This window comes from Aythya fuligula, chromosome 1 (genome assembly GCF_009819795.1).
Source record: "Aythya fuligula isolate bAytFul2 chromosome 1, bAytFul2.pri, whole genome shotgun sequence".
NCBI lineage: Eukaryota > Metazoa > Chordata > Aves > Anseriformes > Anatidae > Aythya > Aythya fuligula.
Window position 1 is genome coordinate 88,318,457 of NC_045559.1, and position 72,089 is coordinate 88,390,545.

The 72,089-nt window shown below is 41.2% G+C and overlaps 1 protein-coding gene across 1 annotated transcript; it reads left to right on the forward strand.

Moving 5' to 3' along the window:
* The first annotated feature begins 405 nt into the window (after positions 1-405).
* On the forward strand, positions 406-18,169 carry LOC116499741 (cell surface glycoprotein CD200 receptor 1-A-like). The gene is made up of 6 exons (XM_032204575.1): positions 406-627; positions 12,416-12,721; positions 14,155-14,403; positions 15,203-15,302; positions 16,261-16,312; positions 17,713-18,169. Exons 1-6 carry the CDS (start codon positions 540-542, stop codon positions 17,833-17,835), a joined length of 918 nt encoding a protein of 305 aa, XP_032060466.1. The 5' UTR covers positions 406-539; the 3' UTR covers positions 17,836-18,169.
* The last annotated feature ends 53,920 nt before the right edge of the window (positions 18,170-72,089 follow it).

Here is a 72,089-nt window from a genome sequence, read left to right on the forward strand (position 1 = left end):
GTTGTTCAAGGTGGAAACAAAGCTGTCAGTAGCTCCTGAAGGGAGAAATCATTAAGACAGGAGGAAGGATTTTTCTTTGAGGTAGTGACAAAGAAGTGCTGAAGACACAGAATAGCAGCAGTGGCAAGGATGAAGAAAAAGTTTCTCTCTAGCGCCACAAAATGAAGATTTTCTTTTTGATATTAAAGTCAGGCTTAAATGATCTCCTCCACTGCTACCCCATCTGAGCTGTGCTGCAGGGTTTATCTTCACTCATCAGCCTCCTGAGGAGAGCCAATGAACGGAAGGCAGAGCTGTTCAGTCTGTTTCCTCAGCGTTCGCCTAGGCTCTCAGCACAGGAAGCCTCCTGCTCTCAGAGTCAGAAGGAGGAACCTCTCCAGCTTTGAGGAGCCAGGCAGTCAGGAGAGGAGTGGAGAAGGTTGGGGGAAGAGAAAACACTCGCCTTGGCTGCTGAGGATGCGCTGGCAGGCAAGAAATATGCCCCATGACCACAGCTAGGTTGGCGGTGGGACGGATGGAGTGACGGAGCCGCCTGAGCCATGAAAAAAGGAGCTGACATGAAGATTGCTGGAAAGGCTGCGTGTATTTTCGTGCTGCTCACCATCACCAAGCTCACAAGAATAACGGGTGAGTCTAACTGTTCTCTGGGACTGCTCAGCTGTCAGGGTGGAAGAAAGGGAAATGTGCACAGATCTTTTCTCCCCGTAAGGGCTATGTGTCATGTTATGACTTTCTTTAGTTGTTAAAATTTACGGAGCACAATCAAAACATGCTTCCCAAATATCTGCTCCTGCTTTTCTTTTCTCAGTGGTCCCAAGGCTGCCAGTCATTATCCCTGTGACTTCTATACAGGCAATTATTTAGTGACTCGTGGCTATAATGTACCGCTAGTCACAGATAGCCTATTTACTAAGACCACTAAATCCACATCCTCTGAGAAACTGATCCATTTGACCTATTAAAAATATGCCCAGGAAGGCGTTTGTGAACGTGAAGCTTTTGGCCATGAGGTTTCTGCTGAGGAGAGCTGGTAGACACTACGAAACCGGGCAGGGATCTCGTGTCTTTCTTAGGAGCGGTGGAAGATCACTGGTGTGCTGACAGCCAGGAGCAGTTTCTGCAATTTCATTCTGAGGCTAACGGGAACGATTGCTATCAAGCACGGTCAGGGCTTTGGTGCCAAAGATAGTGACATTCCTAACCCCTTCTGACTCTGTCTGTTAGTGTAGTTGGCTTAGTTTTAATATATTCTAGCTATGACAGTTAACGTCTCCTAGGTTTTTTTTATTTGCATTTCTTGAGCTTGCGCTATTTCAGATGCCATGCGGCAGTCCAGGGACTTGCTCATGTAATTAGGGATTTGAGCAGCAGTTCCAGAAACCTAAAATGCCAGATAGGGACATCTCTGAATAACACGTAACGTGCTTATGTCCATTACTATTACGGACAAGTAGAATTAAGCTGCATGGACATGAAATATTTCATTCCACTCAGACAGAAAAGAAGATACTATCCTTAAAGATATTAAAATATACAGATATTTTTTAAGTAAAATGGATACAGTTATTGTCGTCAGTGAGGGAACACCTGCCTGTAGTGCGTTTGTCAGATCAAACGAGATCAAAATGATAACCTCAGTGCCACACTGAAAAAAAAATGAAATCTTCACATACTTTTATTAAACTCTGCATTAGTAGACTCACAACAGACACACTAGAGGTTAAAAACAAACAAACAATCAAAAACCATTCCCTTCCCATGTCCCCATTCTTCCAGTAAAGAAATTATCTCAGAAGAATACCAAGGAACTGTCTCAAGGTAATACACACAGGTTATGGTATCATCAGAGACAGTCTATGCTTTTGAGTACAGCTGCTCAAAAAGTAAAGGAGTATGGACATGTCACAAACTGTTGAAAAAAATGGGGGAGACAAAGGAGAATCCTACGGGCAAAATTTCTTTTTAAAATGGGACTTTGCTGGAAATATATATAAAATATATATATATAAAAAAATATATATATAAATATATAAAAAAAATCTAATGCCAAAGAAAGTTCTTTTTCTTCTAGAAGACAATTAGATTTTAACCTCTTGGTGTCTTGAGTCAATGATATTCCCCTTCAAAGAACACACAAAAAAGATGCATTAAAATCTAACTTCATGTTTGAACCTCCCCCCTCCGAAACAAACAGCACACTTTTGATGGGAAGTTCTTAGCTAAGGCTGTTTTTAAACATGTTTCCTTCAATATTATTGTGACGGTTCTCAGCAAGGTGTAGTGACGAGGTTTTTCCCTTAGAGATCACAGGCCAGATGTGTTAAGATGATCTAGTGTGTGTTCTCTATCCAGAGAAGTTTAACATTGTATGAAGTTTGAAGGAACTATGCTCCCCTTCTGAAGACCAGAGCAAGCTACCGTGAATGAAATAAGGTCATGCAAAAACTCTTGTGCATAACCAGGCTTTACATGTGTTAATGTTTTCCTTAACATATCTTTAATATGTTGCCTCATGTGCCTTGGTCAGTTTTTACAGCTGAGGAAGGGGCAGCAACTTCATGATTGTTGTGTCTAGATCCGTCCCCAAGCAGGGCTGGACAGTATGCTATGGAAGCTGCTGGTGCACGATCTGTACTACCAACCCTTCTATAAGAATCCTCATAGGAGGATTTGTTTAACTAAACAAATTATTTATTTGTTTAACTAAACAAATAAGACACCTTGTGGTTGTGTGCATACTCCAAAGGAAAGGGGATAAGGGAGGGCAAGTTTTTCCATAGGAGGTTCATACAATTAAACTCTTTTTATCGGAGTAACATTTGCAATGTTCAGCTGTGTAAGTCCTGGATCTGTAGTACTAGTCTGTGACAACAGATATGACAGTGTGCTTCAGTGGAAGCACAAAGAAATCTGATGTCAATAATGAGATGTGATTCTCTATGTTAGCTCAATTTTACCAAGAGTAAAAAACTGAAAACAATGGCATTGCCTCAGTGCTGAAATTAGAGTGTACAAGGTGAATAACAGTGCATTAAAACTTCAGAGCAACCTGTCTGTAGTACAATTTCACCCAGATACCTAACTTTCTTGAATGCAACTGCTTTCACTTAGCTTCTTCCCTTAAAAACAAACAAACAAACAAACAAACAAAAACTTTTAAATTCTCCTTCACTAGTGTTAGTAGACTAGCGTGTTTTACTGCCTTCTCATTTCCACTGTCTTTGGGTGTTTCAGTGCCCCTGTCTCTGTTGCCTCCTATTCTAGTTTACTCTGCAATCTTGCTCCTGATACAAAAATCATAGGCTAAAAAACAATTCTGATAAATATACGTTTGTCTTTATTTCACTATTGCTCTGCTGCTCCTTTGGTTCTATGTGCTAGAATTATTTTGTCTTCTTTTACACTAAAAACACATTTTACATCACAACAGCCTTTTTTTTTTTCTTACACAAACACTTAAAACAGAACTCCGTACTATTAAATTAAGCAAAAAAAATTCTCAGAAGTCATCTAAATTGCCCTAATACAATCTTCAAAGCATGTTCATGTGACATAACATTTTACTTTGATATGGTCCAAGCACGATGTCTAAAGGTGTCTAGTTTCAAAACCCCAGAAACGGAGGAGTTCGGTTTTGCAAGTACACCACATACTCTGTGACTATAAAGCAGCTTTTCTTTAATTGGTAATGCACTTACAGATGTACATTCTACTTAATACTCGCAGCTGATATATTTTGTACACAGAGGTACAATCTTTCAGAAGAATAAAGCGTAGGGAATCTTCTTACGCTGCCTTATCTTTGTATTGAGTAAGAAAAGGCTAGAAAAAAAATTACAATGCTAAAGCTGAACACTAAGCAAGGTGTGACTGAGATTCTAACTATAGAAAAGTGAAGTCATTAGTGTGTTTTCACAGCAGTCCCTTATCTGCTCTCTGGAAAGTATGAAGAAGAGGGCATACAACCCACCTTTTGCAGTCAATGCTCTATTTTTGTTTGGAATAACAGGAAAATGCCACTTAAGCGTAAATAAACAATTTTTTTGTTGGTCTTCTCATGAGTAAGAGAGTAGAAAGTCAAATTCAGCATGCAGAACAGAGTATGAAACACTCTGTATCTCTTTCTGTAGTGGGAAGTGTCCAGAGGGCCTTAGCAGTTTGTTACACAGGGCGTCACAGTGCTACTCTGGAAGAAATACTACCCAAACCCCTTTGGCATACAGCGTAAGCCCCTTCTCCTCTCATCTATTCCAGCTCACATTCTGCAAGGATAAAGATCTACTCACCCTGCACGCAGAGGTTGCTCTAGCAAGTTCAAAGTTAACAGCCAGGGTCATATAAAATACAACAGCTTGTTAAGTCCAGTGATGATTTATTTTCAGTGGAGGGTTTGAGCAAAGGTGTTAATTCTGCAAACTAGATGATTCCAACACATCACTCAAACATTAACTCGGCCAATAGAGCAGCATACCTATCCTTTTTTCTACAAAGCCATGTTTTTTATTGAGATATAGCCCTTTTGCTCAAATACAGCCTCAAGAAAAGACCTCTAAATCACTGCATCAAATCATTTTTGCAGGCATTCTATCATGAAATGCTTCTCAATTTATTGTAATGACTATTTACATTGTTATTACATTTTGAGCTGACGGATTTTAATGATGTCTTCTTCTGTGACATTTCCCTTCTTTATATTAATAATACCATATGCTTTCTGCGTTCAACAAATTTCTTCACACACTCCTGATACAAATGCCAATACCATTATTAAGAATGCTAAACAGAATTCGTACAAAATTTGCCTGCTGAGAAACATCATCAGCAAGCTACCTTCAACCTGACACTTCCTTTCAACTCTGCCTTTTGCTTTCTCTCCTTGATACAGTTTTTACCCATCATACTTCCCTCCAGTTACCCCTCCTTTCTTTGGCTTGATTTATAATTTTTGAGAGGACACTGTATCAAATCTCATCTCCAACTAGGTGAGATTTAGCATCATTCTTTTGCCTACAAAAACAACTGTTTTGAATTACTGCTTGAAAGGACACTGAAGAAAGCTAAAGAGCACGAGAAGATCATAGAAACATTAACAACTAGTATTTGGCAACTGCAAAGGTATATTCCGTCTTGAATGTGAAGACTGAAACCTTGAGTTCTTTATGAAGTTCTGCCAGTGTGCTCAGCTCTCTGCAACATATGAAGTCACTTCCTGATATTAAAGTTTGAAATCTAGAAGAATTCCAGCCATGCTGCAAACAATTCATATTGAAAAACTAGAGTTTATAGTGAAAAAGTGTCATTTTCTGGCTGTGTTTTAAATTTGCCATTTGAGTTTGGATGAGACAGCAGAAAAGAGACTGACACTGCAAAGGACACTAATGGTGGCAGAACAGAAACGGGTTACAAGGAGAACAAAAGAAGAATTTGGATGTGAGAAAAAATGGAATTTCTGAAGATGGGAAAAAGGCCTAAATAAAATGAAATGGGAATAGAATACATTATCAAGGAATAATGACAAATACGGATAAAAGAGTATTAGAGGGAAAATAACAATAAAGCTGTAAGTCTCTTATTGTGTCCAATGCTGCCCTTTTGAAGATGCGTTGTCACTGAAAAAGCTGTGATTGCAGCTTCAAGAGTCTGAGTCATGTCAACTCAGGGCAGCTGGTTCATGTATTTCTGTCACGAAACTCACAGCACTCAAACTACTTACTACTCATCCAGTGCGCGGGGCAGATTTTCAGCCTGTACTCCGTCCTGTGCTGTTGTGGCTACATTTTCCAGAGTCACAAGCCTGCCACATAAAAAACTCTGACAGTACTTTAGCAATTTCTACCCTAGTACAAAGCCCTTCTGTTTGTTTCTCTCTCTCCTCATTCCAGACAAGCCTTGCTAAGTGGTCACAGGCACTCTGGTGGTAGAAGGAGAATGCAGAGCTCAGCCTATTGTATCTGGCCTCTTCCAAGCATCCGGTACTGCCTTTTCGATCATAACTTGCTCTGACTCATATAATATGTTAATTCCAAGATACAGTTAGTCATTTACTTGTGGTATAATCACTGTTTCAGTTCATTATACCTCTAAGTTTAAACTGCGGGGGCGGGGAGGGGGGGATGCACCAAAATGCTACTGTAGATTGTTACTGTAAGAAATAAAGACACGAGAGAATTACGTCTGAGAAAGTAAAGAAGTCTCTTTACAGTGTGAAAAAACTCTTTAACAGCTGAATTTCTAAAGAGGCTGTCATGGAACTTGAGTCATTCTGGGGGTAAGAAAAGGTTTTACTGTGGGTTAAAATCTGCTATAAAGAATAACAGAGGATGGAAATCTTTCCTACTTGAAAGGAATCAAAAGCACTTTCAAGCTGTGTAGCTGTCTGATTTTTCAGTGATTCCCCTGAAAAATTTAGTGGTTTCACAATCAAATTTTCCTGTTTTTGAAATACGTCTTTCTCCTATTACTGTGTGAAAAACTCTGAGAAACAGGAGAGATGACTAAGTGACACTGTAAAGGAACTGGTGTAACTAGTTATCCACGAGAGCTGTCAAACACACTACAGAAACCATGTTAGAAAAACAGGGCAATTTTTCCCCAAATCTTTTTTCAATTACAGTAATCTTAGCGTGACAACAGTAACCAGAACATTTCTGAAACACAAATACGAGCTCCTGGGCTGAGTATGTTTTTTCCTGAGTGAGGATACATCCACTTTCAAAGATGAAGCTGGAATCTGTCAGTGCATTAGGAAGTGCACTCAATGCACTAGAACAGAGCTTGAGAACCCCCTCAAACATCTCTTAAAATCTTCTTCAGCAGTCAAGGGAAGACACTGAAGGATGGATGACATAACGTTACTTGTATTTTAATTAGGTTAACTTCAGAGGCTGGAGTCAAATTAGAAGACTTCGATCCAAAGGCCTCCAACCCTACCTACTCATAACCTGTCACAGGAGTCCCCAAAGATAAATCAGCTTACACTGACTGAATTTATGTCAATAACCCAAATAGATTGGTTCAGCTCGGAGCTGTACAGAGCTCCCTGAAGCTGACTTGTCTATTTTCTACATCGGCATGACTGACAGCTTGTTCTCCTGGGCTCTGCACTTTCTGACAAACAGAATAAATGATTGCCATTTTCCATTGTTCACTCATTTGTGAAGATTAAGACTGAAAATGAGAAGTTATTTACAACAAATGTGTAGATATATGATTCTTCATATCATCTCTCCTGGGTAGAACTCAATATTTAGCAGGGCTGACCTTTGATTATCATCATTCACTTATCACTGCACTGAGATGAGCTTGATAGGTCACACCTCTTCAATTTTCTTATTCTCTGCAGAGCCACAGAGAGCGAGGCCTTTGCTGCGTTGGTTATCCCCTTTTTAATTTGCAGCATGCTGTTAGTTCAGCTCAGCTCAGCTCTAACATGGGATTTCACCTTTAGAAAAGAAGCCGTACAATGTACTGGGTTGTTTCCAAGCTATCATTCAAATAGATAAATGCTGACGTGTGTGGCATATATGCCCTGATTCTACGGGTCTTGAAGTAATCAGCCATCACAGAGGAAACTTTAGCAACTGACCTTCAGCCATTTTACAGAATGAAAGCACCATTCTAGAAAACACTGGTGCAGTGACTAGTCTGACTTTTAACATTTGCAGCATTGAACATTTCCTCTTTAGGAGTGGAATAGTTTTGCTTGTTTAGTTTGCTTGCACAGCAGACACAAGCCCTTTATGCTTAGTTAAATTCCTGGAGGAAAGGGGAGATGGTGTCCTCCCACAGAGCTGCTGAGCTCTACCTACAAGTGCAGGCTGGGGCAGGCAGCAGAAAGGCAAAGAAAGCAGACTGGGGAACAGACTCTTGCAAAAGGTTTCGTTGGAACAGATCCACAAGTCATAGATGTGATGGTAAAAGGGGAAAAGGAAGGGTCATGTGGAGTCTCTACGTGGCCTGAGAAGCCACTGAAAGCTGGTGGACTAGAGAAGAGGACTAGGGGAAAGAAGGCATTTTGTAAAGGCATGGAGAACAGGAAAGATTTCTTTTCAGGCCTTTTCTTTGAATGAGTATAGCCAGCAATTATGAGTTACCTAAAGAGCTATCACTTCCTAGTGTATTGGTTAATGTTCAAATGAAGCATACATTTAGAGATTAGAAGGGTTTTGAAATACTTACTGGAAGGAAAAGGTATGGCATGTCCAACTTCAGTCCTTGGCTAAACTGAGGTGATTCTGTGAGGTCCTATCAACATTTCCAAACTAAAGTAAAGCTATGGCTGACTAGGAAGAATAGGATAGGGGTGAGGATAATTTCCGTTTAAAGAACTGCCTTTGTGCTGGCTGATCCCCAGCTATTTGTGGACTCATTCCTGAGCACAAACATTTTGGTCTATCTTTAAATAAAACTAACTCTGTGGTAAAAAATAGCAAGTCCTGACATCTCATTAGACTGACTTAGCTTGAAATAGAAAGAAAGACAAATCCTGTTTTTATCAGAAACTGTTACAAAAATGGCTGTTCTTTATAAGCTCCTGTTCGGTAGATTTTTAACAAGTCTTACCCATGCCCAGTCTTAATTTGCTTGTAAACTATGATATTTTAGGTCACCCAGTTCAAAATCTTAAATTATCTGAACTTGGTACTACACTCTCGGTTTTAGAAAGCAGAGCTCCATTTTTGCATATGCTTTCTTGAGAGATTGCAAATATGCCAGACTATTTCTGCATCAGGTGATAATGTGAATGGGAGCACTGTACCCATCCACACAGCTGACAAGCAGGGATAATGAGCTTGGGTTGGAAGGGACCTTAACGACCATCCAGTTCCAAACCCCTGCCATGGGCAGGGATGCCACCCACTAGATCAGGTTGCCCAAAGCCCCATCCAGGCTGGCCTTGAGCACCTTCAAGGATGGGGCATCCACAGCTTCTCTGGGCAACCTGTGCCAGTGCCTCACCACCCTCTGAGTGAAGAATTTCACCTCTAATCTAAATCTCCCCTAACCTCTAATCTAAATCTCCCCTCTTTTACTTTAAAACCATCCATCCTTGTCCCATCATTATCTCCCTGAGTAAAAAGTTGCTCTCTGTCTTTTTGATAACCCCCCTTTGAGTACTGAAAGGCTGCCATGAGGTCTCCCCAGAGCTTTCTCCTCAGGCTGAACATTCCCAGCTCTCTCAGCCATTCTTCATAGAAGAGGTGCTCCAGCCCTCTGATCATCTTTGTGGCCTTCCTCTGGACCTGCTCTACCAGACACACATCTTTCTTGTGCTGGGGGCTTCAGACCTGGATGCAGTACTCCAGGTGGAGCCTCACAAGGGCAGAGCAGAGGGGGACAATGCTGGCCACCCCTCTGTTGATACAGCCCAGGATGTAGTTGGCCTTTGGGGCTTCAAGCATGTATTGCTGCCTCGTGTCGAGCTTTTCATCCACCAGAATGCCCAAGTCCCTCACCTCAGGGCTGCTCTCAATGAGTTCTTCTCCCAGTCTACACTCATGTCTAGGACTGCCCCAACCCCATTGCAGCACCTTGCACTTGCACATTTTGAACTTCATTAGGTTCACTGGAGTCCATTTATCTAGTTTGTCCAGGTCCCTTTGGGTGGCATCCCTTCATTCTGCTGTATTAACTGCACCACTCAGCTCAGTGTTGTCTGCAAACTTGCTGAGGGTGCACTCGATCCCAGTGCCTATGTCACTGATAAAGATATTAAACAGTACCAGTCCCAAGACAGACCCCTGAGGGACACCACTCATCACTGGCCTCCACCTGGATATAGAGCCATTGACCACAATACTCTGGCTGCAGCCATCCGGCCAACTCCTTATCCACAGGATCGTCCACCCTTCAGATCCATATCTCTCCAATTTAAAGATGAGGACGGCATGTGGGACCATGTCAAAGGCCTTACAGAATTCCAGGTAGATGACATTGGTCGGTCTTCCCTTGTCGACTGATGCAGACACTCCATCATAGAAGGACACTGGATTGGTCAGGCACAATTTGCCCTTGGTGAAGCTGTGCTGGCTGTCTCAGAGCACCTCCTTGTCCTGCATGTGCCTTGATATTGCTTCCAGCAGGACCTGTTACATGATGTTCCCAGGCACAGAGGTGATGATCACCGATCTGTAGTTCTCTGGGTCTTCCTTCCCACCCTTTTTAAGAATGGGAGTGATGTTTCCCTTTTTCCATCCACCGGGGACTTTGCCTGACTGCCTGGACTTTCCAAATATGATGGAGAGTGGCTTGGCAACTCCATCAGCCAGTTCCCTCAGGACCCTGGGATGCATGTCATTGGGTCCCACAGGCTTGTACCTCTACAGTTTCATCAGGTGGGGTGGTCTCCAACCTGCTTTTCCCTTACAGTGGGAAAATTTGCTCCCTCAGCCCCCACCTAGAGGTTTGGGGAAATGAGAGATGTAGGCAGCCTGACTGGCAATGAAGATCAAGGCAAAGAAGTTGTTGGGTACCTCATCATTTTCTATGTCTTTCATTACCAGCTCTCCTTTCTTGTTTATCAGAGGGGGAACTCTCTCCTTGGCCTTTCTTTCCTGACCAATGTATCTGTAGAATCCCTTCTTGTTCTTTGCAGCCCTTGCCAAGCTCAGTTCCATCTGTGCCTTGGCTTTTCTGATCCCATCCCTGCACATCCAGGCAGCATCCCTGTGCTCTTTCCAGCCCACATGTCCTGCTTCCACTGCCTGTGTATTTCCTTCTTACAGCTCAGTTTGACCAGCAGGTCCTTGCTCAGCCATGCTGGTTTCCTGCCTTCCCTGCTTGATTTCTTATACATGGGGATGGAGACCTGCTGTACCCTAAGAAAAGCATCTTTAAAGAGTTGCCAGCTCTGATCAGCTCCTCTGACCCTAAGGACAGTATCCCATGGGGTCTCATCTGCTAGGTCTTTAAACAGATGGATATTCACTCTTCAAAAATTCAGCGTCCCCTCTTTTTAATTTGCCAGGCTCATATCCCTCAAGATCACAAACTCAACAAGGGTGCTGTCACTGCAGCCCAGACTGCCTTTGATCTTAACCTCTTTAATGAGTTCAAATGAGTTGAAAGACATTTAAAATGATATTGCTCTAAGACATAAATAAAAGCTTACAACATTAAACAGGCACAAGACTGTCACTTGTCGTCACTATTTGCAAACATTAGTTTAAAAAAAAACAAACACCAGCCCCAACACAAAGTCTGTCTGAAGGCTTAGGTTTGCTTAGTTATTTTTAGATGAGGTCAGCCATCCTGATGGTATGACTTGGAGCTCTGAGGCACTTGGCAGTGCTAAACTGGCAGAGGAAACAATTTGTTTGCCAGTTTTTGGAGACGTTCATAGAACTCCCATCCAGAACTCATCATGAGACAAAAGGCTTCTTTCAGTTCCTCTCCTGGTAAAATCATCTGAGTTTAAAACATGCATCTCACATTTTCTTGCAATGTCATATAGAAAAAAAAAAAAAAAAGTCATTTAAATACAGTGCAACCATGTATCACAGAATACTGTTGACAATTGAATTAAGAAAACAAGCATTTGTGAGGCTGGTGGATTTGTGTATCAGAAGATAATGTAAATAACTAGCACTTTTCATCTTCAGCAATGCTTGCAAACACTAACCAATGAATGCTGGCAGTAATGAGCAGCAGAAAGCTAAGTATTATTTCCTTTCTTTAATAAAAATGGGAAGTGAATGGTTTCAGTGATATACTATCCCCACATATTTGTCCTCTTCTAGCAGAAAACAAACAAATAAACAAAACCAACAAATTATCAGAATTACACTCTGATTTACATGTTGTACAGCTGGAGTAACTAAGATTTTACAGCACTATACTGTGTACTGTACTATGGGGCAATATTGCAGCTACATTTCCTACCAGAATGCAGGAGCTAGGTCTAGATTTGGAAAGGTCTTCACCTGCATGATACTTAATCCTCAAAATGAAAAAGCAAAAACCTTTAAGGGAATCTGTAAGTAGCTAAAATGCAGTGAACTGTGTTAATTTTGCATGTTAGAAAACATTTCCCGAGAACTTAGTTAAACAGTAGGAAAAGTGGTCGGGCTGGAATGGTTCGTTCACGTGGGCTCCAAACACAGAGGATTTGGATGCTGACCTGCTAAACCCAGTGTGCAAGAGCAGGATATCATCCTCCAGGATCTGTTTTATCCACTAAGACCCAGAGGGAAACGTTGATAGTTTTAAGAGGGTAGTCTGTAATACACTACCAGCTCCACAATAAACAGCTGTAATACCAGATGAAGGACAACATGGGATGAGCAAAGACAGGGCCTCCCTCTGGAGTGTAACAGAGCTGACATTTCCCTCTGAAGCACAGGCCAGAACTCCAAGGCTGTGAGTGACATCCTTGGGCACCTTTTCACACATCCTTCTCCTTCTTTGTCTCCTCCAGGAAACAGAATGGCAGCACAAGCGGGTCACAGCGCTGTGATGACCTGCCCTCACAGAACAAGAGCAACTATGGTGACGTGGAAAATAAGCCCCAAGATAGGAGGCCCTTGCACCTTGGGATTCAGGGCTGATCAGAACCTGGTGAACAGAACAAACTGCAGTGACAGCGTGAAAAGTGAATTCAAACCAGAACAGTTTTATGCCCTTGAGATACAGCAAGTGGGAATGGCTGATGAAGGAAATTACAGCTGCGAACTGGTAAATCAGGAAGGGAATTTCCACGAGATGTACCAGCTGACCGTGCTAGGTAAGGGACTCCTTCCTCATTTCTCTCTTCTCCAAAGGACCACCTCCAGCCCCAGACAGACAAAGCTCCTTGTGGTGGTTTTACCGTGCTGGGCAGCTAAACCCCACAACCACTCTCTCACTCCCCCTCCTTTAGATGAGGAGGGGGAGAAGTAAAGCAAAGAACAACTCACGGGTTGAGATAAGGATAATTTAATTAAAGGGAAATAATTATAATAATTAAATAAAGACTACCATGAACTAAACAATTTAACTAAGGGGAAATAAAAGGGAAAGGGGAAAAAAGGGAGGAAAACAAACAAACAAAATAAATGAAAGCTATATGGAAGTGCAGAGGAAAGAAATTACTCTCTACTTCCCACAAATGAGCGATGATTGACCACATCCTTGAAGCAAGGCCTCAACGCATGCAGCCGGTGTTCGAGAGGAGGACCGACGTCTTCTCAACGAGAGCCCACCCCTCCCCTCTTCTTCCTGTTTCCACCTTTTATTGCTGAGTGTGACACCACATGGTATGGAATATCCCTTTGATTGGTTTAGGTCAGCTGCCCTAGTGATGTTTCTCTCCTCACTTTTTTGCCCACCCCCTAGGAGGGTTAGAGAAAGGCCCAATGCTGTGCCACTGCTGCTCAGCAGTAGACACAACACTGGTGTGATAACACTGCTGTTCCAGCTACAAGTACAGAGTACGGCACTGTATGGGCTGCTGCCGGGAAAGTTAACATTCCAGCCAGATCCAGTACACTCCTCTCCTCCCGCACAGGAAGAAGCGTGCACTGAGAAGAGGAGCTTTCTCAGTGGCACAAATGGTCACGCAGTCATTTAGTAGCTCTGTTTCTTCCCTCTCCTCATTTGCCAGAACTCCCTTCTGCTGGCCCTTTCTCCCCCACAGAGTTACAAGTGATGGGTGTGAAGCAATCCCCAGTACACTACAGGAGTCTGCATGTGCATCTTGTTTTCCTGTAGTCACTCACTAACACGCTACTTTAATATGACAAAAACACAGCAGGGCAACACTTCCAAGTACTGAGCTATTCGATCAAACACGGGATGTTGTTACAGCCCCAACTCCTGCTAGCCTGGCATTCAAATCCATTTTAAGCCACATGCATAAAGGCTGGTCAGGACAAAAGTCTGATTCAGCCCTGTATTCTGGGCAATTCCCCACCTCCACGTCCTGAGGCCCTCCATGCCTCCTCTAATGGTACATGGCTGTGGTAACTCACCTCAGTGTGGGAGAGGTGTCCAAAATGAGAAAAAAAAAAAAAAAAAAAAAAAACCTTTGTCCTTGTCACTTTGGCACACATTGCTGTGACGGGATGGCACCTCCAACCTGACTCTCCTCTTCTCATGACGTTCCTTTTGGGTAAAGAATAAGAACAGCCTCTGCCAACTGCAGCAACCCACACATCTCCCCTTCCTGATGTTTTTCAGTGCCCCCAAGGCTGTCCCTGTACTGCGAGAACCACAGCAACCCCGTGTGCGAGGCAGCGGCGGGGAGGCCGGCTGCTGAGATCTCATGGGTCCCAGAGAACAACTCCACGACTGAAATAGACAGCCACGACAACGGGACAGTGACCGTGCTCAGCAGGTTCACAGCACACAGCACCAACAGGAAGACTGTAACCTGCAAGGTGTACCACGCAACTCTGAATGAGACCATGTCCACATACTGCTCCTCACGTAAGCTCCCCCTTGTGTGTTCAGCATTCAAAATCCTGCCTAGCCCTCTGTTCACACTCTTGCTCTTTCTAGGAAGAATAATCCATGAAAATTATAGAAACCTTCAGTGAAATCCTATATAGACAAGAGTATCGTGCCCTACCACATGTGCCAAGAAACATCACCAGCTCGTTCATGTTCCAGATACTATTTCCAAATGGTTTCTTCCCTAAAAGGGAAGTACATTACTGTGGTAGTATTCTTTTGGTAGTGGGAAAGTTGCAGTAAGCAGCCTCAAAGCAGTCCTGATCTTATTGTTAACCACATGGAAGCAGAACATCAACAAAATTTGTTGAGATGCAACAGTAAGATCTCCTGCTTAGATTGTGGTAAGAGAAAGAGAACCATCTCTTGTGTGGCTAGCAGGAACAAACCACTTAATTCTCAGTAGGGAATGTCTGACACTGTATGGCATTTGGTTTCTTCTTTTTGGTTTGGATTTTTCTTCTTGAAGAACTACACATGAATTGTAATACTAGTATAAGCTGTGTCCTTGCAAGGGGCTCAGCTGTGACTTAGTGAATAAATGTCATGGGTATCCACTGTGGGATTTGAGGGATCTGTTTTTTTCTCTGACACAGACTATATTTGCATTTCTCAGACTGGTTTCATTATTGACTTTCCCTTCTGCCGAAAGGATTTATATTTATTTTACAAGCATGTTGAAAATGTATATACTAAAGCAACTTTAAACTTATATTGAAATAATAAAGGAAGGTAGCAGTGAGAAGACATAATTAAGACTGTGCTTTGTCTTTAGCACAGAGTGACCTTATCCTGTATATAACCATCGCTCTTGGTTTCCTGATCATTATCACCTTCATGGCTGTCATTTACTATTTTAAGCTCCATGGTTGCAGGTATGTACAACAGAGTGCTAAGGAAAACTTGTCTTGTGCCAGCAGAAATCTTTAAGTACTATTTGTGTCTTGAAATCATGATTCTGTCGGTCTGTGCTGCTATGAGTAACTGAGTTGACTACATCAAATATTTGTACTTTATACTGCAGACACTGTGCGTTGCACACATCTTTACTGAATAATGCCCCGAGTAAAATATAGATGGTCAGAAATTGGCAGGGAATCCTCAATGCATTGTCTGCTACACTGAATGGGAGCTCTTCATTCTGACAGGAAAGCAGCAGAGCAAATCTGTTCTTCAGGTACTGTGAGAGCCTGTCAGTGTCTCTCTTGGTCAGACCAGGGGAACGGTTCTCTGCCTAAGAAGGTCCTTCAAGTGTCAGAGCATTGGCCAGTGCTATCCTGCCATGCCACTGGAAGAGACAGCAGATTTTGTCTCTGTTTATGAAGAAGCTCCCTGGGTGAAACTGGACTCTAGCCCCTTTTGGCTTTGCCGTGGAAAAGAAAGCAGTTCCAAAAAAATAAAAAAAAATAAAAATCATTTGTGTAGAGAAAGGCTGAATTAGCATCTGTACTGAACACCTCAGATGTGTTCTGTCCCTCCCCTATTCCAAAACTGTTGTTCTTCCCAACCTTCTCCCTCAAAGATGAACAATTAGTTCAATACAATTTCAGCAAGGGGGAGTTGAACAACCTTCCAGAGGATTTTGATTTTAACCTGCTTCCACTCTGCATTTAAGCTCCCCAAAACATCAGAAGACACCCGTAAAGAAAGCCAGGGTGCTTCAGGATCAAAAGTCACGGACAGAAAGACATTGGAAGATTTTTAGGCTTTGCTCTTGATAACAAGAAAGAAAAATATTTCATAGGCTTGTGATTAAAGAAGCTCAAAAGACCCCTCAGCAAATTCTAGTATGGAGGAAGAAATTTGCTTTAATGCTTATTTTCTTTTTTACAGACTCTGTCACAAAACCAAACCTCCCGATACTTCTCTTACACATTCGTTAGAGGTAAGGAGAACGATGCAGATTAGACCATAACTAAATCAGGGATCTTGGATCAAGAAAACATGGTCAATAAGAGAAACCATTAGATTTTTACTCTTTACTTTCGGCAGGTGCTACTCTGTCTTATATGTTTGTCCTTAGCTTTATCTCAGTACAAAACAGAGACTATCATTACCATAATCTTGACTTGGAGCAAACATTAGAGGCATTTTCCAACAGCAAAGATTTCAGTAACTGCCATGCTTTATCTTTGTAAGGAGCAAGTCCCACCACATCCCTCTGCTCATATTAGATACACTGTCCACAACTGCTGTTCAGTGCTCAGTAAGAGAGACAATCTTATGGGTTGGGGAATATTAAGAAAACTATTAGGAAACAAAAGCATTAAACGACAAAATTAACAAATCTAGAAAGAGAAAAAAAAATCTCTCCCAATGTTCAGAATGATAATGTGCAAATTCTGAAGGCCAGTCTTTATTTTGTGTGGTCAAAATGCAAAAAGAGCCAACTGTACTCAAGACAAAGCATTTCATAAAACAATGGAAGGAGCTCTTATGTCCAACATGGGAGATATTCTTGAATTCCCTGTGGTGTTACATGCTTCCCATGTAGCTGAGAAATTCACTCATCAGCTCTGTATCTCTGTTCTCTTCTACCAAATAAAAATAACAGCATTTCCGTGTAGGGAAGCTGAGACATTTATGTTGTGAAACATCTACATTGTGCATATCCGTGTACCTGCAGCACATAATAGGCTCAAATTCTGTCACCAACTTAAAAAGGAGCTTCAGTTTCTATTTCTGAAATGACTTAGTCACTTCTAGTTATTTTACTTCTTCCTCTTCTGCTTCCCTACCTCTGAATTATTGCTGACAGTTGCGTTAATGTAAACTAACTGGTTAAGTGCCAGTGTTCTTGCTGGCACATCACAAAACTTTCATTAGAATATCTTTAGACTGAAATTGTAGACTGATGGAGGAATCACTCCGGGTCAAGACCCTAGTATGTGATTTGCTTTCTAGAGAAAGAGATCCTAATACTAAATTTTCTAGGTGAAAATAAGTGAGTGAGAAGGGAAAGAGATGGAAGAGGAAAAGAGCGCACAAATCAATACTTTAGTGTTATCCATCAAGTCTTTGAAAGAAATAGCAATACAGCTTCTTTGGTAGAAAAAGCAACAGATGATGTTTTGTTTTGTTTTATTTTGTTTTGATTTGGTTTGATTTGGTTTGGTTGGTTGGTTGTGTGTGCATTGTTTTGTTTTTTGTTTTTGTGGGTCCAAGAAGAATAAAAACTGGTGCATTATTTCCCAGTTACATTCTTCAGTCCAGATGAAAGGCTTGCAAAATCTTGCCAAATTAACCTACTTCCTGTATTCACACTTTTTGGTTTTGTTTTGCTAGGATGACACAACGGAGGTGGAACCTTATACTACTTATGTGCAGAAGGAAAATACAATTTACAACTCAGTGTCAGATCTGACAGGGGGGCAGAATCTTCCATGTGGACTGTCAACAGCAAAATGAGTGATTCAACAACACTGGAAAAGGGAAGAGACACTTTTGTAAAAGACTGGTCATAGAAAGAAAATTCTGAGAGGATTTCTTCAGATTCAGGGGCAACATAGCTCACTAGGTCTCTTTGAAGACCTATGCTTATTGATGAGTCTGCACAGTTCTTTCTTCCCATTTTGCCTTTTCCTTGGGAAAGCAAACAGGTTTCCTGTTTTTCCTTGGGGAACTTTGACTGACATCAAGCTATAGATTTTCCCGGAAAAAAAAAAAAATGTTGTCATCAGTCTTCCCTTTGCTATTCTTCAATTGGAGATACTAGTTTTGTCAGTCACTTGTAGGCATTACTTTGACACATTTGACACTATCTTGCACAGACTTGGGAGATGGGAAGAGTGTTTAAGCTAAAATGAAATGCTCTCCAGGCAACAGACACTTTGTTCTAATTTACAAATGACTCATATAAGGGCTTTGAGTATGGATAATCACAAAAAAGTTTTAACTGGCAAAAAGTATCTGTAGGGAAGACCTTTCATCTCCCAGTTCAGAAAATTGAAATGAGTGATGAATTTATAAGTTCATCCACTATAAAAGAGACATCACTAGTATGTTGAATTCACTTGTTAGGTTTCTATTCAGTATTTCCACTAAACATGTTCATTAGGTAAGTCAGATTATTGTTATGATTACTTTTCCCTAAGATTCTCTGAAGGCAGAGTATTCCTCTCTTTCTTAAGAGTATTGGCATTAAGATATGGTAAAAAATCATGTTATTCAAATCTGGTAAGCTATTTTTAACAGAAACTAACAGCAAATATTTCACAACAAAACAAGTTCAAATGTATCACCTACAGCTGTGCAATATTGTACAAAAAGGATAACATTCCTGCTACCTGTTGTCATATTTATTTTTACTATCACAACTGAAGATATTTTCATGAATATGTCTAGATCTTTTATTGATATTTTTAAATGTACTTGCAAGCTCACTTTGTTGTATGTAAATTAGCTTGTATATCTTAATGTGTCTCATGTTAAGGTGACTTCTCATCTTCCCAAAATATTCTTTGGGAATAAGTCAAATAAATTGTTCTCTATATACTAGTGTTTCTCAAACGTTTTGAATTGATGCCTTACTACCTAAATTATGAACTGGCTTTACAGTAATAATAAAGAGATCCATCTGTAAACTTCTGTTTACTGCCTCTTATTTCACTATTTTAAAATACCGACTGAGTACCTGACCTGATGGTAGGATCAGAAGAACTGGATTTTTCCTTTAGACCATAGAAATCTCTTTGCCACCCATTGCTAGAGCTCTCTTTTGAGATAGCCTCCTGAGAGCTATGACCTAGTGCTTGCAAAACAGATTTTTTTATTTGATTGATGTTCCTTGAATGCATTGCTCATGTAAACTGATATAAATGGTTATTGAGTCTCACTCTACCAGATATGAAACAGACACTTTTATCCAAGAGTTCTCTGCATGCAAGTATTGCTTTTCTCCATTTCTGCATGTCATTTTGAAATGGAAGGGATCAAAGCTCAAAAACATATTTAGGGCACTGCATATAAATCAGCTACATAGGTACATATGGAATATATTAAATTTATAGGAGTACAGTACTTGCTAACCTGCTGCCTAGCTGCAGGGTTTTGAGTTCCTTCACAGGTCCATTACACTGGACTAAACATGTTTGATTCAGACCTAGATTTTGCTAAGTTGCTAACTGATTTTTTTATTTTTTATTTTTTTTTGTCCTCTACTTTGTTCCACAGTCAGGTCTGCTACTGCACAGTTTGAGGAATGAGTCATGTAGGCTGTTGCTGGTGGCATGCATGTCTCCTAACCTGAAGCCCAATGCTACCAAGTGGCTAGAAGGCCCAATCAGCCAGCACAGCAACTAATTCTGCAATTTCATGTAGGTAGGAAGGCCACAGTTTCTGCAGCTAGGTGATTAGCAAAGTGTAGGATGTAGCCAGATCCTCTGCAGTAAGTTGGCAGAAAATAGGCTTTTGCCCATAGTTTGTGACTATGGTAAATGCAAGGTGTCTCAAGTTCACACACATACACAAATGCTCTTTCTTCCTATCAGCATAGGAGGTTTAGAGCAGAAGTTCCCTTTCTGCATTCCTCTTTCTCTATCAAGGTATGTGCTACTTCTCTTTTCAATGTGCTGCTACTGTTCTGCGGTCATTCTCCATGTGAAAGTGCTGTGTTGGCTGTCTGTTAGTGGTCAGGTAAGCCTGCCCTCTAAACTCCTCAGCATGTTGCAGAGTAATAGGAAGAAAGTCAGCAGCTTTTCAGCTGCTCCAATGAACAAATATATTGGTTTGGGCACATTTGATCAGTATATTTTATTTAATCTCTAGCTGCAACATTTGCTTTTGCTCAATTTCAACTCTCACCTTCACTGCTGTATTTTATCTTCACACATCCACTCCAGTCTCTTGACAGTTTACAACTGCCATTCCTGCTCTAATCAGGCAGCTAATAATCATGGTTCTTATGAATATACAGAACCCTGAGCACTGAGCTTGCATGCACAGCAAGTCAGCAGATCGTGTGCTGCTCACTGAAGTGCAGCAGAGCTCCTCATGAAGTCCAGCAGACCAAGGGCCTGTTCTTTAAGATGGCACTGGTAGTACTAAAGAATGGATGCACTACAAATCCTGATGACCTCTGTAGACTTCCTGGTTCAGTGTGTGATTGTTCTATAGTTCTGCTCAGTTTACTTTTAGTTACTAATCAAAAAGACTTCAGCATCTTTTATTTTCATCCTCCTGGCAACAGAAATTTAAGTTTTGACATTAGAGCTGGATTACTTTCACATGAGCATTGACATAGCCACCTACCTCCAGTTGTAGGAGGGAGTGCCTTATATGTATCTAGAGAATAAGCATGTTTCCTTACACAAATCTAGAGAATGAGCATATTGGCAAGGGGATGCTAAAGAAGTAAGTTTCAGAGAACATTTATTGAAAGAAATTCAAAAATTTGAAAATTTTTACAAGCAGTGTAAGAACTGATTCATATTCAACTCATAAGGGAAGAGAAGTATGCAATGCATTTAGTCATAACTAGAAAGAAAGCTCCAAAAATACATTTTTACAGAAAGAAGCTACTCAGTCAGACCAAAACCAATTCACAGAAAATACTGAGCAAAGAATTTTCACTACCGACTGTATTTCACTAGTGAATATGTCAGAAAGGCTTCCATAGCTTAACCTGCTCTCTCTGGCATTCACTACTGAGAAATCATCTCTTTCTGACAGACAAACAGTGACATAGATCTTTGACCACGTGTTAAGTTTAAAAACAATTACAGTTGTGCTTTTTCTCATTTACCTCAGATGGAACACTCCTTGGTTAGGAAACTGCATAAACGTCTAGAAAGATACCTCATTATTTTTCTTCATGCCCCAAATAATGTCTTTGTTTAACTTTTGCAATGACGGGTGTTCAAGACAAAATGACACTGCTTAGGGTGTGGTCATACTGGAATTACTGCTCGAGATCGAACTGTCTTGTCATTTCCTTACAGTCCCCATAATCTGCCTCTGTCAGCATTGCCCTTCGATATATGTGTAAAACTGTAAGCATTACAAGACAAATGCTATTTTTAGGTTATTTTTTTTTTTTTTTTTTTTGCAAGCATCTTGTATGAAGGGATCCTAATCCAAAACTAGGGCTCCAACACAGTGAACATACAAATAATACACAGTATCTGTAAACTGAGTTAGATGGGAAGTCTGTTTGCTGCGTATTATGACTTACGTTATCCAGTTTGCTCCAGAACACATCTTCTTTGCATACAAGCTTTCTCACTGGCCACTATACATGAATCTCACCATACAAAAAAAAATGAGAATTCACACCTGCTTCTGTCTACCACGAATTCCACTTGGAAGTAGGATCATTTCGCAGCTATTGCCTGCAGGTGCTAATGCTACACAGCAATCTTACAGCCTGAGTCATCAAACTCAGAACATTGCATTGCTCTAATAGTTTTCATCTTTGGAAGAGAATATTCTTATCACAATGTGTACCAGTTCCAATTTTCTCACATTTAATCTACTATCTTCAGTCATTATTGTCTAGGTGTTTGTATTAGCTTTACCCACCACTCACCTGTAAAACAATTTAGGAACAAGACCACTGGGAGGAGATGCACATAGTCAGCTTTCTTCTGGCATTATCAACACACTTGCTGCATAGGAGCTTTTAAATGGAGGGCTGCACCCCAAGTGCTCTTGAGGAGCTTGAGGCTGTGCCCACTCAAGGTACATGTTGTTTCTCGATAAAATCCTGCAGGTTTACTGCATCTTACTGAAGTCAATGCACAGCAGAAGACCTAAACCTCTAGGCTGAAGGCTCTTCTCCCTTACAGGCTGTGTTTATCCAGCTGAAAACCCAGGCATTGTCCTGAGGCTGTAATAAAACGACCTTCTAAGATGAATTAGGATGAAGTGTTGCTATTGTTAAGAGGAAATTTGAAATTGAGGCTGATATGCAAAATGACTGTAGTACAGTATCTAACAAGAGAAGTTCTTTTGATGCCCTACTTTAGCTTCAGTTATCTTGATCTTCAGCCTCCCACAACTGTTCAGGAAGGCAGAAACTCGTATGTCACTGTGGTCAGTTGTGGGAGAGAAAGGAAAGAGGGAGTTCACAGTCTTGCTGCACAAAGTTATGCATTTGTTTCTTCTTGATCAAACATCCTAGGGTTTTTCCCTTCACCTCAAAGCCTCTCCAATTTTTATTTTAGCTTAGTATTTTCAGGCGATATATCCTGGGAATAAGGAACATTGCAGCTATATCCAAACAAAAACGGCTATTTAGGAACATAAGGTAAGACCTAGTATGACCACTAGATGACGGTTTCACATCATCCTATGAAAAACACTGCCATAGGAGAAATACTAGTTATCTGCATACTCTCTTGCTGGATTTGGGATTCTAGTGATTCTTTTTCTTATATGTAGAGTTTCATTTATGACAGGGAGTTGCATCTTTCTGTGCATGACACCATTGAGTGATAGTGGCATATAAGGTAATTCTAAGGAAAATTAGCAAAAATAACACAGTATAAACCAATGAGCCCATTCAGAAATGGCTGGTGATATCTCTATGGTATACATTAATTTAAGTAGGTTCTGTGGGGATAGAAAAGAGAACAGGGAAAAGCCAGTGAGATATCTAGGGCTGGAGGAGTGAAGGGCAAATTGTGAAAAGGGTGGAGGAATTAACGAGAATTCAAAGGAGTGCAGTTAAGGGCAGGGGTTCCTCTACTGTTTCAGCACTCCATCTTCTTAGTGGGAAGACTCCTTCTCCTTTTTATTATAGAAATCAAAATCCATCTACAAGCTGGGGCCCACACCTTTCAATTTAAGGGGAGGAATAGCAAATGAGTTAGAGACCACTGCATACCAGCCCAGTGGGTGACTCATTGAAACCTGATGGAAAACATGATAGAGAAAGTCTGCAGTGGCCACACTTTCTACTGCCATGAAGTATTAAGCTGGAGAGGTGCTCATAAGCGAAGGGGAATTGATGCTTGCTCTGCCTTTTAAATGTAGGATGTAGGCATTCCCACCCTGCTATATGCATGGTCTTTCTTTCTTGAGAAAGCCCTACAAAACATAGGCAAGAATTTCTGATCACAGGCAAACATAAGCATACATACCCAGTAGGAAAATTTGTTTCACCAACCCTTTGCCCTTTCCCCTGTATCTTTATGGCTCTGTCACAGAGAGAACCGTAGACCAAAAACCTTTTAAAAGTTTGCATCCTATCACAGTCACACATGTTAATCCCCTTCACATTTCTCCCAAGTAACCACCTCCAGTCCCCAATTCAAACCACCCATCTCTGCTTAGTTTCTTTCTTTCTACTTTTCTGCAAGCACTCAGACCTCTTAATACTGATTAAAATCTTAAAAGGTTCTTGTCATGTTATGGTCATGTTACAGATACATTGCAAGGGGCTGAAGATGTGCACTTGGGCTGTACGATGTGAAAAGCTGTATATTCAAACACAAAACAGATGACTGGGTCTGGGGTTGCATGACCCATCATGCTCCTTGGCATGCTGGTTCAGGAGAGGGAAGTAGGGGTGTGTAAGATCCCAGCAAAGAACTGGGTTATCCAGCCTAGCTAGTCCTGTTATTGGTAGGACCAAGAGCATAAATCTGCAGTAGGAAACTTAAAAGAGCTTATAGACGTGGTGCCTTATAGATGAATAACTGTAGGAACATTCTTTTTAGGAGCGTTTACCACTGGCTGCAGTACAGTACAGCTGTCTCCTTACTACTGCAGGACCCACATTGTAGGAGAGCAACTCAGCACATTACAGATCTGCTGACAAGCTAAACCTGATGTAGGGGATATCCAAACCAAGAGGATGCTGCAAACGTAGGAGCTGAGCTGTCAGTGCCACAGCACAGCAGCACAGGAGGTAATAAGAAAGAGAGGTGTTTTTTTTTAAAAAGCTCTCTGCACCTCATTGACCCAATGAGGTTGAAGTAAGTAGGCACTCCTGGCTCTCTGGACTTAGTATTTTAAAAGCAGTCAGAACACTGGAGGAGACTAATACTGCTTTGCCTGTTAGTAACACCTCCTGGCCAGAGATCTTACAGTACTTCACCATTACTTATATATTTAAGTACATTAGTCCCCTCTGAATTATCATCAATATTTCAAATAGACAAGAAAATGAAGGGAAGTGGAATTCAGTGATTCGCCCACAATCACCCAGAACAACATTGTGTCCACTAAAAGGATTAGGAAAGAAAAGAGGAAAGAAAAATAATAATAATAAAAAAATGTATATAAAATAGACCCTCAAATCTGCCTTAAATAAAACTGACAATACCTTTAATAAACATAGGTAAATTTCTTCTCCTCTAGAAGTCCCACTTCTCCCATAGGTAAAACAGGGTTTATGACACTGACCTACTCTGTGCAGTGCATGGTCTTCTAGTTATTGCAGATACTGTGTAGAAAGTAAGCATGAATTCTGTCATCAAAGTGCATCCACCTCCAAGATTGAACACAGCTAACTATGAGAACTGTTAATCCATTTAAGAGTTTTAGAATAGAAAGTGAAAACTGTAATATCAACTTGAAACTGCCAATCTGGGTTTAGATAGGGAACTTGCTCTTCACCCCTACCCCCTATATTTCCAACATGTCACAGAAGTGTGTATACCATCCTCACAGAGAATAATACCGAGATTTTAAGGGACAACATTTTTATGCCATTCGGCATCTGATTTCAGATGTCACCTTACAGCAAATCACTGTCTTTTGTCCATTTATTAAGTAATACTTTCCATAGCACACTTTTTTTTTGTTTGCTTGTTTGTTTTCCTGTGGTCTCCTCACTTCATGCTGACCAGTGCCCAGCAGTGTTTTAGCTGTACAAGCTGATGAGCTCATGCCCTGAAGTGGAAAGGTTACACAAGACTCAGCTGCTAACACTTCCAAGGCTGAAAATCTACTAACACTGCCACGTGTATGCAGGGGTGGGAGAGTGGCTTTTAAAAATAAAAAAAATAAATAAAAAAACCTGCAAAAGCAATGTATAGCACTGGGACTTGGTTGCGCGTCATCTGTTTTCATTTACCATTTCAAGCTCTAGTGCACCAGCTGAAAGTAAACATTATTTCTACTCTTTATAACCATAATCATAACCATAGATCAGAACACAAAAAATCACTCAGATGACTGCACGAAAGTGAAAGAGATTGCAAGACACTAGCTCTAAGGAACTAAAATGCACTGGGATAGCTCAAAAGAACTCTTAAAAATTATTCCAGGTAAATATTATATCCCTCCTTGCTTTACTCCTCACGTCATCAAAAGCAAGAATAAAATCTCTAGAAGGAGCAAGTTACATTTAGGGGATTGAGGAGAGAAAGTTTGTAAAAATTTCCATGGTGGTTTTTCAGCTTCTAACCAGATTCCATTAACCTTATTCATCCCGTAAAGGGAGCAAATCTCAAGTCACGTAGAGTCCAATATATGACTGCTTAATTGCTTTTAATGCAGGAGGATTTTATTTCTCATGCCCTGGCTAAAGATTAAAAGAAAACTATTAGGGCAGGAGGTGGACACCAAAACGTCTGTTGATGCCAGCTCTTTTTTCCCCTTTTTCAGACTTTCATCCAAAACATGCTTACTTTGGCAGCCTACCCAGAGGGCTATGAAATCATAAAGAGCCACTGTCCAATTCTTACCTCTTCAAGACAGTAGACCAGATCTAATCCCTGCAAATTGCAGTTATTTTGATCAAAACTGTTTGGCCAAACTATGAAATCTCTCTCTCTCTTTTTTTTTTTTTTTTCTTTTTTTTTTTTTCCCCTTTTTTCTTTTTTTTTCTTTTTCCTCTCTGTTTTATTTCTGTGAGCAGGACCTGGAGGGACTCTGGAGACAGACTTTTCCCAAAAGCTTTTGGGGCTATTCTTTCCTACCTGCCTTTTAGTTACATAAAGAAAAAGGGGTGGGGATTGCTGGGGAGAGAGGGACAGAAAAATTACTTGCACTGTTTAAGAGCTTGCTTTCAAAAGACTGAATGAATGGCCCAAGGGATAATGAGGCCTTGCCTTTATGCTGCTGGCTCAAATTTGAGGTGATTGAAGATTACTGCTTTGTTATTACCCATGTTTATTATAGCAATGTCTAGGGAATAATCAAAATTGACAAAGATATAGTAATCACTATACAAACGGAGTTGTAGACTGTCCATTACCTAAGAAACTTACAATTTAAACAGACACACCAGATGTGGCAGGGCAGGATATCAATAGTGATGTTTGAAAGCACATGCAGTGTTGGCAGCGCGTTTAATGCTTTGATGCCCAGTTACCCCTTCCTGGATCACAGTTAAGATTTTCAAAAGCACACAAGGGTGTGAGATGCATGAATGTATTGAGAAAGCTCACTGTAAATTACTAACTCTGCAAGCTGATCACTGATAGTTTCTGTTTCCATTGCAACATCCTGTAGAAACATGCTAAAATCTGAAGTGAACAGCACATATTCCACTTAGTAGCTCAAAGCAACACTAACAATCCAAACAACTGTATGTCAGACACTATAAAAGCAGCAACCAGTTCTTATGAGGACTTTTCTTGGGCAGACATCAAGGTAGATAAGTTGAAGGTAGGTAAGACTCATTGTATTCCTACTGTGGAGAGGAGAAGGTAGGCGGCAGATGGAATTTAAGGCATCAAAGACAAGGCAAGAATTAATCCGATACAGAATAAATTGGAATTAGACTGGTAGGACAGAATTCAGCTTGAGCAAGAGTGATTTTGCGCATTTTGTCAGAAACTGAAAAACTGCAAGTAGTGAGACAGAACAAGAAGTTATATGTAAACTTGAATGGCATAATCCCTGCACTGATACCCCCTGGATTTTCAGGTGCAAGAAGTTCTCCCTTTCAAACACAGAATCACAGAATCACAGAGTGACCGAGGTTGGAAGGGACCTCTGCAGGCCATCTGGTCCAAAGAGATTTATGGTTCGTTTTATGGCATCATATTCAGATTTTAATGCTCTATGAAGTCAAATTCTAGTTACTATAGTCTGCTATGTATTAAAAGATGATGCTGCAATGCACGTACGAATTGTGTTCCTGCTTGAACCACAATACAAAAAATCCAATGTCTCAGTAATGTAAGATTTTGATCTCACAGGAAAAATTAAGTGCAGATTACCTAAAAACTAAAACAAGTAAATAATGTTCTTTTGGGATTCATATCTGGCAGTTTACTAAGGCAATTCAAAAGTATAAATATTTACAATAGGAGGTACACAGATTTCTTGTAATGTTATAGCTGATTCCAATTTGGAATACATGCTGTTTTGCTTAATTTTATTCCATTTGCTTTTGAAAGCTGACCCATACCCCACATTTAAACTTCATTATTCCCACATATAAACTTCATTATTTGCTCATCCTTTCTGTCCCTATCCCTGCTCTGTTATTTTTCCAGGGTTTGTCTTTTATTGGAAATTCCATGTGCTTTTAAATTTACAAAAAGAATTGCTTTGATGAAAAACTGTGAATACAAAAAGCAGAATCCTACCTTGGTATTTACAAAATATATTTGTGTTGCATATGTAGTGTATGAATCTACAAATGTACGTATATAACATTACTATTATTTAATAGTATCACTGGCAAATTTAGAGATCCTGCTGAAAACCAGAGATAAAAGCCTTTTCCTCATAGAGTTTATAACTTGAATAGTCAAAATAGATGATGTGGAAGAAAATACTTTCAAGTCTTCATCACAGATGTATACTTTCAACCTTTCTTACCTCATTCCTTTCCTGCATCTCTAAAGGAACTTGCAATTTAAATAACACAGAGGGGATTATACCAGTCAGTAAAAACAATTTGTAATACACAGGGCCAAAACAATGAAAACCTTGTCAGCACAGTGTGACACATCTGCACTGGGGGTTTGCAATAGCATGAGTGCATCAGGGTCCCTGCACTACTGCAAGGAAGATCATAATTAAAACAAATTGAAAGGCTCTAGCTAGGGCTGGGCAGGCCTCAGATTATGCAGAGGTTCCCGACAGCTTTTTTTTTTTTTTTTTTTTAACAGTGCAGATGTTGGCTGGGCCTTCTCTGAATAAGCCTCAGGATGTGTCTACTCCATAACTTCAGCTCTCAGTCAGGTTTCTGTGGTGGTTTATCACTTCCCATTCCCAAAGCAGAAGTAGACTTAAAATAAATTATTTGAAACATACTTCTATCAGTTCAAAAGGAGTTAACCTTAAGCTTGGAGTCCAGATTTCATCCAAACTATTTTGCCCCCCTTTATAATGCAGCATTAAAAGTTATCAGTTATCAGTTTGAAAACCTGGTTCTTTCACTGGAGAATTCTCCTGAATCAAGAGGAGATACTAGTGTCTGATCACGGAAGAGAAGTGGGACTGTCACAGAAGGTTGGTGAAAACTCACAAATACGGGAAGTTTGTGCATTCTGTAGTCTAATGAGAGGTACATCATGACATTCATCCTTGATGTACTGGAAGCTAGAAACTGAGGGCAGAAGATCAGTTCCCAGACCTAACTTCATTGTTGGTAATAACTGGAGTAATAATCTGGTGCATTCTACTTACACTGGAGGCCATGGATTAAACAGATCAACAGTAAAAGGTACACACTTACCGTACAGAGTGCAGTCACTTCTAGAGTTTGCTCCTTCTCTAGAGGACTTTCTGATGCTGTGCAGCGCTGGAGAATGTTTCATTCTTTCTCTCTGCAATAAAATGACAAACCCTGGTATTACTAAAACTGTTAAACAAAACAAAACAAAACACTTTTTCTCTGCTTTGCAGAGAAATATTCAATGTGAGCCACAAATGTAAGTACATTCCAGGGTCAAAGTCATGTCAGTTTTACTCAGTCTAACATACATAAGTAGCAAATAGATGTATAGACAACTGGAAATGCCTTGAAAATTCAGCCCTTACAGGTTTGAATCAGGCCTATATCTGAAATCCAAACATATCATCAAAGTAACAACACTTAAACTAGGCATTAAGAAATCAGAAATGTGTCCTCGTTCCGGCCTCAGCTTATTTGGAAGTAATATAACTGTTTCATTGGATAGATCCCTAGGTTGTAGCCAAGGGATTTAAATCAAGTCTTGTTATCCACTGAAGCCTTGAGGGTCTAAGAATACAAGTAAAATCTCATGATTCTCTTTTAGGCAGCGAATCTCTTTGCTTTTGCCAATCTGTAATCTTTCAGGCCAGGCAGCTTCCCGCTGAGCCAAAGCTAATACAGACCTTTACATTCTAGGTCGTGCCCCTTGTGTATTTGACACACAGAACAGAAAAGGGGAAAAGAACTGGTTGTATCTGTGCACTGGGAATTCCCAGCTACCTGAAGTTTTTTTCTTTGGACAGTTTTACCTTGTGCCAATGGGTGGCCCAAGACTAGCAGAGGCCAAGGACCAGGGAGTCGTATGAGTGGTTTCAAAGCAACTATAGCTGTGTGTGTAAGACCTCTTTGGACTTCTGCCAGATCCAGTTCAGGCAACCTGGAGAACGTGGGCCAAGCTGTACAATGCAGGCCTGTGGTGGTTTAAGACCTGAGGCACATGAATAGTGTGAGGTTCAAAGGGATGCAGGGGAAAAAAAAGCACACAAAGCACAAAGCAGTATCTTTCTGTGGCTGCGAGTTCTAGACCTAAGAGTTACTGCCTTGTCTCAGGGAATAACCTGGAGGCATAATCAGCTCTGATCTGTTTGTTTTTGTCTCCTCCTGGGAGCCATTATACGATATTAACAAAATAAATCAATTTTAAATAACTCAGTGTGTACACTCACAACAGAGCAGTTCTTTCTGGCATACCTCAGGGACATTGCACAGTCCTCCACCATTATGAATGAATGAATGGGCCTTAGCTGTACTGCAATAGAGTAATTTGTTTTAATAATGTCTGAATATACACTGAGGTAATATTTGTGCAATCCCTAATAGTGTTCTCAGGGCAAAAATTCACATATTAAGGGAATAGTGTTTATTTACATTTAAAGAGCAGTTATGTACAGAAAAGAGCCTCTAAAAATGACACCAGGAGGATCATATTTACTCTCTCCCCATGGTTTTAGTTTATACTTGCCTGGTGCACAAGTCAAAGGTGTTTTCTTTCAAATGACAGTTACAGAAACTTCACATAGGATTTGAAAGACATCTGCTTTTTATCCCCATACCCGCAGTGGAGAGCCTGCAACTGTATTTAACTGGAGTTGGCAGCAAGGAGAGACACCAGATGCCCAGAAGCTGCTTAATCCTTTACAAGAGTCAGTCGTTCTCCTCTTAAAAAAGGAACATTTTGGTTGGTGGTAAGTGAAATCTGTATACATACTAGAAACACCACAGAAAGAGCACTGTTTTAAGGGTGGGAGTGGTTTCTTTGGGTCTGTTTTCTAATGTTAATTCCTTCTCCTATTAAAAATGGCAGAATGCTCAAAAAGGGAGAGTATACTACAGTCTTCATGAAAGCCTTGCTGGGGAAGATAAAGTCATGGATAAATACATGAATAAATCCTTCCTGGATCAGATAAAGACATTTCAGTGCCTTTAAGTAAGGTTAAGAATTGAGTATCACATGTTTGTCATTTTTTGATTTTCCAAAAGTATCCTAGAATCAATGTCTCCTCTCAGCCCAATATTAAGCTGTTCTGAAGGTATTTCCTATGCTGACTTGTTTCTGCAGAGATTCTACCTGTTTCTTTTTAATTTATGACAGCTCTTTGGAACATTTATTTCTGAGTCCAAGAGAAACTGTTTATAAAAGAACAGCCGAAATCTCATTAACAACATAATACACAAAAATAAATTGCTCTAGGCCAGTATTTGAAGGCCCAATTTTCCTGTTAATAGTCAACCATTCATGGTCATTTGATAAACCTAACCTGAATTTAATTCTGGCAGAACATCTTGTTTGGCCACTCAGTGTTTCAAACCATAAAAGATTAGTTGCAAAGTTCTTTCCTGTATATGTGTATATATATATAATTTTTTTTGAAGGAACACTGATGATGGCGTTCTATTCTCCAGGCTACCTGCTCACTAGACGATATCTTTCCTGATGTATAGATTCAACACATTTTTTTTGTTGGTGTAGCTTATTATCTCATAAAGATAGATCTGCTGCTCCTGGATTGCTGCTTCAGCAGCGGTGGAGCTCATGCAAGCAATGGCAAAGCACAATGCTGAAGATGAGACTGAGATGGAATTTCCAGGCTCAGCATTGCAATCAGTTATAGCCGTCTCTCTCTTTCCAAACAACAATATCCCTTCTGGGCAGCAGTTATTGATGCTTGGCTTTGACTCAGAAGCAAATCTTTGCAAGGATTGGAAAGTTTGAATGTAATCATTTGGCTGCCTTGCAGTTATCTCAAGTGAACAAAAATGTTTTTCATCTGTTAGGAACTTTGTTCAGCTCAAGGCAGCTGAAACATCATTCCAACACTTCACAGACCTATATGCTTCTCTTTTTAGTATTTTGTTTTGTCCAATGCAGGTTTTAGACTCTACAGAAACTGCTTAACTAAGTGAATAAAACCCATATGCCTGGGTACTGCTATAGGACTCAGTTTCATTGGGGGTGACAGCCCCATACTTCATCTACACGTGATAGGTTCTGTTAAAACCACCAACTACAAAAAAAGTATTATTCTCGAGAAAGGAATATAAATAACAAGAGTATAACCCTTTGCTGTGCACTTAGAGGCATTGGTATATTGCTCAACTGCCTGTAATACAAACTCCCTGACAATCCACAAGGTGTAGCAGAATTTCATTAATACATATTAACAGGAAGATAAAGACCAATAGAGCTATTAAAAAAAAGAAAAAAGAAAAGAAAAAAAAAAAAAAAAAGAAATCACTACATGAATAATGCAGAAGAATATAAACCAGGTTCACTCCTTTCAGAAAGAATCTTAGCAATCCCTGCTAGGTTATTATAGTACCTGAAATTAACAGTAATCATTCTTTACCTCTTGGAAGTAATAAAATCATAATAGGAAATTTTATTACAAAACTGTGAGCCTGATTTAACAAATAACCTTATTTTTACATCCTAATGAGGGAGTTCCTTCATGTGCTTAAATTTGAACACAAGCATCAATTGCATTCCTGATTGGAATTAGCTCTCTTAGTATCTATTTTCTGATGTTTTAGAAGACACCATTGTAAGAGTTACATTATAAAAGAGAAAATGAATGGCTTTTGAATATTTTTCAATTGATTTTGAGTTCATTACATTTGTACATGGACTGAAGCACTGTATTTCCATTAAGTGAAATAGCACACAAAGTCCTCTTTTTAAGTTAGGATAGAAAACAGCTGATTCCTACCTCACTGCTGAAACCTGTCACTAAATCTGTTCCTGTAGAGGCAGTGAAACAGAACCATTTTCATAAGGGGTAGCACCATCAAAATTGCTAGAGGGACCTCCTGAACACAAACACGGCCATACCTCAGCTATTTTCTCTTAGAGATCCTGCTTAATGCTCTTGCCAGCAATGAGCATATCATCATTCACCCATTATGTCTTAAACTAAACATTCTGTTCAAATTGGTGCCTATTCTGATTTGGCCTCATCAAAGGTCCTAGAAAAGAAATTTGGGTGGCTGTGTCTTAAGGGGCGTTGTCTGGTACTGTGCAGAGGAAGTACATGAAAACATGTTCAGAAGTACAGCTCCTGGTTAGATATATTTTTTCTAATGAAGAAGACCATGGAAACAGTGAATATTGCCAGTCCCAAGTGGATAGTGCTTATTGACAGAGTTTTTTTGTACACTTTAATCAAAACGGTACGTAAAAAGGCCTATCAAAAACAGCAGGTTCGACTTTGCTAACACTACAGCTTTAAAAATCCCTCCCTTTAATGAAGCTGCTTTAATGCGATGTTATTGTTATAAGGTTTTGTTCAACAGCGATAAATTCAGGTTTGGCCTGGTTTAAGGGCGCATGCATCTCCTTTTATGAGAAAAGTAAGTTAAGGAGCATAAATAAACAAACAGCCTTCAGATAGTTTTCACAAAAGTCAAGCAATGTTTGTTAGTGTGACGTTTGTAAATCAACGTTCAGAGTCTGAGCCAAAGATCAGTAAAGCAAATAGAAGCCTTTTTGGCTGACTCTAAGGGCAAATGAATTATCATGTACTGAGAATATGTGCTGTAATTATTACAAGCATCAGCTGTAAAGACCTGCCTATGATCTGCATAAGCACTTTTGGGATGCTTTTCCACGAAGAACAGTGAATTCTAGAACAATATAAATAACAATTGGAAACATTCAAAACAATTATTTTTGTGTATGGAAAAACAAAAACAAACAAAAAAAAACATACCACTTCATGCAGTGAAAATATGAAACAGAGCTGCATTCGTTCATGCTTTGAACCAAACTTATTTGGGAAAATATTTGCCATTCCCCTCTTCTAAAACTAGATACAAAGCTACCCTACTTCACTGGAAAAACAGAGGAGTGATAGAATTCATGTTTCACAGTATACAGGTGAATCTTTTGTATTTTTTCAGCTAATCCAACGTATCTTGCACCTTCTATGCTAAATTACAAGCTTTATAGTGGACCTTTCTTGCTTGCTTGCTTGCTTGGTGAAACTGGCTTTGTGCTTTATTTATTATTCACTTTTACAGTCTGCTCTAGTCTGGAGAGATCCAACATGGACATTCTCCAGCCTAGTCTTTACAGGCTATGCCTTCTCATAAATAGTTTCCAGTACAAGAGATTGTAATCCAATGCCATTTAATAAATGACTTTTTCCTATCCTTTCTTCCTCCCTGTTTCCTTACACTGAAGCACATTTCATCTAGCAGAAAGTAGGAAACGAGTCACTGCCAGCATTTGAACCACCAGGTACTAATCAAGTACTAGCAACACCCAGTAATGAAAATTCTACAGGTCAGCATGAGCTACGAAATTCACACCTGGATCCAAGTTTTCCCTGGTGTTTCAACTCACAAGAACCACAGGATTTGCTTTCAGCTCAACTTGATTCACATAAAGCAAAACTACATTGTGTTTCATTACAGTGTTTTTACTGTAGCTGGTGCTTGTTTGTGTGTTAGACAATGAAATACATGAACTTTGTCGGCTGTATGGACCATCAACGATGTGCATAAAAGCCAGTGCTAGGTGTCAGAGACCAGTGTTGTACCTGGTATTATACATAGAACAAAATACATAGAAAAATCTTGTTCCCTCCCATTTAGTCCTCTCCTCAGACAAGTTTAAATACTGATGAAATATAAGTTTAATACTGATGAAATATATCTACAGAAATGCAATGAAACTTAGGCAGATGAGGATGATACTGTACAAAAGCAAACATCAGTGAGCCTCTACACAGAGCCTCTACAAAGCAAATAAACAGTGAAGAGTTCTAGTTCATAATAATAAAAATAACTGTGTGCAAAAATAAATATTGAAGATTTCCAGTTTGCTAGAAAAAAAACAAACAAACAAGAAACAAAAACAAAAACAAAATTAAGCACTTGGAAAGCTAGATGTGTTCCACCACCATTTCCAGTTCCATATGGCAATTCTCAGAGGGCCTCTGACGCAGACACAAGATTGATTTGCACTAAAACAGTCACAGGGTGGACAAAACAGACTGCAAACACTTCAGAGGAGAGATAGTGTATTTGCGTACAAAACACCTGTTGCTGTAGGGCTCTGAATCTATCTGGAGGCCAGGAGAAATAATATTAGTAATAATAATAATAGTTGAAAGCACATGCTGTTAGCTAGACTGGAGGCATCCATGTGTAATACTACAGGACAGGCAGGAAACCGCAGAACCAAAATATTAACGTTGCAATGCTGGAGATGAAAGGACAGAGAACACAGGATGCGTGCAAAGTCTGTGTTAGAAACACTGCCCTGAACATAAAGATATCGGGAGAGGAAATAAGATCTCCCTCAAAACTTGGTTATTTGTGGCAAAGCAACAAAGTGAACTGACATGTTTTTGCCCTGGTGAAGAGTCTGAGGTACCACCCCAGGTTTCTCTTGCTCTTTTTGCAAGAGTTGCTCACTCCACATGTGACTGGATTGGTGACTGCTCTGTTTCCTGGTAAGCAAGTGTACACATCTAACCAGCCCTTAATTACACGGTGGGTTACAGGCTGCAGCCGCCACTGCTAAAATAGCTGTCGTCTAACTAACTTTCAACAGAAAATTTCTTAGTGGTAATGTATGGGAAGGGATAGAAAAAGTCCAGCTGGGTGTTCTGAAAGATCAGCATTTGCCTCATTAATCTATGTATCTGGATTTGGAAAAGAGTGAAATTAATGGATCTTCTAAAATCTGGGTTAAAGTCCTAAATCCTTTGGACACAGTCACCAAACACAAAAGTCATTAAAGAACAAATTATGGAAATCTAATAATTGAAAAAACAGTAGCTGATAGTAATCTCAAACCACAAGTACCTCAATCACCCAAAGCACGGACAAGTGAAAGCCAGTTCAGAAATCTCAAACACATGCATAACAGCTTCGTTGGGTACTCTTTTATGTCACAGGGGCATGCATGCTTTCATAGGGATTGGAGTGGGGAGAAAGAAGATACGGACTGAGAGCAAAGAAACAGAAGAAACAAACTTTGACATCCAATAGAAGCACTGGTAAAAAAGCCTAGAAAGGCAGCTTTGACCAGAATGTCACTGAAATGCTAAGAACTCTAAACGCAAAGACTTCTTGATTCCTACTGTGTCCAGGGCAATATGCCCCTCCCTCCATTTGCATACTTCCTAAACACACAAGATGGCATTGAAGATACCTAATTCATTTTGTGTCATTAGACAGGATTATGCTTCTTCAGAGATGGTGAAGTTTTACAGCAGTTACTCTTATGCATCTAAGTTCCATGCAGAACAGCAGATGTTGTGACATCCCCCTTGCAGGGTTTCACTGAAGAATTTGCTCTTGCAACTTTAAAAAAAAATTGAGAAGTCTACATGAAAGCTCTTGGTCTTTGGTACAATTTGGGTACTCAGCAAGAGCTGCAGCTCTGCATGGCTCCACCCTATGAAATGTGGAAATTCTGCAGCATTACAGCTGCTAAGGCAAAGGGCTCATTCAGTGGCACTGTTGAAATAGCAGTCTCAGCAGTCTCCAAAATCTGCATTCGAGATTATTCAAAGATTTTGGAATTACTGGGCTTGTATAATGTTAAGCTAAAACCATATCCTCAGCTGTTAGGTAAAGCTCATCTCATCATCACCATCTCCGCTCTTCATTTCCACAGAGCTTTGCCAATGGAAATTCAGCTCCAGCTGAGCACCACCAGACATGGTGTCACTGCTGTTGCTGGGCTGGCCCATGACAGTTAAAATTTCTGGGCCACTATCTGATGCAGAGTGCAAGCTGGCTTAGAAAAATCTTTGCTGCTGCACTCTCAGCTCTGAGCGCCAAGTCAGCTGTTGGAGATGATGATGGAGCAGCTCCAGGGACACACATCTGCCGAAATCTGCAGAATGAGCCTTGATGTATGCAGCTGGATTGTCACAGACCTTGCCATCAGCCTCTGACATACCATCACACTGGCACGTCAAAACCTTTAAAGAGCAAAATCGGATTGTTTTTTGAGATTCACTTTTTGTTCAGATTCAATGCTAACCGTGGATTTTGGACTTTTTATTATGAGAGCTACATAAAACAAGCTTAGTATGTAAAATCAGGCTCATTTCTCAGATAAACATTTCATTTAATTTTTTGGCTTATTTCATAACTGACCACTTCTAAAAACGTTAAGATATACACAAACACAAAAGGATTAAGGAAGCTCACTGGGATTCCAATGCGTATACACAGACATTGCCTTGCAAGGGAAAAATATTCATGATTTTCAGTGGTGTTTAGCTGCTGCTATAGTCCGACTCACATTGCATTACTGAGCAAATTGGCAGCAAAAGTGATCCCAACATCTATCCAGCAACAGATTTAAGGAAATGGAGATGTTCCACTGAGAACTGGTTCTGTCAGAAAGTCAGATGAGAGACCCCAGAGTCTTTGCTAGGAAAGAAATAACAAAAATAATCTCCATGTGCTTAGAAGGGAAACCAGGGGCCCACACTTTACAACCAGCTCACTACAGAGTTGTGGCGGTAATGTGCTTTCCAGTGAAGGAATGAACCAGTTTCCAGACAAGCTCTCCTTCCTCAGTGGCTGGGGATTGACAATACATCTGTATTAACAGTGCTGGGAACTGCAAGTGTGATGTGAAATGAAATATTTATGATGTTATTGCAAGTGCTACATACTTATAAACTGCAAGTTCCTGTAACTTTCACTGGCGAGCTTGTTCTCTGCTCCACACTGTACAGGCTAGTAAAGTCTACAAGCTTCAAGAGCAACATTTTAAACTCCAGAAAAAAAGCTTTTTAGCCTGGAGATGGATAAAAGCATTTGCATGATAATGTCAATACTCCTCTCTTGCAAACCTAATGCTCACTTGACAGTTCTAAAGATGAAGGTCCTATCAGAAAAATGCGCTCTCTCTCTCTCTCTCTCTCTCTCTCTCTCTCTCATTAGGCCTTCTTCATCAGTGCCGGCCTGCTGCAGAGAAACCTTGGTAAGGGGCTGTGCTGTTACGAGACAGCAATTGTACTGAGTCCACAGACCTCTGCTGGCAAAGGCTAACTGGAGTCTATTGCTGCAGTGATTTCTTCAGTGTGACAACAATCAGTCTCCAGGTAATTCACTGCAACCACTACCCTGCCATCAACAGCTCCCCAGCAACAATCCATGTTGATAAGAATAAACAAAGCTGAACAGGGTCTAAGGTCAATGTAATAAGTCTCCCTCTCCCAGCGATATCAGGACACACAGAACGGAATTAGCTTCAGTAAGGTGAAAATAAATCATTGGAGAGAACGGTCTAATACTCTGCTTATACAATCAGGGAAAATGTAGCACCTCTGAGAAATGACAGGTCAGAGAAAGTGAAATTTTCCTTAGTGTGTCTCAGTAAGCTCCATCTCACCCCTCTCCTGCAGGTCTGACGTTCACTTATATCCGGTAGGTTTTACTCCTGTTACAGAGGGTTCAGAGCCAGTTCAGAGTACCACTGAATTTCAACCTTTATCTCTAAAGTCTGGGATGTGAAGACAGGGGCTGCATAGGTTTCTTACCAGAAACAACAAAACCAGGCCTTGGGGATCATCAGAAAAGCCCCAGTGTCCTGACAGAGAAGTGTTTCCTACAGTGCAGCTACCAAAGGCAGTGAGGACAGCTTTGTGGCAGGGGCAATTCCTCCATTGGAGGGACAAGTTCCTGGGACAAGAATCTGCCTTGTTTCAATTCTGTAAAGTACAGAGCATATTTATACATCTACAGATGTATTTCCCTGACCATGACCATAAGCCCTTCAGAAATTGCTGCTAAGTACTCTGTGGTAATTTTCAGAGAGAATGGACAAATGACATTGCAATGCTTGCAGAGCTTATGAGCAAAATGCGTGGCAAAATGGAGTCTGTTGCAAAAGGCATAAAAACATTTCACATCTATTGAAGGTTAAAAACTATTTCCTCAGCACCTTTCACCCTCCACATCACAGTGTTCACAACTTCTGCTTATCTACTAAGAGTATTTGAAGTGCCTGGGTTTTGCATTTTGTAACATCAGATGATATTTTTTCCACTAGCAGCTTAAGAGAGGATTTAGTTCTCTAACAACTGGCAGCTTGAAGGGCAGGTTTCTGATGGTTTTATCTGGCTTCCTCTGAAGCTGGGTTGTGACCTGGCCCACGCAGTAAACAGAGCAGTGCGTATGTAACATAAGAGAGAACAGGCAGGTCTGCTGGGCATGCCAGTTGTGCCTTGCATGCTCACAGGTAAACTGATGATGAGATGGGAGGAAATTTTCTCCAGGACAGGCTCATATATGCACTGGAGAGGTTTTCCTCTGCACTGAATCAGACGTGCTTACTTGCCAGAGCTGATTGTAATCATGTCTGTTGCAAGAGCATTCAGCAGCAGGACCATTTTAGTCCTCTTATTTTCTGAGTGCAGCTAAGGACAGTTAAGCTTTCCAAATATACCAATGCTTGCAGCATAACCAGCCTCAGTCTGGTTTTATACTGGCAGTTCAACACAACGGGCTTCATTGTGACAGATGAAAGATGAAGTGGTTTTTACAGACTCACCAGTGCAGGGTAACAAGCAGAGACTTTACTACAAGGGTTAGCACTGGTCTCTGTAGTCCAAAAGGGAAAGGTCACTTGTACTGGAGCACATCAAAAGGCCTAAGAGGAGAGACAGCACTGGGAGCTACTGCAAAAGCCCAAGCATCCACACAAATATGTGCTGACTGTAAGGTCTAAGGATGTAAAATCATCCTAAAATCTAACCTCTGCCAGTGAGGGCATTTATTTCCTACTGCGACAAAGGATTCATTTTAGTAATATGCTTCATCAGATGCCATGCAGCAGGTGGAAATAGGTCACGGCTCAAAGGAAAAGCTGTCAGTAAATAACCCAAATATTTTTAAAGACCACAGTGAGTTGTTTTTCTCTCTTCCCCAGTCATGTTTCTCATGACTTGGGCTCTCAGACCATCTCCCAGTAATGACCTGAAAAAAACACTCTTCGTGATCTCTTCTCAAAACACAACAAATTCCCCTAGCATACTGCCTTTTTATTTTTCATTTCTTGCTAAATAAAAACAATTTCAAAACCAGAGGGCAGCTTGCTTAATTTTTACATAATGGAGAAGCTGAATTTTATTTGATGTGATCTCCAAGCGAAGTGTAGAGGGAAAACAGGATACTGTATCTGGCATCAAGTATGTGGCAATCGCGCAAAGTAAACTCTTGATATGTCTGTAATCTCTTTGTTGGCTTATCCCTGATTCAATTTAAGATTCTGGAAAAAGCCACCAAACCTCTCCATGTGAAGTGTGAGATGGAACTTATTAGTCATGGCAATTTGCCTCTCATGGGACTCTGGCAGTCTGAGCACAACATAAGAAAGGAAACAGACCTAGAGGTGCGAGTCCTTTGTCTTAGTCCGTGCATTTTTGGGCATGCCATGACTGTATGAGATGGGAAAGCACAGGGGACCATGGCTTTGGGCAGCCCCCAGTTCCCTCAGGGGCCCCCAGGTCCGTGAGTCTGCTTGGGGCCGAGCAGGGAAGTTTCTGGAGGAATCTGTGAGGTGCACATGCAAAAAAAAAAACAACAAAGGGGAGTGGTGGGGTGGAGGCAGAGGGGATGAAGGAGCCCACAGTGGGGAATATCAGAATGAGTGCAAGGGAGCCATGCTGTGGGAGCCAGCTTCCTCAGGAGGGTGCCGGAATGTTCCGTGGCCAACTGCCAACCACCAACCGCCATCTTCCAACAGCAAACTGCCAGCCCCTCACCTCCCCAGCACAGCAGCCCTCTGCCGGGGGTTTGCCCAGCCTTCCCGATCTGCAGACCCCTGCCTCTCCCTCAGGGCAGCCTGGCTTGCAAGGTTCCAGAACCTTCTGCAGCCCCCCGGGAGTAACCCGCACGTCCCAAGCGTTGGAGCAATTGCCTCACATTTGGGCAGAACAGCCCCTTCTGTGGGGCAGGAGGGGCAAGGCAGGGTATAATGCAGTGTAAAGGGGCAGTCTGGCAACAAAAAAGACAAGAATGCTTGAAAACAGCTCTATTTTCTTCTGTCCCGGGCAGCCCGGCTCAGTGCAGCACGCTGCCAACCCCGGTATTTGGGATACTGCTAACAACACCGCCTTACCCATAGTGACAAAAATAACTGAGCACTGAGTCATGCTTTCCTTTCCTTCTGTTTTCAGCATAAATAAAATCAGGGCAAAATACCTGGTATTTCAGGGTGTCCCTCGGAGGGAAGAGTTGGGTAAAGTTGCTAACAGTGAGGGTGAGTTATATTGGCTCAGGGAAAAAAGACTGCTTCACACCACCCATGGGCTTCACCAGGAGCCCACTTCTTGGGGTGGGGGCGACAGCTGGGCTGGACTCACACCCTTGCTCAGGCTCCATCCCTGGGGCGTACAACTCATCACCTCGGCAGCTGTTCGCCTTACTGCATTTTTGATGCATCATGAGATGAAGAAAAAGTCGAACCAAACTTTATAGAGATTTTGTTTTTCATGGTTTCAGGTTATTTAGTGAAAAAGCAAAGTCTCTCAAAGTTTCTTTTGGGTTTCTTGACCACTTTTTTAGTTTCCTCCCTTTTTTTCTTCCCTTTTTTCCTTTAAAGGACACTCGATTATTTTTTAAAACAACATTTCACTTAGCTGGAAAATAAAGGAAGAGGCTGTGAGAAGTTATGAGTTAAAAGTAAAAAAATATATATATATATTGGGGGCAAATTTTAAGGAAAACACTTCCAAACATTGACCATTCTTTAAAGTGAATTCCTTTAGCTAATTTCCCTAATTCTTTTCCTGAGTTATGAGACAAGCTGCAGAAACAGATGGACTGAAGATTATCCTTGATGGTACCTAGAACATCTCTAAATTCTTAAACCTTCATTTCTGCTTCTCCTTCCTTCTCCTCAATTAAATCAATGCTGGAAGGAATATCAAGCCAAATTCAGGACCCTGAGAAGTGGCCACAGCCTGTGCAGAAACAGTATGGTGCATAACCAACTGCTCTCTTACGCTGTACGTAGCATAAATAAGAGAGGCAGGGCAAGCCAAAGCAAACTGCAGATAGCTAGGAGAGACATGATATATAGTGCAGATGCTAGTCCTCCTGAACTCCAGAGTGGTCCATAAAGAGATACGTAATCTCTACAGTCTGGGGCAGCCTCTTGGGTATCTTTAAACGAGTGGCACATAAACTTTGAGGTAATTAAGTATGATAGAGGAATCATAGTGGCACAAATCCAGTTCTTATTCCCTTCTCTCTGGGTATTCTTTCATTGCAGTTTTCTTAGAGGCATAGCAAAAGCCAGCCCCAGCGTCCTTATCTTCTGAAGCGATCACAGAGATACTCCGCTACCTCAGTAATCTCTACCTTCCTTAGCAACTCGAGAAACAGTAAGTAAATGTTATGATGCTCTGATACAGGCTCACTCCAGACATCTCTGTTTAAGGAAACAGATTGGGTTTTCTTCTGACTTCCCCTGTCCTCCTGTTGTCTCACCATGTTTTTGTTCTTCCTGACAGAAGAAAAAACACTCATCCACCTGTCAATGCCATATCTGCTTCAGTGAGATGCTTTCCATGTTCGTTCATGAAGGGCTGAAAAATGGACCAGTGCCAAAGTCCTACTAAAGAGAAAAGCTACTAGTAGTTACAGCTCCTCAGCATTGTATATGTTTCTGAGTGGGACTGATTAAAACCTTTGTTTGGAATGGGAACTGTGTCAGTGATGCCATATCCCATAAATTAGTTTAAGCCGAGGTAATGTATGTGCCAACATATGGCAACATGTTTGTTAGCTCAACAAATCTGGTAAGCACATGTCCAGGAGAAACAAGACCTTCAACATTTCCAAACATTTATTGCAAGACAGAATTGCACAGCTGAGCGTACTCTTACAAAGGTCCAAATTTATATGTGGTTTATCAAAACACTAAAGACCTTTGCATTTCTTTTGTAAAGGAAAAAAAAAAATATCTGATAAAAAGAAATGGCAGACTCAGTTTAGCTAGACAGGAAGAACAGTCTAGTTATCAAAGTACAGCATTTGTCACAGGGGACTCCTGAGTTTTAATCCACCCCCTCTGCAACCTGTGTAGCACTCTTTAAAGTCATTTAGTTCTAGTCCAGACAGTGAACTTTTATGCTGCTGAGCAGATTAGTCATACAAGTGTATTCCTTTCTGTTGAACTACTCATGTGAGTAACTTATCAATGTGGAGGGGAGGCAAATCTGATCCTCTGTACAGAGCCACACAGAGGGAGAAAAAACTACCACAGATTTTAATTAGTCTGACCTTCATGGAGGAAGATCTATGGTGATGCTAGAAGAAACAGTAAGACAGGAAAAGCTGTTAAATGGAACAGTGATTTCCTAAGTAGCAGAAACATTGACTGGTTCAAGTATGGTTAAACTGGACTATGGAATTGCCAATGCAGGGAATCAAATAGAGAGCCACCTTGTCAGGAACACTGAGTAAATGAGTCAGTAGTGCTCTTCATGTTTGTAGCATCCATCACGTCTTACAGGTGGTGATTGAGACACCTGAGAGAAGAGCATGCTTGCTGTGCAATGCATCCAGAGAAATGAACTCGACTACACTTAGAATTGTCATTTCCCATTTGAACCAGAACTGGGGTGTTGTTTTGGAGCCTTCGGGAACTTACACTGGAACTGGACCCTCTCCAAATTCACATTAGTTAATTACCAAGGGGAGCAAATATTTTCTCTCTCTGAAGCTCCATTTCCACTTCATCTTTTCTAGCATTAACTATTGTGAGTCAGTTCCAAGTTACCAGCTTGGTTAACAAACCATTGGTGGCCTCCACTGAAACCAAAGAGGAACGGTTTCAGTTCCAGATAATCCTGAACTGAACCTCTGATGTGACACATCCTTACTGATACTGGGCTTACCTCATCACACAGATTTGCTAAGAGAAATCTGATCGGATGCAACCTTTCTTTAGAAAACTCAGTTTTATTTACCATTTTACCTTTCCGATACTGTCTGTAGATTATATCTGTGCCTCCCATAGGATCCCAAAATACCAGTTGAGCTTCTTGAGCCCAGGGAGATACTGGTTTCTTCTTCTGTAAGAAAACTAAGATGCCATACAGAGAACTGAAATCGGGGCTGGAAGCAGGATGCCAGTCCTGGTGCCAACCCAGTTCCCTGTCTTACTCTACTTAGGCAATTCAGTAAGCTGTTGGTGCTCTAGGTACTTGTAGAAGACCTGCTTTGCTCCATAAAGAGCACAGTAGGCAGATTAGGAGTAATGCAGCCCACAAGGGCACAGTCTCCAAAAGTACATCTTCCTGAGCCAAGCAACAGCCATATTTCATGCCAATGACCGTCCAAATAAGGTTTGATTCTTTCTTCTCTCCTTTTATTTTTTTTATTCTTTCAAAAATAGTAATATTAAGTAGATTTTCTGGATTTTGAATTACAGTAGTCTAGACCTGAGCTGGGCCACAAGAATGTATTTGAACAGGAAAGTGCATGGCTGAAATGCTGCATGGCTCAGCATCCCAGAGGGAGTTATAGCTTGCATGAGACTGATATTATGTGGTATTACCAGGTCTTGATTATGACACTTGGATGACTCATAACCAGAATATTTTTTTTAAATCTTATCCTCATCTAGAGACTAGGGAGAAAAGCATGTGAAGGTGAACCCAGTGAACGAGTACATTGCCCTGTGCTGCAATGAATAAAACTCTCAGCTTGCTTGGAATTTACTAAAGTTACCAAATACTGGAAGACATATACCATAGCTTATTCATTCTTTCCATACCAGAGGGGCCTCCCTCTGAGCAGAGCTTAGTCCATTTTCCATCTGGAAATATTCCCCTTTGAGAAGCCAGTGACCTGGTAGGGTGGTTGCTCTCCTTTTGGGGGAAAGAAAAGAAAATCCCCACAAATTCCAAGGACTTAGTGTCACTGATCAAGCTGTATTATCCAGAATCAAAGAGCTTAATCGCCATTTACACTAAAGTCTTTAGCGCTGTTGAGGCAGAAAATTATAGTTTCTCCCACTCATATTTTTGCACTCGTATATTGTCAAGAGCTTTAAGAAAGTGCCTTGGAGTTAATAAAGATGAGGTGTGCATTTCTTACAAGCACGTGTATGAAGGGCAGCAAAGAAGCCCAGGTTCAGGCCTTGCCTCCAGCAGAGTATGTGTTCGCTGTCCAGACACCAAAATTAGAATCATAGAATCAGAGAGAATGGCTTGCGTTGGAAGGGACCTTAAAGATTAGTTCAGAAACAGTTGAGCTTTCCTAGCGTGGAAATCTACTGGAGCTAACTGATAACTGACCTTGTGGAGAGGATGAAACTCCTTCATATACAGGACAGAGTTTACTTACAGCTAGCTCGGATATCTCTCCAACATGCTATCCCCAAGGCAGGCTTGTACATTATACGGCACAAATTATACTGCATTATCCAGTCCAAACTCAGATGGGGCTTGCGAGAGCTAATGTGCTGTAAATATTAAGTCACAGAAAGTTCACACAGTCATCTGGCATATTCAGATAGGCAGTACGTAATTAACAAGTTACAGGAGACTGAGAGCTGTAACTGAAAAAGCAGCTGCTGGGCAGCCTGTGCACAGGGCTGTGCTTAACACTCAGGAGTGTTAGGCCTGCTTGGAATTTGCAGAGGAAAACTGGAGCTAAAGAGGGCAACAATCATATGTTTTGTGCAGCACTTGGCTGCACTGCCACTGAAAGGAAAAACAGACTGGGGTTCATAAGCACTTTGCTGATCCTTCGCTTTGTTTTCCCTTACCTCACCCTAACACCTTTCAAATTACCTTATTAACATAAACAGCTCTCAGACTCTCAGTTTAGTATTTGCAGCAGTTTTAGGGAGTGAGAGTCACACACAATGGTATCTGCAGCTGATTTACATTTATTTATCCAACCATGTTTTGAAGTCTCTTGGCCAAAATGAAAACAGCCACCCTCTTGAGAATGCAGTGCCAAAAGCACGCATACATGCAAGGCTGGCTGAAATTTTAATTGCGCAGAGGTCAGGAAGTTCAGGCTGAAGGTTCCCAGAGCAGCTCTAGCCCCTTTCCCCTGCGTGTATGACGTTGTACAATGGGGTCTTTCTTTACATAATCACACAGAATGGGCAATTCAGCCCAATGCTCAGCACGCAAAACCATCTCTTATGCTGCAGAGGACTTCCATCCCTCTGCTGTCATTTCAGGACCTCCTCTATCTCTTTCCACCCCTAGGAGTGCTAATCACGTTCTGAAAACTCCTACAGAAGCAGTTATAAGAGCCTGCATGTCTACGTAAGGATGCAAATTGAACTACATGTCAGGTACATACATATCTGGAAGAACACTGCTGGACTCACTGATTAATGCACAGGTTTCATTTGAGGCACATGTTTAGACAGTGTCCAGGTGAGTTTCAGTACCCTCAGTGTGGAGGAGGAGACTGATTCCAAGTTCTTCAAATTGTTGCTGTGAAGTCAATGAACTTTAGTGATAGCAAAATGTAGTAAGCAGCTGTTTTAAGATGGATTTAATGAGTCCACGAGTGGTGTTAGGAAAACAAGGGGATAATGACAGCAATAGATCAGATGTAGGGAGTCTGCAAATTTTACTGAGTCCCACAGTCCTCTTTTGCTCTACACTAATCAGGTGTATGCATCAGTGACTCGCTTCTATATCAGCAGTTCAGGTGTACTGCCATCTCCCAGCAATTCTGGATCAGCTGCCAAATTTCTATAGATTTCAAAAGCTCTTAAAAAATATTTGAGTCATTTTATGTGGGCTACTAACCAAAGCAAGCCTCTGCCTCAAGTGAGAGCTTCAGCGGGTCTTACTCCTTCACCTGGTATGCATGGAATGCACAGGACACAGGACACTTACATGAAGAGCTGGGTGTGGAAAATATTCTTATTTTTCCATAAAGGTTATTTATGTGCTCATTTGGGGAAGAATTTAGAGATGGTCCTCTGTATCAGCCTGAAATAGTCCTAAAAGGAGAAAAGAAAAAAGAAAAGAAAAGAAAAGAAAAGAAAAGAAAAGAAAAGAAAAGAAAAGAAAAGAAAAGAAAAGAAAAGAAAAGAAAAGAAAAGAAAAGAAAAGAAAAGAAAAGAAAAGAAAAGAAAAGAAAAAAGAAAAGAAAAGAAAAGAAAAGAAAAGAAAAGAAAAGAAAAAGAAAAGAAAAGGCCACGCACCCAAACAATCAAAGAACATATACTTAGTAAGTCTTTTCAAATGGTGATCATATACAGAAGTAAAATTTGAAATGTCTTACTACAGTTATCAGTTCTATTAAAGCAGAGCCTGCAAACCACAACTAAGCTGTCACATTGTGCTGAATTCTCTAAACAGACAAGGAAGGGGAGAGTTCCCATTAGCAGTACTAACATTATATTGACAAGACAAGAGTCAGAAATTTTATAGATGTGAAAATGAGGTCTGAAGAGGGCAAGTGGTTTCTCTCAGGTCACACAAAAAGCCTGTGGCTAAGCAGGACCTGACACACGTGTTTCCCAGAACTGTGCCTACAATTGTCAAGTAACTTCCTTTTTAGTTAGTCTGGGGATACCTGTCTGCATGTAGGTCAGGTTACTCTTCACATTCTTTCAGGACAGAGCCAAATGGGTTTCTGCAAAAGGAAAACACAGGCACAATTGACAGGACAGGTCATTCTGTGGTCTGCTCCAGACAGCCGGTATAGATAGAAACTGCAGCTGCAAACCACACCAAACCTGAGTACCCTTTTACAGCACCATTTCAGCACACTTTGCGCTCTCAAGCATTCTGACAAATCCTCATGCTACATGCACAGCATGTAATTTATACTGCTGAATTCATCTAATAACGACATCAGCCCACTGAGCTACAATACAGCACTTATGGTTGCAAGCATTTTGAATGGAAAGGGAACATATTTTAAAATATTGATTATATCTAGGGCTAACAGGCTGCCATGTAAGTTCGTGGGGAGGTGGAAAAGTATTCAGTGTGAACATTGCCAGCCTTTTCTTGAGCAGGTTAGCCTTGAGTACGGCTGTAAGCCATGCTACACCACTTGTTCTGGGAAAGGTGTATTTGGCACTGTGGATGTATCAACATGACCAAGTGGAAGAGTGTGAAAAAGCAGAAGAAAAGCTTTTATTTCCACAAAATTGATTAAGACTGCATGCTAAAAATATTTTTGAGCCATTGCAGAAAGGTGAATTGAGAGGTAAGCTACCTCACCCCAACCTGGGTAAGCCACCAGCTTTAATAAAAGCAAGTCTCCACTGAGTTATGACTTACACAGTTTGGACCCAAGACGTTTCTGCACAAATGGAAATAAGATATGCTGAGTCAAAAGTAGAGTTAGCCTCCTAGGGCATGATGTGCTAATTCTACAATAGACCATAGCTCAAGCACTAAAGCAGGATTAACTCCTAATGCCCACTGATTAAAAAAGGGAAAAAGACCAGACCTTACATCGCACAAAACAAGTGACTGGATACCAGCCAGATGTTTGAGCAAGTGTCTACTTTCTCCAGTAATATGTGCTGCCTCTAACTCTCTGGGAAACCTTCCCTAATGGCACTGCTGTTGCAAAACAAATACTTTGCTTATTCAGTCTTCCCAACTTAGTCACACCACACTCCCATGAACTCTGAGCCCCATTCCTTATCTTCAGACAGAATTCCCTGCAACGTTTGTAGCAGTTGAGGACTGCTTCAAGAAGAATTTGCAAGCAGACCTCAGCAAGATTTGAGATTTATGGTTTGCATGTTACACTGTGCTTCTGCCCCAAACAGTACATGCGTAATCCTAGCCCCGAAGCTACACGAAATCTCATGACTGGAGATCAATGCTGTGGCAAATTCAGATAAATCTAAAATGCAAAAAATGAATATGAGGTATGTCAACCATGTGGATCAAGTGGCTGAATGTCTAATTGCCTCTCCTTTACTTGAAGACTTTGAATCAGGTTGTCTTTCTTGAAGGTAAATGCCAGCCGAGAGTTAAGGCTTCCAAGAAGAGATTTTTGAGGAATCTTAGGCTGCACAGAATGGAAGACAAGTAATGATCATATTTTTTTATCAGCATAATATCTATTTAGTTATATAGTAATCCACTAGCTGTACAGAATCTTAAGAGACTCTGTCTACAAAGGTCTACATGAATGCAGATTTTCTCAAATACTGTATGTAACAGTTATCTACAGAGCATTTGTGTGCAGGGTTGTAAAAAAACTTGATCAAACACCATCCTTCTGACTACAATGCTGTGATTCATTTTTACCTGTTCAAAGATACTTTATTCCCTGTCTCACTTAACAGAGAGCTACTTCTTGCCAACAGGCCATTTGGGCAGCCCAGGAAAGCCACGATATATGATTAGCACCTGTTATAATAGAAATCAGCTTTCTTCCCAGGAGAAGAGAGAGAGAAAAAGAGAAATTCATCGAGTGCTGGTAGAGCTGCCTCTAGGTTGAATGACTAACATATGATGTAATGCACCTTGGCTTTCCCTTCCAGCCTGAGCGCTGTTCAGCCTGCTGCTTCAGTCTGCAAACAGTCAGAGCAGGCACCAAACTCGAGCTCATACCCAGGGAGAGGTTGTGGCTGAGGTCAGGGCAACGTTACAGGCTCCACTGCAGCGTCTCCTTGTTAATGATGGTAAATCAGTGGTGTTGATCAAAGCTGTGGAACAGCAACCAAGTCCAGATTATAATTCAGACAAGGCGAAACCCCATCTACTCCTTCCTGACTTTCCCCTCCCAAGCAACTTGAAAATATTAGATACACAGCAAAAGTCAAAACTTCAGCTGAAAATCCTGAAAGTCACAGTGTAAGGCAGGGGCCCATATCACCTTGGCCTTGGGCCTTCTGTAAGAGATCCCATGTTTATTCAAATGAATCTTCCAGCGGCCTGTGGCTAAAGCCAGAAGAATTCAGGGGGAGTTTTTCTAGTGCTTCCAGGAGGCCAAGAATTCGCACCTGAATAGCTAAGTGATCACTAAGTGCATTCCTTTAAAATTTGTTTAGCACTGGTTTGACAGCTTTCCATATGCTTCTTCCCTGTTAGGAAAGCTACACAGGAGCCACATAAACCTATCTCGTAGCTGCTTTTAAAACTAGCTTTAGGGTTCAGCTGTCCACATGTCACACGCAGTCCGCCTTGCAGCAGAAGACGCTGCAGTGGGAGCTTTTATTGCTTGCTATTACACAGCTGCCTGTTGGAACTAGAGAGGCTAAAGACTAACCAAGTTTTGTTTATCATGGATTTGATCTACTGACATGCAGGTGAGAGGCTCTGTATATTAGTACTCATCCCTCGTTACTCATCTTTGAGGAAGTGCTCTAGGAACTTTTTGTGTTTCTGAAATCATCTGGATGGACCCTGTGTGTATTGAATGCAAAGTAGTTAAGGGATTTGGCTGCAAAAAACCTTAATCACCTCAGTCTTTGGCAAAGTGAGCAGTGGTGAGAAGTCTAATCTAGAGTTAATCTCTTCAGATAATAAAGATAACAGTACTGTCGGAAAATAGAAGCTCTGAATGGAACAAATAAACGAGAAGAAACCACTGAGTCCTGGATAAGAGAACCAAAACACAGGATGGATGAACCACAAATGAAAAAATTATCATCTTTTAGGCACGACACTTTTTGCAACAGGTGACCGACTAAAAGAGAGAAGATATGCAGGTAATGCAACTCAAACACTCTATTTGAAGCCTTAGTTAATGAGGAATGATGAATAATGCATTGACTATTATAGAAGCATTACATAAATCAACAGCACACACCTGCAATATTCTACTCACCTCCAAAAGAGACACAGAGGAGGTCTCAGAGTTAAGTAATGAATGTGACCAGGGGCAGAAGAAAGTTTCTGTACAGAGAGAGACTGAGGTTTTTGAGGTCAGAATGAAGATGCTTAAGAAAAATCAGAAAATGATCAAAAAACTGGATCCAATCAATTACTGAATATTGGTTCAGTATTTCAGAGGCTATGTAGATCTGTAGCATCAGCTTTGTGCACTGTTGACCTAATCCTTTTGCTGCCATGTATATGCAATGATTTTGAGGAATGTCAAAGCTGGGGGAAAACTGGGACAGATAAACATCAGACTGAAAAGGTATGATTCTGAAGAGGTAAAGTCCAGCTCACATCTCATAGAGGAGAAAAGAGAAACCTGGGCACTCGCTGAGGGAGTTGCTGAGACCAGGAATTAATTTTTCACAAAATGAAAGAGGTGGAAGGAAGTAATTTTAATCAACATCAGGTTATTTAGTAAGTATTTGCTACTCAGACCTTTACAGCTTTCCTGAAGCAATTAATAGTGGCTATATGTGGATACAAAATACCATAATATCTAATATCATGTAGCAATTCTGGGTTTTGTTTGTGTTCTTTTTTTGAAGTAAACATAGGTTACAGAAGACCAAACGAAATATAACAAGTGGATGTGAGAATTAAATCACCAAGTGAACTGCCTATGGTTTCACAGTTATTTTGAAAGAATTCAAATAAGCTGAAGTTTAAGACATTACAACAGTTGCTGCAAAACAGCTAAGTCAAACTCTGTGCTGTTGCACCAGTTAAAGCTTATTGTTTTCTCCTGTGGTACAGGTAAGACTGAATGGAAAATATGGAAAATAAACCCAGATCCTGCAAAACTTACATCTTGTCACACTTCTCAGTAAACATTTTGCAAACTTCACCAGCAAAAAAGAAAAGGAAGAACCACTGCAGGACACATTTTATGAAGGAAAATAAAGTCTCTTTTGGAACAGTTCACTCTCAGCAGTGGAACCAATTCAACTGCAGTTCAAATGGGGATCTTTGTTATAAAATAAAACAGTGATCTACTGCCCAAACACAGGTGAAAGGAACTGTCACATAGCACACTGCATCATTGCCAGGGAGCCTGGGTAACCCTATCTATAGTTAAAGCCCTGAATATCGTGGCCCAATCTCTCTCATTTGTTACACGTGTGAAACGGCTTTAAGGGACTTTAGGAGAGAGTTGGCCCAAAATAAGATAAAATGGATGACTTGACCACTTTGTTTCCTTCTGCACAAACTAACTAACTAATTAAATCGCTCACTGCAAAGCAGTTGCCCTTCAAATGCCTACTCAGCTTAGGAGACCATACAGTAGTCTAATTCCTAGCCAGTGAAGTCAGGCTGTCACCACGGCAGCAGGGTGTAAATCTCCGCTGTATGAAAAGGCCCAGGCTGATAAAGCAGATTGTTGTACATCTGTGTCTGCGTCTACACAAAGTAAGAAAGAACGGCTTAGGGAGGGGGCGAGGGAGAGCAAATAGCCCACCAAAACCTTTACCAGGGCGACCACAGTTAGATCGCATGAGCACGGCAGGCGGGCTGAAGGATGCTTCTGAGCACAGGGTGTGGGGTCACAGGAAGAGGAGGCAGACAGGATGGGAAGGGATAATCCAGTAAAGGAACATCACCCCGTGCCAGCTGATTCTGGCATCATACCGTGATGTTGTCCCTCAGGGGGAAAAAGCTCATTCCAGCCTGACCTCGGTCTAAACATTACAGTTATTGCACAGAGAAAAGCTCAGAAAAAGCCAGCGCTTTTGCTCCAGCCTGCACTCCAGACTTACAGGCTGGGGCCCATGAGCTGGCAGCATACACATCTATAAAGACGGGGAAAGTGACAGTCTCCTTTTAATCAGTCTAAGTCTGGCACCAGGTCAAGCTTTTCTTTATACTTTTCCAGTGAAACTGGAGTCTTTTCTTCTTTCTTTTCATTAAAATAAATGAACGTATGATTAATGATCCTGGAGCCTGATATCTCCCACGTATTCAGAGATTAGCTACAGCAGTGGCTACTGCCAAAACAGCACATGCTGATGTGTTGCAACCTTAATCTCCAGACTCTGTTCTAAGGGCAAGAAGCCCATTTCCATGGCCTCATCAGCCACTGGCCTCTTTGCTGCTGTGGAGGAACGAGCACAGTGGTGATCTTGTAAAGAGAGGCTCTTACCTGCTAGGAATCAAGCTGTGGCCTCATCCAAGCGAGGGTGCTGAGAGACAAAGGAGCAGCAACACACAGAATTACACAATGACAATGTAGCAAAACACAGGCAAAATTGAGATGAAAATTAACCGAGCAATTAAAACCCTTAATTTTACCATCTGGGCACACTGGTTCCCTTTGAGAATGGGCAGTTTCTACAGAGCTTAATTCTGTATTGGAGAGGGTGTTGGACTGAATCCAAGCAGAAAACCAGTTTGAACTGATATTTTTAATCTCAGACCACACAGAAACTTTTATTTTGATGATTTTTCTGCAGCTGAGCCAGAATGAGCAAACATTGATTCTTCTGCTTCAGAATAACAGATCAAAATTTGACGTAGTCACCAGGGACCTTCCTGCATGGGAACAGCCTGCGTCTAGTAGGGCCTTAATCTCACATCTTTTGCCATTCAAAAGCTTTCACATCTCTCCCAGGATGCTCTACTTGCCCAGATGTGCACTGTGATGCTGCTTTGCTCTGCAGACCTTTACAGCAGGCTGTTCACCAGAGCAACTTGCCTAAAGCGATACTCCTCACCAGAGAAATTGGCCAATTTTCTTTACTCCCCTATGCAAAATGACCTGGGAGGCTGCAGGGTCATCTGTGTATCTGCTTTTCCCAGCCCAAGCTCCTGCATACACCCTTAGGTGCACATTAGATCAATGTTCATGCACTGTGGAGTCACAGGGTAATCAGGAAAGGCAAAGAAACCTCCAGTCCTTCACCACTGGTGCTCCTCATTTTCCCTTCCCTGCCAAAATACTGTAACTCTCCACCTTTGTGCTGCTGGAGAAAAACTCCAGTTTGTCTTCTCAACAAGGCAGTTATAGGGATGTACAGAGAAATGGTCATACGGTTGTGTTAGAAATGGGTATCACTGCAGCCCTAGCAGAGAGGCAGGAGATCAACACGTTCTTGTCTTGAGGCTCTGCGTGTAATGGCATCCTCACACTAACTGCTCGCTGAAAGCTCCCAATAGCATCAGTGCCAGATAACAGACTTCTCTGTGAACATCATACTTTTTTTGCCATGTACTGTGTCATCCTTATCCTGAGGCCCAGAGCTGCCCCAGTGGGGCCTCACACCTTCCTGGGCTTCGCTTTGCCCATCTGCACAGACTTAACTTCAGCAGATGATGAGAAAGACACCAAAAACTAGTGGAGCACTGTGGACCAGAGTAAACCACAGGATCACAGCCTGGCTAGCTGCCCCAAAACAGAATTATCATTCTCTTCCTTAATTGCTCAGACCTGTGCAGTCTGTATTTGCTGCATGACCAGTGGGCCACCTCTGTAAGGTCACCAGAAAGCCTAGAGTTTTACCTCTACATGAACAACAGACCATGTAAGTTTCTACAAACTTGGAAACAAAGCAATATATTATATCTGAGATGGGTCTCCCAGTTAAGTACTTCTGGGTTATTTCCTTCCTGTTCCCCTACAAAGACAGACAGGTTTTCTTTTAAGAAGTCTCTTCATCCTTGGTTCAACTTTGTTTTACAAAGAGAATTAAGCAGGAGCACAAAGCTGGAGATTGTGGGTAACTGGCAAGATCAAACTATGAGAGTTGTTTTAAAAGTTACTTGATACATAATGAATTGCAAATTCAGTAGAGTACCAGCTGGAAACAGCTAAGCCCTTTATCAGCATGAGGTGGGAAAGAACAATGACGAAATGAGCGAACAATGCAGACCTGGAGAAAAAACTTCTGGCACAGCAGGGCAACATAAGCATGTTATATAGAGAACTGGTCCTTGGGTGAAGACAGATCTTAAAGATGACCCCAGACAGAACCCCAGTTGAGGTACGTGGAGAAATACACAGGATGGCTGCGTGGTCTGAAGCCTGAGCTGTGAGCCAGGAGTCTTCGGTTTCCCTTTTTCCCAGTTGAGTTTGTCCCAAGCCTTTGCTGACACACAAGCAACCATACCGAGGAAGTTACGATCTGCAGGCAAACCATGCCTGCCTCCTTCTGTCAGCTGGCCATGCCAGAGGCCACGGAGGACCTTGTCTCAGACTGCATATTCTGGGAGCGTGCCCCCAGCACAACTGCCTTTCCACAGCCTGCAGCCGCTCAGCTTTGCTCTACTCCCCTCCAGCGTGCTCCCCTGTCCTGTACCGAACACCGACACACTCCCCAAGAAGGATGAGCATTGGAAACTAAAGTATTCACCTTGGGGACTGAAAAGGAGATGAAGGTTCTTTAATACCTCAGCTACAGGCCTCTAGTTACAGATCTTTTTCTGTGGTTACGGCCTAAAATCTCCCCCTACGTTCTGGTGCACCATTTTGCTCTAAAAATATTAGATGTAAACATCTATATTAGACTATGGAGAATTGAATGAAAATATGTAGTAGGAGTGATTTACTTATGCAATGAGTGTTCGAACACCATCCCCAAACAATTATTTTCTGTTTTGGTGGGGAGAACAGGCTGAATTGTCTGTTTCAGAGTCAATAATGTTGCTAATGAAGAGGGATTTAAAATATGCTTCTTGGCAATGTAGTTGTTCCATAAAATAGGAATGCTCTTGGATTCAGTTCTGTACTTCTTAAATTTATGATTTACCCTGGACAAAAATCTTTAAAAATTATAATATGGTGATAAATTATGAATATTGGGCCAAATGCTTCGCCTCTTAAGCATTTTTTCTCACAGTCTTCCTCTAGGCTCCATTAAGAAAAAGTTAATGTGTGTCTCAGAATTTGTTATTTCTTAATAAACAACATACAGTGGTAGCAGACTTCAAAAAGACAGATTTACTATCATATAATATACTTCAGTTTCAGAAATAATTGACTTTGAAAGCAGATATGCTTGCACTGGATTACCTACTTTTCCTCTCTAGATCCTGGATGGCAACTTATACTTGCTATGTCTCCTTGAAACCTGAAATAAGCTGGATCCAATTTATACTTTTAAAGATCCTAGCTAACTGTGTCTGATTTATCCCTTATTCTTTCCATATATCTAGAAAAAAAGCTGAGTTTAAACAAAATTCAGTCCATCAGTTGAGAGGCAGAAGTACATAACTTCTAAGACAAGGACTAAGTGAATGTTACCCTCTACCTTTTTTGAGGGGCAGAGGAAGATGTTAGTAATTTTCCAAAATTATTTGATTCACTTTGCCCAGAAATTGTGAATAATAATAATTACTTGATAAGAAGACTCCAGTAAGACTCTTTTCCCCTCCTTCTTCTGACCCTCACTGCAGTAAAGCTAGCTGTCCACTATGAAATAAATGCCTTCTGTGATTACCCCTGCAAAAGAAAGAGCATTGCTGATGAAACAAAATGTACAGGAATTGCTTGCTTTCTGTGTCTCCTTCATAAAGGCATTACTTTGGATCTTTTTTCTCTTCCTAAAAAAAAAAAAAAAGAGGAAAAATATACACTTTAAACATCATACCAGAGAGAATTTCTCTGAAGAAATTAAAAGTGAGAGTGAGTAGGTCAGAGCTTAACCACAGCATGCAAGGAACTCAGCCACTTAAGGACTGGGGACAAGCTCATGAGGACCTCCAAGTCCATATCCCTGATGCATTTCTATAATCTCTGATGTGGACAGATGCATTGCTGATATTAGGCCCCAAATCAGCATTGTCCTTCATAGATTTGGCTCATTCAGTTGAAGAATTTTTAGAAAGGTTTAGCTGTAAGTATTTCACTCAACATTGACATTCACAGTAAAGCTTTCATCCTTGGAGCTCTGATTTCTTCATGATTTCAAACCAAAATTCTTTCAATTTATTTCAATGCAAGTAGAGGCAATGAAACTTAAGGATGTGGCGATGTCTTCTCATATGACAAAACTAGCTTCACTTATTTTTTCCAATTGAAATATTTCAAACCACTGGAATGTATTGTAGTCTAGATCTTTTGTGCATTTGGGATTAAAAATAGCCAAGATACTTCATTTTTGAAATAGTCTTCTGTATCAGAGAGCTAATTTTTTCCTCCTAATAAAAGTTAATTAAAATCTGCTGGATACAGTTGGATTCATTTCATAATGCAGAACAGCACGTGAAGCACAGCTCGACCACAAAAAAAAAAAACCTCAGTTCCCTCTGTTCCTTTTTTTCTTTTTCCTCTTTCTTTTGGCCTGGTTTGCTTTAGTAAGAGAAATTTCATCATGTGAAATGTACAATCAGATAAATTCTGCACTCAGTCCTCCCCGCTTTTCCCCATCCAGCCATATTCATTTCAAAGGAGTGCCCCCATTCCACAAGGATGTTCCTCACAAGCCAGCCAAACCTTCTGCTTTGGCACAATCACACTAGAAATCTGGGTGACAAAGCCCAGAGCTGTACTCTGATCTCATACAAGTTGTTGCTTTGCGATATTCAAGACAGCTGTCCTGTGCTTCCAAAACGTTGACTTGGTGGAGAAGGAGGAGACATTTCGTACCTTTGCCACCTCCCAGGCTGATTTGCTCCCGCTGGCCCGATTTGCAGAAAAACTCCCAAAGCAGGGAGGTGCAGCCCAAAGTTCATTTGACCCGACCCTTGGCTGCTGTCAAAAGATGTCATGGAATATGCGTGACACCATTTGCAACCTTCAAGACCTACCCGCACACAGCAACAAATTTTACATGGTGCACTGACCAAACTCTCCACTAGCTTATGTAAAAGAGCATTTTTAAGTGTCAAATTCATTGAAGCATCAGCCTCACCTAACAGAGCCAAAATTGAGGGTCCCCAGTAGAGCACAGATGAATGCGCGTGCATGACAAAGAAAATGTACATCTCATTTGCCAGCTATCAGCTCTATTTTCACAGCTGAAGTGTCACAATAGCCCAGCAACCAGTTTGTCAAGTACTCACGTAGTTACCCTCATTTTTTACCCTTAGATCTCAAAGCAACTTACAGAGAAAAAGAAAAGTCTCTTTCAGAGATTAAGAACTTTTACAGAGTAGGAAACTGATGCATGCTGAGGTAATGTAAATAAGGTGAACAACTTAGGTGGCCCTTGAGTGGCATGGGTCTGAGCAGCTGGCAAAGCTCTTGAAGCAGAGTATTATTTTCTAATCGTTTTGGAGCTACAAGGAAAACAGAAGAAAGCTCCTTCCCCCCGCCCTAGTAGACCCATTGCAGGCCATTCTGTGCTTCCAGAAACAGAGAAGAAAAAAAAAAAAAAAGAGAGAGAGAGAGAAAGATCATCTGGTTCTTCATCAGTTGTGGAGTACATACTATACCAGTTACTGTCATTTCCTAACTCTTCAAAGGATTTAGTACTGTCTTATTCACCCTGTCCAAAACAGAACAATGAGGCCTGTAGAGACTTACATTATTCAACTACATAGTAGAGTTTCCTCAATAAAAAACATCTGGTACTGCACAAAACACCAGCAAAGCTACACACGAGCATGATATTTGTAGTCCTGGGCTCTCAGAAGAACCATATTGCTTTATTTAAGCAGAGTGCAAACCAGCATGAGCCATGAGATGAGAAAAGAGGGTAATTAAGGCACGGCTCTCTGCAACCTTCTCCATCTCTGTTGCTGAAGTTTAATTCCAGTGTAAACAGTTGCACAGATTTAATTAGAAAATGTCAGAGCATTACTGCTAGAGAGAGGCAGGTGACATAAAGCATTTCAAGATGCCTTGGACAGATGACAGTCAAAAACCTCTGTTCTGCATAAACACCATAAATACATTTCACGTGGAGCCAGGCTGAACATTTTAATTTATTAAATACCGTGATACAGATACTACATTGTTTGTCCCAACCTTAAAAAAAAAAAGCTACTAACAAGATCTGATCAGAGCCCACTAATCTTATGAACATCTACTGGTGAGTTACCTGACCAAAAGTGAAAATAACGTTGTCCTCTCTTACCACTTGTTCTAAGAATTTCTTCAGTCAGGTACATTTCTACAAGAACACAGGCTTTTAATAATCTATTTGTTCACGTCCTCAAGTATTGTAAATGTATTGGTTAGCTAAGAGACCCTAAACTAAAAGACAGTTTGGATGACCCAGCTGACCCTAGTTTTCTTATCTATACTTCCTTCACAAAGGTATTTTCATATTCCAGATTTAAAATAACTTCAAGTTTAAAAATAAAAAATAAAAAATAAAAAAAAAAAAAAAAAAAAAAAGTGAATGTTCCATATAGCTGAAGAAGTTTAGCAGAGTGAGACCTGAAGCATGGCAGGCTGGGAACGGTTATCGAAGCCCTGGAGAGAAACATCATATTTAACGGAAGATTAATGAAGGCCAAGCCAACTCATCTAGAATGTGAAGATGAAAAATATAGGGCAACTTTGGGCAAACAGTTACGTCATTGAGCAGCCAGGTGAGATGCCAAGGTTCATTCCCAGGCCGTGAGATAAATAGCCACAAGATTCAAGTGGTCAGGAGATAAATAAATCCAAATGAAACCTGAAGGTCACTTATTCTCGTCTGTGCAGTAAGCAAATTAATGCAAGGAAAGAATGTTAAAAGAGTATTTTGTATGTGTAGCCACTCAGCCACTAATTATGGGTGAGGTTATTGCTTCCAAAAACAGTTAGTTACAGTGCCCTGCTGTGACTGGCAAAGGAGAGAACTTGTTCTGCAGATGTAGTGCCTACAGCTTGGTATCGTGATGTCAACACCTAGGGTTCCTCTCAACAGAAAGCCAGCTTTCTGGGCATGAGAGATACTTCAGTTCTCTTTTCAGAAACTTTAAACAATCATCCTCACTGTTGTGCCTGGATTCTGACCTGGGTGGCTGCACTGAACTTTCTGTGGGTAGCCTGGCCTTGGTCTCTGTTCATCCAAAGCACCACAATTTGGGACTCAAATAAAGTGGTTCAGTTTATTCTTACCTCTGCTATGATAGGCAGGTTTGGTGTTGCAAAACCTCATCAGTTTCGGTTTTGTTCTGTTATTTCAGACATAGAATTATTTGTACCAGTGTTCCTTTATAACTAAACCTCAGCAGCTGGATGGATAAGATGGCAAATTCCAATTTTACGTAACTTCTGTTTACAAAACATGTATGACCCTTGCAATGACCTTAGACAAAGCTAATTTTGGCTGCTGAAGTGGTAGATCTTGTCTTAGTATGACTTTAAGGACCTCACACTGCTGATGTTCTGAAATGGAAGCTATAGTCTCTGCTCTTTAAATTTACCTTCTCAGGCTTTTCATACAGCAGAGTATATAATGAGTAGTGTCTCTTCTTTGCTTGTATCAAAAATGCTTTAGTGATATGTTCTTTGCAGTTTGCTGCCATGTAGAGAATTCTCTTGAAGTCTTGTCTCTCAGAGTAAGACCATTCTTGCAAGAAATTCATGAAGATTCAACTAAAAAGCAGATAATTTTATGACAGCAAAGGTGGAGTCAGAATCTTTCTGAGGTAGAAGTTCAGTGTAGTCAGCAGAATTATACCACAAAGCTGTCCCCTCTTTAGAAAAGTTGCTTCATTCAGTAGACTGTTTCCCAGCACATCCAGTGCAAAAGTTGTTTTTAACCAGTGGAGAAGCTTTCTTTCTTGTGGCAGGCCCTCGGGACTTTGGTCAGCCAGATTCACAAACAAAACTACCCTCCGGTTAGATGATATAAATACCAAGCTTTAAAGAAAGAAAAGCAGTGATGAGCTGAATGCTCAGGGCTCGGCTTTTCTACAAATATTCACCTATGGACAGTGAAGATATTTCTAATACAAAGAAGACCAATTTCACCAAGTATGTTTAGGATCTAGCAAATCACTAGACCAAATGTTTTCACAAATTGTTCCCTGGCAAGCTTTTGCTTTTGGCATTCTCTCTGGTTATTAAAAAATATCACCTTCTTAGAGATAACTTCCCTACCTCCTGACAGATTCTTTCCCAACACTGTTGACTCCAGGTACCACAGAAACGCCTACATATACTCAGCTATGTTTAGCATGTATAGACAGGTTTTGATCTGTAGGGCTCAACGGGCTCACCGAAGGAAGGAAGAAACAGACTTTCATCATCCATGGGGAAGATTCCTATCACACAATCAAGCAAAGGGCTTTTTCTGCAGCCAGCTAATATCTCCTCTGCTGAGCACCACTGCTCATGACAGCAAGCTGTTTGCGTAGCAAGGCACTGCTTAATGTGAGTAAGGGCACTGCAGTCTAGCCAAGTGCAACTTGCCTAAGCTGATGCAAATTTGTAGGAGAGCCAAGTAGATGGATTCTTGAGATAAGCAGCAAAAATGCACAGAGCCAAAGAAATACTTTAAAAAGAGGAGTTTGTGGATATGCAAGTGGCTGTTGAACTAAGAGAGCGGTTAAAGACAAAGAACAGATTGGATACTGGTGCCCAATGCAGGGGGAATGACACCCACCTCTCCCACTGTAACAAAGAAATTGAACAGACTACAGTGAATATGAAAGGTAAAAGCTTGAAAATTGCTAAAATGAAATTATTTCTTTACCTCTTTACTGCTTTTATCTCTCTGCTGACCCAGATTTGATGAAATCTTTGTACGTAGTTAAATTCCTGTTGAAGGAGTAGTTAGGAACATAGATAAACACATTTTTAGCATAATTTATTTACTTGCAGAGGTCCTGTTTCATTAGGCACAGGAACAGTGAAAACTACCAGTATGTTTCTTCCAATAGAAACATCTTCTTAACGCCTCACTTGTTCCCACAGGTAAACAGCACTCTCTTGCTCTCAATTTCTCTTTAACATAACTGTTTATTATACCATTTCCTCCTCACCAGCAGCATCAGGTTTTTCCCAGCACTAGGAAGCCACACAGGACAAATCCCTTTCTTTAAGCCCACCTTGCTTCAGTGACTGACCTGGCCAAATTACAGCTAAGCTGGTACCAGAAAAAAGCTTGGGTCTTGATGCAGAATTGTTCACAGCTGGCTTCCTTTGACAAGAAGCCTAATCATCTCTATAAAGCCCATGTGTTCTGGTTTGCAATCTCCTCCCCTTACTTTTTCTTCTATAGGGACAGCAAGAATTACTACTCCATCTTCCCAGACTTGATATTTTTATCCACCCTCCAAGAAGACGTTGCCATACAACGTCATCCAAACACTACAAAGAGAACTGTAAGAAGTACTGTGTAATGCAAAGCACTGGACTGCCTAGCATTGCTGTATCTCTTGGATGTTATTTCTCACCAACTTGGGCCAGCATTTTTTTTCTTGGAGTATTTGGAAAGAAGCTGTCATTCACAACATTAGTCACCGTAAGATACAGAGGGACTTTAGAAGATAAGCTGTGGTGGTGGAATGATACTGGTTTAGCCTCCTTTATCAAAGCAGACTGATAAAGCAATGTGTGTTGGATAGCCTGGTTCTCAGACAGTCTGGTGCTTACTTCCCACTCAGCACCCTTCATTTCCAGATGTTCACGAAGGGCCTTCTTCAGATGAAGTGCAATGTTCCCTGTGTATGACAGCCACTAACTCACTATGGTGAGAAGCTAGAATAGAGGGGGACCACACTGTGAGCTAACGCAGGAGCTGCACAGGGAGTGCTGGGTTAACAACATGGAGTGGAGGAGTTAGATCAGGCTGCAGAGCAGGCAGGTGGCAGATGAGCCTGCTGGAGTTAAAATGCGCCTGTCTGCTCTATGGACACAGGTAGAACTCAGTGCATACCAACTTCACTGAAGGGAAAATACGGTGCTAGCAATGGTCCCATAACTTCATCTGTGAAACGGGCAGGACTAACACGTTAGTACTTTGCAGTGGGGCTACCAGAATTAATGTGTTAATGTTTGGAAGTGCTCAGCAGCTGCAGTTGTCATCTCTTCTCTGTAACTTCAAAATAGCACACAGTTTAGTGCCCTGTAGACTGAGTACCTAGCCAGTGCCAAATGCTGCAGGGCACCAGGGGCTGGTGCTAGACAAGGAGGGCTTTTTTCTTGCACAGTAATTTCTTTAGATCAGTCTTTTTCTCAGTCTTATTCTTAGCCGTGTCAGCAGAGTTTAGCCTAGTGATATATTTGGAGTTGAAAGGTTGTGGCTTTTGTCTCCATTGTCTCTGTTCTGGCACATAGGGATTATGCATTTCACTCACTGACAGTACGTGTATTCATTGGCATTGTCTGCTGTTGACCATGGGAATCAACCTGATTTCTTTATGCTCTAATTTGGAATTTTTGAAACAGGGACGAGGAAAGGAAGTTGACTGTCACTAAACATTTTTAACATCATTTCTCCCCACCCCACCCCGTCCCAAATAAGGAGAGGAAAATTTATACTTTGCCTAGGTCCTCAAACACAGCTTTGATTTTGCTCAGATGTTATGAAGGAACCTCATCATAACAGAAGTTGAATTAGTTTACATACTTTCATTATTTTTTTCTAAGGCATTGAAAATATTAACACTGGCTCTGCCTGACCAGCATTTAATGTCAGCATCTCATCGTTTCAGCCAAGTGCAACGCTGACTTTGAAAAGTCTGCAGTCTAAAAAGTGGCTCAGTGAAAGTGAGGTTGGGGTACTTTATATTCACTCCTCTTTATCCCTCGCAGAATAGGTAGGGGTAGAGGCAAACAGCTGATTCTTTATTTTTTTGGCTGCCAGTGTGCTGATCTTAAAAACATCAGGCATTCTACCAGAAATAAACCTGGAGAGGTCAGCTGACAGCCTGATGAAGAAAGCAAAAGTGTTGCCATCTGCCTGCAGCAGGAACAACAGGTTGTCACTAGAAGAAAAAGCTTTTCAGAAGCCCAGTTTTCTCCTCATCAAGCCAAAATTTGCCCCCAAAGAAAACCCTCAAATTCTGTCAGTCCCCAGTTAAGTAACATTTAAAAGAATACCCTTTAATCAGCTTTAAAAGTGCTGCCTTTCACTTTTACTTAATATCCTTCTTTTTGAAGAGAGGAAACCAGGACAAGCAGCCTTCATGTTGTGTGCTACTTGTTGCTTTATGCAAAGTACTTCCATACCTGCATTAGGGTTTTGTTTGATTCCAAAGTTTTATGGAAAAAGAAAGAGTACACAAGGCTTCAGATGAAAGGATTGCCCAGTCACCACTAAATAAACTAAAAAGTAATGGAAAGATACAAGGCCTTTTCTATTCATTTATTTAAACTCCCCTCAACACACCAGCAGAAAGCACATCAGGCACAATCATCCTCAGCATAAGGGGGGTCAGATAGAGGCTTTTATTTCACCAGTTGTCAAAATGGGTGCTACTAGCAAGTATTTGAAGATCACCCTCAAAGATTGTGGCTGTTGCTACTTTACTCAGAAAAGGAAGCAAAGAAAAAGGAAGTAAAACAGGAATTAAAATATTTGGTGGGATGCCTCCTGAAATAACGTATTTAGCAAAAAGGGCACTGTTAAATATTTTTAAACTAGCACCAGCTAATTAAACAATTAAAGGTTGCAGAACTTGCCCTGAATATAGGGTCAGGTGCTGAAAGACTCTTTTGTAAACAGAGTAAGCTGATGTGGCTAGATGAAAAACAAATTATATGTATGATCACAAGCCCTCAGAAACCAGTCCCACGTAAAGGACTTTTAGAAAAGAGAAAAAAAAGCAACAAACAGTGAACCATTCAGTTTTCAAATCAGCCAGGAACAAATTCTTCTCTTACTTTTGCACACTTTTTTTTCCTGCCAATAGCAACAAGGTGAAAACGAAAGGGCTCTTTAAAACAGTTGTTTCAGATTTGCATAGTGCAGACCTACAGCCCTAGGTGAGATTAAAAGCGTGAGCTCACATGATACTTCCTCCTCAAGGTGGCTGGAAAACAGAATGAGAAAATCCCAGACCAAGTTACACAACTCGAGAAGGGTAACTATGGTCTTTTTAAATGACAGTCAGCAACAGCCTGTTTTGTCCCTCAGTTTGGATGCTACAGAGAACAAGAAGTCAACAACCACCTGAACTCCTAAAAGAGCGAATACAATTACCCATGCCCTGCTCAAACTGAGGATTTTGGAGTCAGATGACAGGAAACGTTCAGCAAATGCATCTGGTTAGGATAACTGGCCACTCTGCCGGAAAGAATGGAAAATCAAAACAAAGCAGCTGTATTAAAAGGGCTCACCTACACACACGGGTGACAATTGCAGGTTTCTTAGCACCTTATGGCAGCAGAACTTCAGACTGTATCAGCAGTGGCTTTTCTTGTTCCATGAACAATCTAAAAATATTTCCTGATCGAAATAATTTGTGAAGGGACTGAGCACTTCTCATCCACTGAAATTAAAACATTTCCTATTTGAATCACCCAAACATTTCACCAAACATTTCATTGATACCCGTTAAGTACATCAAAAAGATTTTGAGAGTTCAGATAAATAAAAAAAAAAGGCATTTAGCTTACCTTTTCAAAGACAAGTTCTTTTGCATTTGAAAAACATATTTTGTAGCCTTAAAACTTTTTTATCCCCCTGTATTGTGAATCAAGAACACTTGAAACTTACTCTTTCAAAGTTCTTATGAGAACTTGGTTTCCCAGCAAAAACTAAACATTCAAATGAGGCCTGCTCTATAGGAACAATTGCCTCCCATCACTATCACCCGCACCACCCCTTTTAACATGACCAGCCTCAGAGAAAAGGATATTCTCCTTTCAATTTATGCAAGACCCTACAGAAATAAAGGGTTCTTGTACCTGCTGTTTCTAAAGCAGTACAGCCCTGCATACCTCTGATTTGGTTATCTAAGCATGTTCTGTACTTTCTAGGACTGTAACTAAGCCAGGAGCAAGGTAGGCACAGTCCCTCCTTCAATACTGAACAGAGTTCATTCTGCAGGGTCTTTTGTGCCGGCCCTTGAAATCCCGTCCCCTCTGCCCAAGTGCTAATGATCCCATGGTGTTTTGCAGAGTTATTGGGGTTGTCCTTAAACAAAATCCCACTTCATTTTCCCTTTTTGGGCAGAAAGCCCAGAGCTAATTGGATGCATTCTCTCTCTTCTTCAGTGGCTAAATGCAATGCTGATGTGTGCATATAATGTGGGAATCACGTTAATCATAGGCGCACAGATTTCAAAGCCAAGAGCGCTGGTTGTGATGACCTAGTCTGATCCGCGGCGTAACACCAGGCAGAGAAATTCTGCCAGTGATTCCTGCCTCAAGCCCATGCTTTTGCACCTCAGTTCCCATCTGTATAAACCTAGCTGCAGCTTCCAGACACTGGGTTTGTTGTGCCTCTCCCTGCCCCACAAAAGAGGTCTTTGTTCCCAGAAACCCTCTACCACACTACAGTCTTGTGGGCTCTGACCAAGTCACCTCTTCACCTTCTCTTTGCTAAAATGAATAGATTAAGCCTCATATCTATATCTCCAAGGTAAGGTTTCCAGGCTTTGGATTTTTAAGTGAAAAGACCTCATAGACCTACGCTCTTTGTATCTCCCCAAAATCTCAAAGATATGAGGCTCCTGCACTCTGGGCTCTCCAAAGGCTGCTCAGTAAATCATTCAGAAGTTAGCCATTCAGCCCTCCAGTTGGATCCACAGCCTTCGCTCTGAACCCAAGCACGTTTGCTGTGCTTTTAGTTCTCTCATCACCTTGTATTTCTCAATTTATGCAGCAGAATAGCCCTCTGCCCAAAGTTTTAAATGGATCTGAGCAGCCGCACGTAAGTAGGGTCATGGGTCCACGTTCAGAAGACAGACGTGGAAATTTCACTCACATCCTTAACAGAGGACTTAAAAGAGGTAATCAGTAAGGAGGATTTAAGCAATTAGGTGGGATAACACATGAAGTCTTGGCTGTTCTGTTTGGGACTTGGCTTGTTATTTTGGTCTGTTATTGCTGACTTGGTCCTTTAAAAAGAAAACTTGGCTGAAAGAGCTGCTCACAGTGCTTCCTGTTACCCTGCTTGACCTGCCATATGTGTGTGTGCATCAAATGCCAGCTTACCAAATGTGCTGTTCCAGTAATTACTAGCAAAAACCCATGTAATCCATGTCAAACTAGCCCTAATTTTCATGGCAAGATTCCCAGGCTTTGCAGCGATCTGGTGCACCAGCAAGATCTCAAGCACTTCGTACACATTGAGACATGGAAACATTGTCAGAGGGTTCATCAAGAAATTAATAAATACTTAATGCAGAATCCCCTTCGCCTTAGTCTCTTAGTTTCTGCCTCAGATAGATATATATACACACACAACTTCGGTCTTCATAATTCTTGCACATATTTGCATTGTGAAAATCAGATTTTAAGAGAGCAAGAGCGTTGGAGAGTTTAACAGAGATGCTTAAGGGCTACCTAATTCTTTTAAGATGTCTAAAATACTAAACAATCCATAAGAGATGCATATCATAGGGAAAGTGCCAACAAAATATTTATCTAAATAGCTCTAGTCAAGCTGGTGAGAATTGAAAGCTCACTTTGGAGAATAAATTTCAAAGATTTGCTTTCCAATGTCTTTTGTCAATTTCCATGATTCTATACTTTAATAAATCAAAAGAGCATCAGAATAAGTGTAAAACCCCTTTGCAATACACAGGTAATTTTACCTGCTTCTATTTACCATATTTGTATTTTTAAGAACTTGAAGGAGGAGGGAGAGAGGAACTTGGCAAATAGAGCAAGCAAAACAGCATCAGCTTTTTTCACTACAATTTTTCAAACATTTTTCAACAAAACAAGTTTGTAAAAATACTGCTTGTTTTTCATTTTATCTGAAAATGCATCAAGTACAAATACAGAAGATCATACATTTTGAAGCTGTTATTTTGGGCAATCTGCAGACTCAAGAAAAAAAGTAAGGTTATTTTCACAGACAGTAGACTAGACCTTTTTTTTCCTTTTCTATATACACAGGGATTCTTGACCCGATTCTTGATTCAGTGGTAAGGTATGGACTATATCTTTGGCATACATTTGGCATTATTATTTACTCTAAGTGTAACAATACTTTTTTTTCTCACAAAAGTCTGAGACAATCTGTTGCCTGCCGCCTTCCTGAGTGTGAGGTGATGCTTACATCCACTTCTTAAGAAGAAACCTAGGAACCAGGGAGCTACTTTTTCAGCTTTTTCAGCACAGTCGAGCCAGTGTTTTCATTTTCAGCATGCTTTTCATTAAACATCACTGAAGCCTTTTTACTAAATCTGTTCTTGTGATTTTTGCCGTTGATGAGTAGGAGCAGAACCCAGCAGAGCAAAGTGATGTAGCATTAGGGTATTGTTTCAAAAGCAACATCTAAATGTGACGGCTGCTCCATTGTCTGGCTCTTTAAACCCAGCACAGGATTTTCCTTATGGGACAGTGCTCCAGCAAAATAAATAAATGGGCTGTAATCTAAACTCCAAAGCCCTCTATAAGATGTTATTGTGTTCCAGGCTCAGCAATAATAGGAGAGACATCACATTACGGGCAGACATCCACTTCTGCACTTTTAGAGAGATCAAAGCTTGTCTTGTCTGCAATAACTTTGGATAGATGCAAGATAGCTCGAGCCAGCATGGTCTAAACACAGTAAGGGAAAATGTCATCAACACCCTACAGGATAATTTAAGTCCCAATTTCTTCTCAACACCTCACAAAAAGAAAAGCCTGAAAAACAGCATACTTGTATGGCAGCTCTAAGGACTTGAGTGTGGGAGGCAAACCGCAAGTGGAAGAAGCAGCACCACAGAAGTGCATATGCCTCTAGGAGAGGCTATAAAATGGAGAGAGAAAGGAGGTCATATGTCTGAGCTGAAATGTTTTAAAAAGAGCTTAATTACCAGCACACGAGTGTTCCAGACTCTCTACAGAAGAGCCTCAAAGTGAAATGCTCCTTGATAATCCTTGTTCTCACCAAAAAAAAGGCACAACTTGGGCAGAGGCAGCCTGAGCCAAGTGGAGCAGCATCACAGGGTGCAAGATACTATTCTGCAGACTTTTCTGTGGAGGCTGATCCCAGTTCTTCATTGTCTCCAAATAACAATGAGATATGATGAGGTAAATCTTGGCACATAGTCCTCATCTTCTTCACATCTTCTGCCACTAGCTCTGGCAGAGAAGAGTGAGATGAAGGTCTGTACCTACTATATCCCACCCTGGAGACAAAGCCCAGGTCCTGCCTGGACATCTTTCCCCCATGCCCCTTACAGCATGGAAGACTTTGGGGCAGCTGGCACAGCCAGGAGCAGAGCTGGATTTGCCCACAACCCCCCATGGATGGCACAATGTGGCTGTAGCAAGCTTCAAACAGCACCAGAGCATGCAGCAGCTCAGAATCTCAGGCACTTTTAAACTGCCACAACTCAACCTTCAAGAACAACCCTAAATTTCTGAATTGCTCCAGCTTGAGGATATTGGCTCTGGGGCACAGAGGTGTTTTAAGAGCTCAGCCCCTGCCCCTTTGAAGAGTGAGTCCCAGCGCCTGTCAGGCTGCAGCACTCCTGCAAGGAGCTGCAGCCCCAGTGGGGTCAGAGCCCCCAGGCTGAGAAGCAGGGGGCTGCCAAGGGGGCCACGGGCTGGCTGCCCATCTGCAGGCAGGGAGCAAGGAGCACCTGGGGATGTTCCTGAGGGCTGCCAGCTTCCCCATGGGAAACCTTGGCTGTGTTTTCTGCTGTGCTGAATGATTACATGTGGGCTGTAAATCTGGATGTTAACATGGGAGCAGTATGTGCTGCTATACAGACTGAGGAGGGACTCAGCCCTTTCTTCCCCATTATGGACAGTAATGCCTCTGGCAAGCCAAGCACAGGACAACTAGGTCTTGCTCAAGGACACTAACATTAAGCACAACACATGATCCTCCTCCTTTTGCCTCTGTTTCTTCCAGTCTGACCTCATATAGTGTGTATCAGTCCTGCCTCACTGTGCAGCTAACACACAAGGCCTGGTTGTAATATGTATCTTCAGTCAGTTCATTTCATGACAGGCTAGTTACACGCTCATTTTTGCATCTTTGAACTAGCATATCACAGTGTTTTCTATCAAAGTGAGATCCTGCTGCTCTCTGGCAACTACTTATAACACAACAGTGTTCTTCATGCAACATTAGATAATCAGCCACAGCCCCTCCACCTGCTTCACACTGTACCTTCCCTACTGCTGGCAGCCTGCAAAGCACTAGAAGCAATATTTTATTGAGCTCAGCACATCAAACATCCCAGTCTTGCTCAAGTACAGCCACAGATGGAAATGAGTTATTTGTGGAAGAGTGAGGATAACTAATTAAGTGTCTTATTTGTCCTGTAGCATTGTTTAGGGTCCCTGTGCCAGACAAGCATCTTGGTATGCTAGGTGCTGTACAGGAACAGAGCCACTCCCCTGGATGTACAAAGACAAAAACCACCATGTTCAAATTTGATGCAATACAATTATAGAAACAGGGCCCTTTGAGTCAACAACCACCCAGTATTTTCATCTGGCAATATGAAATGGATTAAGAGTACAATAGGGGAAAAACACCTAAATGCAGCAAGAAAGGGATGATAAAAGTAGATAAAAATACAACTGACTGCATTTAGATTAAAATGGCCAAGACTAAGCATGGAATTTGCATTAGTGGTGATACACAAAACTGACTGGAAGTGCAATGAAGTTTTAGGATCTGCTTTCTCCAGTTTTCACCCCTCCAACCCATTTTATGAGCCTCCTCTAGCAATAATTCCACAGGCCCTAAGTTGCCAACACTCAACAGTCCTGACAGCTGGAGGCTGATTTCCCCACCCCTCTTTTCTTTAAGGCCTAATACAAGTCTTCTTTGCTGAACTCAGGCCAATTTATTGCCTTACCCCACCCTGACCCATAGAATTGATCACTGTCCTTTCTGTAACACCCTCAGACAGTTCTGAAAACTATCATATTTCCCGCCCTACTCCTGCCATATTCTCTTTTTCCAGACTAAACAAAACTGATTTTCTCAGCCTTTACTCACAGGTCATGTTTTCTAAGCCCCTTATCATTCTTGCCACCCCAGTAGGGATTCTTTAATGTTTGTCTACATCTTACTGACAGTGCAGTGCATCCAGAGGTATGTCACAGTATGGAGTAGACTTACAAAGAAGGGATAATATTGTTTAAGATTAAGAAACACATAATATTAAATATCAGGAGTAATAGGAGTTATCCCATATTGCCAGAGATTGATTAGGTGAGACCACATATATTGTTTCTACCTTGGTTTCTTCTGAAGTGGAGGTGGATGGAAAAGGCTGCAGTGGTGACCATTTCAGATGCGTGCTTTCACAATGAACTCAGTTACTAAAACAGGCCTTCCCCTGTCTCTCAAATGGGGTCATATCAGTGGGAAAGCTGGAGCAGAGTCAAGGAGCCTGTGGCTCTTTAGTAGCATTAGAATGCCTTCACCTGATGCTGATTAAAAAAAGCATGACAATATACCACAGACACACACCCTGTGAAGCAAGGCTATAGCAAGGACACTATGCCTGTCCTGCTCAAAGGAGCGTGGTGGAAGAGCCCCTTAAGCTTGTGTCTGCTCTGCTGGTTCTGAAGCAGAAGGCAGTACTGTTATATCCTACATCTAGAAGTAGAGGACCCCAGCTGAGAAAGCAGCCTATTCCCCTCCCTCATGTTCCCCCTTCCAAAAAATAAAAATCACAGGGACACACTCAGCTCTGCCCCAGTCTGCTGTGGGAGTTCGCTGGGTCTCTTGCCGAGGCCATTTATCAGCATCAGCTCTAAGGAGCAAAGCCTGAGAATTTTTCACAGAACAAGTTGGAAAACTATGAGAAATTGAGAGGGGGAGGGTGTGTTAACAGTCAAAAAGCCCTATAACAACTGTTTTTCCTAGAAGGACTAAAGGAAAGTTTGAGACCACAGTTTATCATTTGATTTTATTCAACCTTTACTATGGGAAATAACGAAGGGGAAAGCTAAGAATAGGCTCAGAGCCAAACTACACTACTGAGAAAAGGAAAAATAGGCAGAGTAGCCACATGCACATGCAATTAATTCCACCAATTCTTTGCTTGACCACATCAATCCCCACCCTGTACACCCCAATTACTGCCTCACCCATTTCAGACCAGGAATTATGCTGTGCTGCTCCCCCAGCAACCCCATGGGCTCAGCCCAGTTCTCTGCTCCCCTTTCTCTAATCATTTACACTAATACCAAGAGTGAATAGAAGACAATCAAGTCAAAAGCCAGAGCTTCAGCTAGTGGAAATCAGATAGCCACCACCAGTGTTAGACCGTGCTGGGGCTCTACCCTACAGCACACCTCTTCG

Coding starts and splice junctions, on each gene's coding strand:
- LOC116499741 (XM_032204575.1), top strand. CDS start 540: ATGAAAAAAGGAGCTGACATGAAGATTGCTGGAAAGGCTGCGTGTATT. Junction 628..12,415: donor CAAGCTCACAAGAATAACGG/GTGAGTCTAACT, acceptor TGTCTCCTCCAG/GAAACAGAATGGCAGCACAA. Junction 14,404..15,202: donor GTCCACATACTGCTCCTCAC/GTAAGCTCCCCC, acceptor CTTTGTCTTTAG/CACAGAGTGACCTTATCCTG.